This window comes from Xiphophorus couchianus, chromosome 8 (assembly GCF_001444195.1).
Source record: "Xiphophorus couchianus chromosome 8, X_couchianus-1.0, whole genome shotgun sequence".
Classification (NCBI taxonomy): domain Eukaryota; kingdom Metazoa; phylum Chordata; class Actinopteri; order Cyprinodontiformes; family Poeciliidae; genus Xiphophorus; species Xiphophorus couchianus.
Genome location: NC_040235.1, coordinates 13,095,568 through 13,155,867, shown reverse-complemented (window position 1 = coordinate 13,155,867; position 60,300 = coordinate 13,095,568). Strand labels below are relative to the sequence as shown.

At 37.3% G+C, this 60,300-nt stretch overlaps 1 protein-coding gene across 1 annotated transcript; it reads left to right on the top strand.

Annotated features, from left to right (window-relative positions):
* Nucleotides 1-21,549: 21,549 nt before the first annotated feature.
* Nucleotides 21,550-58,624, top strand: lpar1 (lysophosphatidic acid receptor 1). Its single transcript, XM_028025741.1, has 3 exons — nt 21,550-22,215; nt 39,194-39,949; nt 53,964-58,624. The coding sequence occupies exons 2-3, from the start codon at nt 39,211-39,213 to the stop codon at nt 54,278-54,280; spliced, it is 1,056 nt and encodes a 351-aa protein (XP_027881542.1). The 5' UTR covers nt 21,550-22,215; nt 39,194-39,210; the 3' UTR covers nt 54,281-58,624.
* The last annotated feature ends 1,676 nt before the right edge of the window (nt 58,625-60,300 follow it).

The window sequence follows — 60,300 nt, the reverse complement described above, 5'->3', positions numbered from 1 at the left end:
TGCATGAATTCATTTTATTTGCCGAGGCCTGGAAGGTAATAAAATTAAAAGTTCTTAAAATGCCAGGGTTCTACCCCGTCTGTCCTTTTGCACTTTGCAAATAATAAATTGTTCACAATATTTGCTTTGTGAAATTAAGATTTAATTATGTAATTTCCTGTGTCAAAGTTCACAAACATAAAGTGGTAGCATCTAGTTTTCTTCTAAGCTTTGTGGACATTAAATAAATCATATTTGTTCAATATTTGTTGTTTCTGACCTTTCACCTTAATTAGAAATCCAATTTGGATCTTGGATATGTACTTTGGGAAAGTATGGGCAGAATCAAAGTTCTAGCGATCATTAAATGGCCACTAGATGTCAGGCATATGCAAACATGTCATCAGGAGAGCTGTAAAACTTCTCCAAAACTTGTAAAACAACTGCCAGAGATGGCGAAATAACACTGAGCAACCTCTCCCAGTGGAGGTCATGGGACTTTTACAGTTTCCATTAAAAAAACCACTAATATTAGAAAATAAGTCTCTGTATTCAAAATTGTAAACTTTTTTTTTTCTTGAGTCAGTTCTGCGTCACTACATTTCAGATAGAAACTTTCTTACAGATATCAGGTTTTTTTTTTTTTTTTTCCCCTCACAACACAATTAACTTATTCAGGACAATACTCAGAAGTTTAATCCCTGATGGGAACACCCTTTGCTTCTCGCAACACAACATAACACGGCCCACCCATTTTTCTCTGACTTGAACTCCATTGTTCCAAAGTTAATGTCAGCCATTACCACGGGTGCTTTGGCTCTCTCTGGCTCCCATCAGGCCGTCAGGGCTTGTCTGTTCCAAGAATAGACAGATTGCCCCATAAACGTGGCAAAACTGAGTTGGATGAGGGGAACTGCATTTAGTTACAGCTTTCGATGTATTTTCTATTTGTGGAACTGGCCTTTGTTTTTCACTACGGTGCTGGTGGAATGTTTATTTATACTTTTAAATATCAGAATTCTGTTTTTCCCTCACTTTCTCAATTTCTCCCAGTGGAGTATTTTTTTTTCCCTACCTCCTTGCATGTGCTCTGCTGTCAGTACATTCAGAAAATCAGGTCTACATCATTGCTAAATCTTGCAGATTACATATATATTTTTTTGCTATTCACTTGCAACATTATGAGTTTTTTTATATGTATATTTTCAGATGTCCTCTGCCACTTTCCTCTAAAGTTAAATCATTATCTTATCGCCCCATTTCTCAAATAAAAGTCACATTATCAATATTTTCTCACCTCTTTTGCCTTTTTACCCTGTGGTTTTAGACGCGTTTGAGCCAGACAGCTTTTATTCACGCTACAAACCTCCCTATATCAAACTTGTTTTTAACAGTGCAGTTTTGTGTGGTTTCTGTCCTTACTTATAAACAGTTATCAAGATAGCATGGGAAAACTATGCCTGATGGCATACAGTTCAGTATTTGCAGCTCACATCTGAAGTTGTCCTCAAAGCATGTGAAAAGGGCAGAAAAGGTCCAAATGCATATAAAGCCAAAACCTGACACATGCTCTTTGCAGTTTGATGACCAATATCACACCTAATAAAACCGTCAGTTTGGCTTTCCTCCAGTAAGGTGACGAGAACGATAAAAGGCTTGAATGTTTGAGAGCTGTGTCAGAGGGAAGTGTAATGTCGCATGTCTTCAGATTATCGTCATGCGGAAACAGTTCTCATCGTAGTTAACAGAATTCTGTGAATTTTCTTCAGTTTTAGCAAGTAAATGGTAGTTGAGGAATTAACATTTCTCTCTCTCACTGGGAGTCAACACACTCATAAAAAGTACATAGCAGATACATAGCTGTGTCCAGCATATTGAAGACCTAAAGAAAAACATGAAAAATAACCCACACCCAGCAAAGAATTAAATTAATATAACACAAGCCAGAAAAATTTTATGTAACTTGAATAAACATTTATCAAATACAGGGCAACCAGCTGCTTTCAGGAGTCACTTAATATGTATAATTTCATCTTAGTAAAAATACAGCTCTGCTGTAAAGGCCCCAGAAATCTTTTTGAGGACATTTATGAACACATGACATCATAAAGATCAGGAATCACACTAATGCTGCATATCAAGAGGTTTAATTACTTTACATTTACTTAAGTAACTTTAGTAAAAAAACAAACAAAAAAACTCTTCTCGACATTGTACTTTTTTTGTCTGCATAATTCTCACAAAATACATAAGATAAAATGATGAGTTTCCCAGTGTTTGAGTAACTTGTTTTACAAAACATTTTTTTACTCTTTCGTGGGTAATTTGTTGGATGGCTAACTTGTACATCTGCTTGAAAAATCTATCAATATTTTTGAAAGGATTCTGAGTTTTGATGCTTAAGCTTAGATTTTAAAAAATCATTCAGAAAGGAATATTTTGAGACAGTCATATGACCTAGGCACAGCCTGTAGAGAACAATACGGTGGTAAAAGTAGCCATACAACAGAATTTATTTTTAAACAAATAGGTCATTCTCTATGGACCAGTATTGCAATTACACAATGTGTGCAGGGTTAGATGAAATCCTACTTCTATCATGGGAGGAGATGTGAAGGTGGTAGAGAAAAATAAATACCGTGGTGTTCATCTGGACAAAAGACTGGACTGAAGACCCAACAGTGAAGCGTCTACAAGAAAGGACAAAGCAGCCTGTACATTTTGAGGAAGTCAAGATCATTCAAGGCTTGCACCAAGATGCTCCATATCTTTAATTAGTTTGTTGTTGAGTGTGTGATCTCTTCTACAGTAGTGTCACCTGCTGAGGATAGCAGCATCAGCATTATCTGTGCTGGGGACTACTGCAGAACATCTGGAGATGATGGTACAAAGAAGGATTTTACCTCAAGACAATTATAGACAACCTTGAGCATTCTCTTCATAGGAGTGTCAGGAAAAACAGTGTGTCTTCAGTCAGAGGCTTCTTATGAAATACAAAAGATGCTACCTGCCCACAGCCGTCAATGTCTACAATAACTGTTTGAAAAATCTTGACTTAATATGAGTTACGTTTATTTTCCCTTTGGGATCAAGAAAGTATTTTTGAATGAAACTCAGTTGAATTGAACTGCCATTGATCATGTTTTTTGGTTTATGCTTAATAAACATCATATTAATATCTCTGCACAGTGCTCTAACTGTTGACCTTATCTCTTTGCATTTGAGAATTTACAGTACTTTTTTTCTCACGCATCTCATCTGTTCGCAGTGTGAACTGCAGTGAACGAGGCACACAACCCTGAGGGGTCCCAGTGCCCACCATGACGGATTTGGAGATGTTATTTCAAGTAAGGAATGACTGTGGTTTCACAGTAGCAAAGTTCCGAATCAAGAGACAACTAGCGTTGTTCAGACTAAAGAAAAGTTTCAAAGCTACCTTTAGTTGTCAGTGATGTGCTTTCTCAGCATTAGTGTGCTTTTTTCTTTCAGAGCATGTACAGTAGATGACTGGTTTTCTTTAGTTTTGTGGGAACAGGTTGTGCAGAGAAAGGTCAAATAATTGTATAATCTGCTCTCACAAAGAACCTATTCTGTATCATTCACACACACATGCATATATGTGCTCTCATTTCCTGTGAGGCTTTGACAGCCTTCGGTATTTGAACAGATGTGGGCAGACTAAGTGTGGGTATATCTCCCCTCCTTTCTGACCTGAAGGTGCACTTCCTGCTCCGAAAGCTAACACCCAGAGAGAACAATCATAGTCTGTACCTTCTGAACACACACTCACACACGCGGCGTGCCCAAACACCGGCAGTCAATGTCGCATATTGGGACGCTATGGGCAAGCCATGAACACACGCAAAAACAATCTTTTACACAGGAGTTACTGTGTATAAATTTTTCATGAGGTGGAAGTCAGAGGGAATAGGAATTACTCTCCCAAGATGCTCACCTCACATTTCATTGTGCAATATTCTTTTTTATTAACTATTTGTGGGACTTCTGTTTTGCTTTGTGGTTTTGAGCTCAAATACAGAGACAAAAACACCTCAAGTTTGTGCTCATATTTATGTTGGCTTCTGTTAAATGTCAAGGGAAGTTCGTAGTGGCTGACATGGTTCAGCTTGCTTCTACATTAAACAGAAGCAAATTGTACTGTGCCAGCACAGAGAGTAAAGAAAACTGAAGTAAGGGAGGCGGCACCAATTTGAAAAAACACCTAACCAGGTCAAAGAAGCTTTCTCCCTCTTTCTGATCAGCCACTCTTAACATTTTACAATTGTGCTGCTGAAATCACTACGACATTTTATTGAGTCAATGAAGAGTCAACTATATGAATGGCCTAGTCAAAACATTTCCCTTGAGATTTTTTAGCTTTGTAAAGCCATTTTGCCCTCCAAAATCTTGAATCAGTAACCTCATTAAAAAGGCCTTCTACAAAGTATTGACACATGGTGGGCACAGGCATTTGTATGCCACACTTTAAGATTTTTATTTCAAAAATATTTAAATAATATATAATAATAAGGGATAATTTTTATTGCTTAAATTTCATATTAAATGTATTGAGCTTCAAAGTTGCAATGTGAAACGATGTGAGATGTTAAATCATAAGGTTTTCCTCCATAAATGATTCCACGTGTTTGTGTTTTGAGAATGGAAAGAATGAAGAGCAGAATAACCAAGCACACGTGAGGTTACAGCATGTGGATAGATGGCCACCAGAAAGAGTGTGAGCAGAGCAGGGATGAAGAAAAAAAAACTTTGAAAGAAAACAACATATAATGTAAAATTACATAGAGAAGCAGAATCAAATAAGATAAGTTTGATAATAGAGACAAAAACAAAGAAGAATATGAAAGAATGAAAGAAAACCACAAGCAGCAGGAAAATAACAAAGAGGTCATGGGCTGTAAAATAAAACTGTGGCAATTGAGGGAATTTAAATGTCTGATCCAACAACAACAGAAGGGTAAAAAAAACAACAGTATAAAGATATTAGCAGAAGAAGAAGCAGGGGTGAATGACTGGAGCAGGATACAGGCTAATCTTGGAAGAAAACTTGCTTGAGACTATAGTGGAACAGATCAAAGGGTTGTTCATGGCATTGCTTTCAATGTCATGAAAGCAGATGTAACTTTTCAGTAAGAGAAAAACATCTTGTCAGAGCAAATGTCTGACAAAACCAAACTTAAATGTTTGAGCCTCAATTTTGGTACAGAGACAGCACACTATATCACAGAAGGAACCAATATTCTGCTTCTTTAACTGAGTAACTACCTTATTTTCCAGTGTTTTGATAATTGTCACTGGATCATTAACTCTTCAAGTTCAACTTCAAATTAAGGCAGTTTCAAACAGTTGTAGCAAGTAGCAAAGTATTTCTATAAAATGCTTATAACATTATTTATAAAAGGCAAAATGTTGACAGGAAAGTGGCTGATTCCATTAAGTGCTTTTAAATTCAGATTATTGAAGTCAATTATTCAAGTATTTCACACTTGTTTAATTTACTAATTAAGAATCCGTTTTTGTATCACATTGTGTTTTTTTGCATGTCCATCTGGTGTTTCAGTTGTCACTTTATCAATTGTGTTACGCTATTGTGCCATTCTTGAAAATGTTCTGATCGGACGAGCCGTGGTGGCGTAGTTGTTAGCGCTACCCATTTTTGGAGGCCTTGAGTCCTCGACACGGGTTCGACTCCCGGACCCGACGATATTTGCCGCATGTCTTCCCCCCTTTCCTGTCAGCCTACTTTCATATAAGGGACACTAGAGCCCACAAAAGACCCCCTGGAGGGGTAAAATAAAAACATTCTGATCTCATTTGTACATTACCTGTTAAAATACTTTGCAATTTCTCAAATATAGGATAAGTTAGCTTTGAATGTTAAAATGATTTATGTTTTAACGAATGCATACATTTCAGTTAAAAAGAAAACAACTCCACTTGTTTCATTACATATTCTAATATGTAACTATTTCTTAAATATTAATATATTTAAGTGATCTAAAGATCCTTGCTGACAAGTAGCAAGAGAAGGCTATGAATTAATCCTGCAAGTACTTCAGAAATATAAATTCAGTGTGACACTAATATGCTATGGCTCAATATAGAGGCAGTGACTCATCCTGACTGTGATGTACAATTTATGTATATTTCATATCTATACCACTGGACATTATAGTTCCCAAAATAGTAAATTGCTACACCAAAAAACCAGAGACTCCAGAAAATTGGACAAAAGCAAAAATAATTAAAATTCAGCTGACTGCATTTCATATTTTGTTCAAATAATAATAATATCAAAACATAAAAAAATACTGTCTACTCCTTTGATAACAGACTGTTTTTCTGTGGCTAAGCACTCTCAGATTAATTGCATTGTGAAACATTCTTCCACAAACACTGTAATAAAGTCTCCAACAATAAAACAGGGCTGTATACAGCTCAGCTGAAGGCTATGTTAATGACATTAACAGAGTGTTTGCTAGAAGAAGCAGATTTATACAGACAATGTCTGTGTGTTTGCGCATGCTTGAGTGCGTGAGAGACTGAAAAGTAGATAACCGTGACATCACTGTTTTCCACAGGAAATCATGTTTCCAAAAACCCTGGTTTTTCACTCATGGCCTACCTCATACACAACCTTTCTCTGACTATATTCTCTTCCCTGTGAATATTGTTGCACAGTAGATCATGTATCTCAGATTTCTTAGGCTCAGCAGAGATGATGATGGAAAGTTTTCTTTTTTATGTGTGTAAATAACAAGATCCCCTTCAGACTTATTCCTACCGCTAGTAAAGATGTGTGCAGACTTTGTACTGATCAAGCTTTTTTTGAAGTGCTAGAATTGAACATCAAATAAAAAAAACTGTTAAGTCCTAAAAAGAATTCAGACTCTAATGCAATACTTTCTGTGAAATGAATCTGACAAAACATTTCAAGTTTATTATGTAATCCTTGATGTGCTTCTCATACAAATTACTTCTCAGTCCAACTCTCCTCATAATGGAAAGTCATTGTTGTCATGACGTTTTGAAGGCGGGGTCTTAGGAAAGAGCAGGAGTTTCTTAAAGTGACAATTTGAATCCATCAAATTGCAAAGTCAAATTTCTAAGTAATGTTTGACATATATACAGCATTTTTAGAACAACTAGAGGTAACATAGTTACTTAATTGTGCTATAAAATGATACTATGTGGCTGGAAAATATATATTACTGCTCCTTTAACATCTGCCAGACAGATGAAAATAGGTTTCTAATGGGTCTTTCAGTAGAACATGGTCCTCTGGTTCATTGGACACAAAACCAATATCATTCTGTGGTCATTCACATCCTCAAGTTCCTAACCCCAAAATATTCCTCCCCTTGTCTGTCTTTTCTTGAAACTTGCAAAATCTTACAGGGAAAGCCTGTTACTGTTACATGGGTGAAAGGAACTTTGTTTTTGCACATAAGCTCTTTTGCTACACTCATCAAAACTCCTCCTTGGACAAGGAAAAACACACCAATAATATATTTCCCAACATATTATTTTCATATGCAACAGCAATTTGAAAACAAATGAGTTTTATGTTATTTCTTTTTTAATTTCCCCCAAGGGCATCAATGATTGTGTAAGGGACATTAATAGAGGGATTTTGCATTTATTTTTCTCTTTTCACAGAAGACATTTCGATTATTGATGGGAGAAAATATGCATTTCATATTTCTAGTTTTTCTAACTCTTACATAAACAACAGAGACATGAATACATCAAATTGATTTGTGGCTGATGGTCCATTAAGTCCTAGTTGAAACAAATCCTGGATATCTGTCATTTGTGTATGAAGCTCACATGTGAGATGGAACCTGCAATCACTTGACCAAGTAATGAATGCTTAGTTCTTCCTAGTAACACTTCAATAATATCTGGTTACTTTGTGCAGCTGATTCAGGGGTTTCTTCTCTGTGAAAGATGAGCTCTGGGTGAGACATGGCAGATGGTGGTGGAAAGTAAAACAGAGGGGAAGGGAGGGTGGAGCAAATTCAGCTAAATGAGTGGCGTCCTGTCCTGTAGTTCCTGACACAGCAACTGATTGAACATTTAAAAGTGTCTCCAGAGTGGCAACTGAGGCGAATCCCAAAGGAAAACCAGATGTATCCTCTAAAAAGTGGGGTGGAAAAAAACAACCAAATAACAAAACAGAAGGAACAAGGAAAATAATGTTACAGTGGGATAGCTACACGATTACTCATGTTATTTTAATAAAATTGATCTTTTTTATTGCACTTTCTTAGTTTTGTCCATATTTTTTTTGATTTATGTACAGACGTTTTCCTTTTTGATGCAAGAAAGGATACAAGATTACAAGATTTAGACCATTTCTTTTAGACTGCATTGGATTTTAATTACACAATATGCATATCAATAAATATCAACAAAACTTGCTTACTCACATATTGTTAATCCTTTATCTTTGTATTGCATTTGATAATCTAAAGATTTTACACACAAAAAATATTTACATACTCTATAAAATGTTATAAGTTGGTAATAAAAAAAGTTAATACATTAAATGATTTGCAATCTTTCCATGTTTGTCTGCAAATCATTCTTATAGCACTTCCTCCATTAGTGACAGATTTTTTTTATATGCATTTGCATCTTCTCAATATTATATTAGCAGAGATTATTTAGAAAGGACAGTTTTAATATGCCAGGGGTTGCCTGCTGTGTGCAGCTCCCTCACTGTGAGCAGGGTTAGGCTGTAAAACAGTATTCCTGTAATTATCCTTGGGTTTGCTGTGTGCGTGTGGTCTTCTTGCTCTTAGATAAAATAGCTAAATCAAAAGCAACACAACACTCTGCCTGAAATAATGTACTTTAAAATAAAACAACTGCATGAGTGTAACTTGCTAAATGTACTTGCTGACCATGATTTGCAGTGAGGGAGGACAGTTGATCGATAAACAAGTTTTTATATAAAGCAGTTTGTTTTTTTTTTTCTAGAATAAGGGGTTATTTTCAGTCTCAGTCATTTCCACTGTGATGATGACTTCATGAGTTATCATGGCTGTTATATCTGTTCTGATACAATCGCCTACCTTCATTCTTTTTTCTCTCTTTCTATTAGTTGGTGAACGCATCTTCATGAAATTTTATTCAGACCGTCCGTGTTAGGTTCAATTTAATTCTATGTTTATGGAATCCATATTGGTATAACTCCATAGTTCTTATCTTAAACGACAGGCAGTGACACTCCCATCTTCCCAATTCTGGGAAAGCTCGTACAAGGTCGGATGAATAAATTTAGATGGAAGGTCAGGTTTCTGTCTGTATGGACTCGCAGAAAGCAAATGCGCATACGGGAAACTAAGCTGGGAAGGATGCATAAATTTTCTTCTGTAAATATTTACAGTTCTGCTATATAACTCGATTGTTGTAGCCACAAAGAGTTGTTTGGGTCAAACAGACTTTCAAGCCAAACCCTAAACTCGGCTAACCTAATCAGATTTCCTTTCTAATTAAATCTACGTTTGCTATGAGTTGCTCTGGGACAAAATTTTGTCTTGCTTGGATGCTTTCAGTAAGATGTACAACAATATGATCTGGTTCCTGGGGAATCTAAAGTGGTTTAGCACAATCCAAAGGATAAATTACAACATTTCATTTGTGTCCCTCAGGTGGGACTGAACACAGATTTAGTACCATATTTTGGGCTTTCTGGAGGTTGTATAAAGGTTTTTCAGTGTGATTGGCTGTCTCGGATGGACATTTTGTTGGCTTAGCCTCTTAAGACCGAGCTGTAAGATACTGAAAAGAAGCAGTGTTGCTGCAATGAATATAAAGAAGGGAGACGAGACAAAAGGTACAGTCTCGAAGGTATTCCTTATTGAAATGACTGTTGGAACAGGAACAACACTGTAACCCCATGTTTGCCTCTTTAGTCTGTGTGTGTAAATGGGAATAAATCGGTCAGTTGCTACAATATTCATGGACAACTTTACAGGTAGTATTGAAGGCTCATTTTAACAGAGAACCATGAAGACATACTCCTACTTCCTTCCTCTTCTCTAATAAAGACCTCACACTTGCAAACACACATATGCAAAAGAATGAGTGACATTCTCATCTCCACTTTGTCAGTGGGTGTTCTGACCGGGTTGACCTCTTATTGAAGCAAAGAGCAAAATGCCACCACTTTGATGTATCGGCAAAGCCCCTCCTCGGTGTGTGCATGTGTGCGTGTAAAAATTGATGCCTACCGAAACAATAGAACTATTTGTAAATATACTTACCAATTTTGAGATACCGCAGAAAAACATGACTACATGACTCCTGAGGCAATCCCCAGATTGACTAGTCTCTATAGAATCAATCTATTTGAACAATAGAGATGAAGGATGCTACAAACAGATTGTACTCATATGTCAATGCTTCAAAAGAAGATAACTGGACTTTTTCTGCATTCTTATAAGTTGTTGGCCCAAGCAAGAACCTACAATCCAGAAACTCCTAAATCCTTAAAAAAGCAAGAAAGCCTAGTGCTCAGGCATGTGAGATTAGTTCTGATACCATTTTAGGTACTGCTGGCAGTCAACCCAGGTTAGTCCAATTGACTGGCCTGCCTTGGAGCATTTTTATCCTGTCTGAAACACTGCAGGGAAGGAAAATCTCTCAGCGGCTGTTTGATCTAGCAATCTTATACAAGTAAGAAGTTTCTTGAATGCTCAAATCTGTTCTATTTTGTTTACTTTTCTATGCATCCGTTTGACTTATGCATATTCTTTTACTCAATATATTGCATTTAGGTGGCATTTTAAATAAAACGTTGCTAAATGCTACACATCTAAAGCAACACAACACTAAATTGCAGGGCTTGGTTAATCAGTTTAAACTGTATGTTTAGCTGGGTATTATTTCTGTAGTTTCTTGATCAACTGAAGTGACATCAGATATCAAATATTTATTTTTCAGCCGGGCCAATTCATTCTTCTATCTTACATAGAACTTGTCAAATTTGTCTTTTAGAGAATAAGACCAACAATATCTTGTTGTATTTAGTGATGCTGAAATAAATATGAAACACTGGGAAAAGTGGAATAAGTGAAAACCTGTACTAAAGTGATTGAATGAGAAGAGAGCTGAAATGTTACTTTGTTGAAACAGACAAGGGTTTCTTTTACCTCTTTGGGCAGGGATCATTTCCTCTTCCCCCTCTTCTTCCTCCTTCCTTCTTCTCACACTCCCATAACTTCTCTTTTATTTCTGTCGGCTCCTTAAACCTTTCTTGTGCCATCTGCCATCTATTGACTTAAAGTCTTCCTGTATCTGTCAGCATTTTGATAGGCTGACTCCATTTAGTTTGCTGGCATGCATGCAGACAATCTAAACTTATGTCAATGGGCTCTCTGTCAGATTGTGTGGGTTGGTTAGATGCTCTGAGGTTGGTTCAACTTCAAAGCTGAAACTGGAGTCTTTCCACCGTCTGCGACTTCTCTCTTTATCTCATTAACTGTACTGCAGGAAACATAAATTTACCTGTCCGCAGCCACTACAAAGAAGCAGGGGAGGACTTGGTAAAAAGTACATCAGAATGTAAACAAACACTGTAGGAAGATGCAAAGAGGTGGAGGATAAACCAAAATTTAAATCCAAAAGAGGGTCAGACTAGAATTAAATAGAGAAGATGAAAGAGTAGTGTAACATGAGAAAAAAGCCAGTCTTTCATTAAATTTCCCATAGAATAAACAGGGTGTTGCCAGTCAAGCCCTAAGTAATTTTATTTTTGCAGCAAGAATCTCACTACTTCTATGTTGCTATGCAGCCAAATGAAACATATCTTGTGGGACATAAAGGCAAAATCATTTCTCCTGATGGGAGACAAAGCACAAATCATGGGTAGTATTTGAATCATTCATCCTGAGCATCTGTGGCAAAACTAACCTTTATGTTTACACATATTCTTAATCCAATTTTTAATCCAATTTGACCAGGTTTGAACAAATTAGCAAAAATATAATGTCCAAAAATATCGTGCTCTAAATGTGAAAATCTAGGGACACACCCTCAAACAGATTAGCAGCCACACTTTTTAGTTTGCCTTTTCTTGTAAAAAGAAAAATTGAATGCCTCTACCATTTTTCTTCCATATCGTAAGTCCTTTGTGATGGTGTGTCACAGTGAAATACATAATGTTTTCGTTGCAATTTTACAACGTGTGAAAAAGTTCAAGAGGTGTGACTACTTTTTTCCAGCTGTTTCTGCGCAGTGTACGTGGAGTCGAGTGTCTGCAAAGTACATTTTTAAGGGCCAATTTTCAACACACATTATCAGAGAACTGCAGAAGTCAGCAGACAAACACAATGGGAGGTAGATACACATCCACCCGTCTGCTAGTAAAACAGCTGCTCTTTGTCCAAGCTTGTGTGTGTTTTCGTGAGAGCTTTCTGTTTCTGAAGGAAAGGTTTATAATATAGCACTCGGTTTGTGCTTGAAATATAGAGTGCTCTTAGTATTTCAGTATGTTTCTTTAAGCACACAGACCTGTTTTTATTTTGAATTTATTTACTCTGACACAAACCAAGGAGAAGAGGGTGAAATGAACGGCTGAAAACTGTAGGATTAAAGCCTCATCCAACCACAGTGCCTAAACCTTTTCCCTTCATCACAAGTGTTGAGAGAATACTTTTGTGATGTGATATATATATATATATATATATTTATTTAAAGAAATAAATTTAAACAGAACAACATGTAAAGCTCTTTGTTAAGTCTTTTTATTACCATTTTAAGTGACAAATACATATTTCAGGTAGGAAATGTTCACATCAAATGACAAATGAAAAAATTAAATTAGAGCCACTTTGCCAATTAACAAAAGAAAGAATAAGTGAAAAAGAAATATAGACAGAACAGTAAGTACCATGTGGAGTGTGAGAATTGCCACAACTATACCACAGAGTGGTACGCTCGTTGCTCACATGCTACCAAACCACAAGGCTTTTTGCCACAGATTGCCACAGAACTGCTCCATGTGTCTCAGTGTGCAGTCTATCCGGTTTTACTGAAACAGTGACCACATGTAAACCCTTTGATTTTATTGCTAAAACCCTGTTTTGGCTAAGTTAGGGGCTAATTTTCGTTCCCAGGCAGGTGAAGTCTGGGCCACAAGGCCTTCCAGTCATGTGTCAATCACTAGTGACGCTGCTAAAAGCCTGTGTGTGTGGAATTTTCACAAGAAATAGAAGCATAATTGTGTCCTTTGTCTTTTCCCACAGAGCAGACTTCTCCTCAGTTGTTTGGCACATTAGCTTTGTATGGCATAAAATATTCTGTTAAGTCCTTTCTTGGTTTTTAAAAAGTACTTTATAACCTTCTATTTTGGGGGGATTTCCCTTCTAAAAGTGTCGCTCTTAGAAGAACTTATGACCCAGACTGATGTTTTCCTAGGATTTTTGGGTTCTCCAAAATGTGCTAGTTGGACATCACTAAGATGACACTTGAAAAGGCTCATCCAATCAGTTTTTTAGACTCTGTGACGCCACATGTCCTCACAGAAAGACATTATCAACAGACGGGAAGAGCTTACACAATATTTCCAAGAAGTGACCAATCCCATGTGCTGACAAAGCATGCTGACCTTCATAAGAGATGTGAAGAATGTTGGGTGAAAGTTTGTGCTAAACTAAAACAATCAGCTGAGTTGCATTAGACCAAGTGTTCAGCAGAAAGAACACTTTATCTCCTATTGGGAGTGCAGGTGGAAGCTCAGTGTGAAGGACAAGCTTAGTTTCTGCAGTTCACCGTAGTTAGAAATTAGAATTACAGATTGACATTACCCAATTTAGTCATTTAGCACTGTCACACAGAGAAAAGTTAGGAATACCATCAATAATTATTATTTTTTATTTTTTACAATTGAAGCTTGGGAAAAAGGAAACTTTTAGTAAACAAAAGTAAAAAATCAGTTGCATATCGGGTCCAGACAGAGGTGTTCACTCAGAGCAACATTCATGCAAAAACCACTAATTAGATGTTATAACATAGAACTCTTAAGCAGTGTAAAAGATGTCCAGTTTGGTGGAACAGGAGAAAATTGGAAAAGTCTGGAATTACTTCCATTTTTAAAAAAAGTTACAGAAAAATTAAGGGAAACACATGGTGTAAGGTGAGCTAGCAGGATAGGGTGGGGTAGAAAAGAGTGAAAGCACATTTTAGGGAGAGACAGGAAGGAAAAAGGAGGGTTTGCTTAAAAACAAAAGTAGAGCCAGCAGGACAGAAGGCAACAGACAGGGAAGAAGACAGGAAGGAAAAGAAGGAACACTGCTGAGAGACAGAGAAAAGGTGGGGGAGGGATGCAGAAGAAGGTAGACGTGGGGCAGGGGGAGGGGTCTGCATCTGCTCTCTGAAGACGGCAGTTGTAGGAAATTGATTCCTGATGTGAACCTGAGCTCAGCTCTCCAAATAAAAGGTCTTTCTATCAGCTGTAATGGCTTTTCCATACCACACTGCTCTAGTGGGGGCTATGTTACAACCTTTGGCTGACAATAAGAGAAAGAGAGAAAAAAACCCCGCTCCCATTGGCATGATTAGCATCTTGCTCTGATGACGTTATTGAACAAAGTGGTAACTAGGCAAATTGTTGAAGCATTACTTCAGATACGGCTGTGCAACAAAATACAGCTGCTACAACACAGCATTGATGAATTCTGCAGGTTTTGTTCCTATGTTTGGTGTTTTGTAGCGAAGTATTGTTTGATTCAACAAGGGGAAAGTTTATTATGTCATCAGAAAAGATGGATGGGAGGAATGTCAAGTTTGTTTGTTTGCGGATGGCCTGTGGAAATGATCGAAAGGAAAAACAGTCACAAAAACAAACAAACCTCCAGTTTTTTCTGTCCTGATTTGTCAGTATCTCTATAGCAATATGCCTGTACTGTGATGCCTCTACATTACACCGATAATTATATATTTTCATGTTGTCAAAATACGTAATCATGTTATATTTTGATAGCATAAATACAGTTTCTTGTTTTATGCTTCATATGTAAAATCTATTAGGATAAATAAAATAAAATATTTGAATTGAAGTCTAGCTCATTGTTTTAATTCAGGCACAAGCTGGGAATGCTCTATTCTGAAATATTTAAAAAGGAAATGGATAAGCGTGTGTGAACATTACACACACACTAAAGTGAAGTGACCCTGAAGCCACAATGAAAGTTTGAGCCACAAACACCAGACCCCACTGACCTTACTGACTCAATAACAAACAGCTGTCATGCCAGCAGCCTGGGTGTGTGTTGGGGTGTGTGCAGCGGTGTATATTCACACATGGTTAAAGGCTTGCGTTCTTCACTGTGAATGCAAATAATGAATAAGATCCACATATATGCACCGTTATGTTTTTGGATTGAAGAAAGTCAAAAAAAAATCTATCATGTTATAAAGCTGGTCATTTTTCTGCTACCAGAATAAATAATACAGTTATTAGAAGCAGTTTTGGTGATGAAAAATGTCTGCAAAATCGCTTTCAAACATTTAACATATGATGTGACATTTATAGTATTATACAATGACATTTATGCAAGTGGAGATCCTGAATTTTCCAAACAATAATGCAATATGGCACAAAACTGATAAAGACTCTCCCATTTATTTGATTTTTTTAGAATATAATGTGCTCATGTAAAATAAAATATAAAGTATAAAGAGAAAGATGAGCTTTGAGCCAGTAGTGAAATCGATAAGATGAAAAACAGAGAACATTAGCACTCAGTTTAGTATAGAAAGACAGCACATATTTTAAAGCACAGCTGGCACTTGTTGGAAATTCTTCTAACTCTTCAGTGCTGCCATGGCACTCTTGGCAACCTCCCTAAACAGTTTCAGGCTCATCTTTACTTGGCTTTAGGGAAATACTTCATATTTTTACAGGGCTTCATTTTAACAGGGGTGTGTACACATTGGGGAGCCGTGGTACGGTAGGTTTTTGATAACAATGCAATAAAATTAAACTTGACTTGGAAAAACCAAAAGGGCTTTCATGTACATTTTTATCCATTTTGTTGGTTCATAGATTCCATTCCATATCAGCTTTAGCTGGCCTTTTTTTCTTTCACAGTGACACAATGGAGATGAAAATAACAATAAAGGAAAACCGTTACAACACCAACATACTGCTTCATCTAAATTTTCCATACATGAGAAGTAGGTCCACTGATGGCCATTGGAGCTGCCACCTAAATCTTGAAGAAAAATAAAATAAAATAGTGAATAAGGCAAACACAGAAAGATGGAAAAGTTCATCCAACACATAAATCATGGCACAACAAAATCAGCTATGGCAAAAGGAAATTATTAATGTTATATTTGCATTGTTTCCAAGTCCTTTGAGAGCAGAGCTTCTACCCACAAGTCCTCTCCGTCAAGAACTGGAAATTATTTAATCTGTTGCTTAGAACAAAAAATATGAAGAACAATAAACGACTCCCGATACGTGCGTTGCTCAATAAACCTTCATTTGGAATCAAGCATGAGGTCATAAACCACATTAGACATAATGATGATGACATTGGCTCTTTGTTCTTCTGGACTTATTACCCACCACTTTCCATAACCAAACACATACATGATAGCTCAAATTCACAGTTTTTTTCAGTTCTGGCGCAGAGTTTTGTTTACATTGTGATGTCATTCACCCCACTGCTCCTGAGTTGTTTATGTACCCCCACACCCCTCCTTTTTTCTCCCTCCATTTCACCCAAACTAACCCCCTCTGCTCTTTGAGACAGAAACTCAACTCTCTTTCCAAACCTCTGAGCCTCTGTCTCTTTTTTCATCTCTTGCTGGTCCAGACTAATTTAAACTCTGTATGCTTTTCCTTAGAGTTATCTCATGGTCAATACGGTGTCAATGTGTCATGTTAATTGATACCTGCCTTTTAAAGCACACAATTACGACCTTACTTATCTCTGAGAACTGCAGTGGGGTTATGATGATCAGAACTGTAGCTAAATCCAAGGCAGAGACCTTTATCTAATATAAACACACTGAAAATGTCAACTGCTTATGTGTGTAGCTAAATGTCACAAGGAGAGAGCAAGACAGAGAATGAGTACCTTCTTAAGACATTATGTTTGTGTGAGCAACACGCAGTGAGCTAAAAAATATATATATTAATAATCACAAACTCCTCTTTATTTTATATTATACTGGGGCTTTATGTAATAAGCCAATGCAAAGGAGTGCACACTTGTGAAGCAAAAAACAATTCCTTTGACAGAAGAAAAATCTGAAAACTGTGGCGTGACTTAATATTTAGCCCAGCTAGGTTAATGCTTTTGAAACAGTGTTTTGCTGTGTTAAAAGTAAGTCTGTAAATATTGTCTGTTCTCTTGAACCTGCCCCAAGTTATTTTTAGCTTTTCTTCCAGAATTGTCCCATATTTAGTTCCATCCCTCTTCCTGTTAACTTTGATGAGCTTCCCTGTTGCTAAATTAAAAGTTTTGCCATTGTGTCATCCTCTCTATGTTTGGGTGATGAAATAAACTTGAGATTTTCGGGCTTAGTAATGAAATCAACTGGTTGCACTAGATTTTGTTTTGTTTAGGGATGTTTTTAAAACCTTTGTTTGCATGTGTAAGGTTAATTTTTGAAGGTGTTCCAGCTGTGCGTATTTGTCTTGGGCCTCTTAAAGCCAGTGGATTATTCAAGATATGGTTCAAAAGTACAGATTTAAAAGCTAAACAAACATTTCCTTAAAAGCACCTGCACTACTACACTAGACCGGAAAATTGTTTAAGAATAGTTTTTTGACTGAAAATGTGCAAGACTAGGACAAAGTGAAAGCTGGAAATCCCAAAAATATATAGTTAAATAATGTCCATACACAAAAGTAGCATTTCGTAATACTAAATGATGCAACAAGACATAACTCAGTAAAAAAAAAAAAAAGCAGCCGAGCTCCAGTCAATCTCAAAAGCAGGAACAAAAAAACAAGCAAGGAGAAGAAACAGCAAAGTTCCTGCAGTGCTGAGGCAACAGGTCTACATTTCCCACATCTTTATTCCTGGCCTAGTGTTTACTAGGTGATTTAGTGAACCACACATAATGGCTTGTTTTTCCACCATCTGCTCAAACTGAGGGTTAATGCCCAATGGCCCTTCCTATTTATTAAGAGCTACATACAATAGGGAGCTAAAGACGAAAACTGTATCTTCTCGATAAAAAACATGTTTTAGCTATTTTTTTTTTTTTAGATCTACAGTATTGGCAGTATATCACAAAGTGCAGTTAGTGGTTTTGAGTAACAAATAGCATAGTGTCGTTCAATAACATCATCTCAATTGACTTCCACTAGAGCTCTTAGAGGAGTAAAAGAGGCTATGTGGGGACTTTTTTTTCTTCCATGTTGAGATTTATATCAGCAAGTCAAACTGAATCAAATAAGGATCTGGAATCTACTTAATTTTTTCATAGAAAACTATCACACACAAATGATCTCAAACAAACTACGATGTATGTATTATTGGCCTTGAACAAAAACTGTACAGTTTCCTTTTATTGGCGTAAGGATCATTTTCTTCAAGTAAATGAATCTCATTCTTTGAGGCGTATAACTGTTCTCTTAGATTCTTGAAATTATGGTGGTTTTATTTACTACCAACACCTCTATAAATGTTACCAGATGCTGCAAATGTCAGTGGGTGTGCCGCCTTAGAAACAATACATGTAGTTGGGGCTACTGGTCCATGTGTCTGCAGAAGAATGCCCGGCTTCCTCGATAACTATTTTAACCACAATCTAATGTAAATGGTCTTCATTACTGAAGCTGTCCTCACACAAAGCTCAGTGTCCATCAAATTTTACACAGCATGGCGTCTTTTAGGTCTAGACTAGCAGTCGTTGTGGGAGTGGCTAATTTAAAGATCTCAAAATGGTGGAAGGAAGTAATATAAGCCTTCCTGTCTTCAGCTGTAGAGCTTATGTTACAGAAACCAAAACGGTATGTTAGTTCACTCCCAGCACAGGCATGACAGAAGGCCAGCAGCAGTTTCTTGTTCAGATTGTTTTTCCTCAGGACACGCAGAAAATGTATCACTTGCTGGACCTTAACAAAGGCGTTGTTGTTGTGGGACCATTAATGTCTGGCAGAGTTGAGGATGCTCGGGAATCTGAGGTTATGCGACTTTCCAAATGCTCTCCGGTTTCAAAGAAGGGTTGTGGTCTTGTCTCTTCTTTCTGAAGTCTGTGGTAAATTATTTTGTTTTATGAATTTGAAGATTCAGGTTGTTTTCTGGTCACCAGAGAAATGTTTTTCCCTCCTTAAGCCCTTGGGCCATCTAATCTCAGAGACGAAGCGAAACCCAGTGGTATTTGTTGATGGCTGTGTTTGTGTGTGTTGAATATCAAAGATGGCCAAAGTAAATATAAGATTTCAAATGATGATTTTACTGATAAGAACTACCAAAACCCCAATGTAGAAAATGATTTTCTAGTCAACTTTAGTTTCTCATGTTGACAGGTAAAAAAAAGAATTCTGTATTAGGAAACCCAGCCAACTGAATTGAGTGAGAGATTTTCTAGAAATCCCCACCCCAATCAGTTGGTGACAGTAATCAATGTATTTCATCAGGTGAGTAACTTTGAGAAATTTCCTCATACTAAGCAAACACTGCAGCATGAATTTCAAGCTTCCTGTGTGAGATTAGGATTCAGCAAAAAACAATCATTTGATTTCAAGACAATTTTCATATTTATAATGGGTACAAACTATAGAATGTGTAATTTGTGTACTCTAACGTTTCCTTTTTTTATTTGTACCTTTCAGGAACCAAATTTTAAATGTTATAAATGTCGATGTAGTAAGGTTTCAATTTTGTTCACAAAGATTTTCTATAAAATTGGCAGAACACATTTACCATACATACGCAAACTCCACATTCCTCATTTAAAATAAGACATTAATAGTCAAGTTCTGCTTCACAGTATTTCTGGGATGTAGCTGGGTCATAATAATTTCAGGAAAAAAAAGTAACATTTGTACAGGAGCACAGCTTAGCATACATAGGCCTGCAGCAGTGTGAGCATGGGCTTCAACTAGCACAGTAGGTGGGATTATTCTGTGGCCAACACATAGATGTTTGCCTTTCATTGTGGGACACCATGGTTTAAATTTGGTCTGTTAGACTCATGTGAAATAGTGGGGCTTCTGTAACAACACAAGCCCAAATGCAGCACAGTGGTTATGGAAGTATTTCTACAAATCACTCAAAGCAAACAAATCCCCCCACCGCCTCCCCTCCTGAAAGCCCCATCATCACTGACTTCTTTGTGGTTGCTTTCATTCCTCTGCAAACCTTGGCTGCTCTTCACTACACTTCAAGTGACTCTGCAGAGTATGCCATCCAATTTTTGGTATTCACATTTTGCGAAATGCATTGTGATGTTGTATCTTTTCATAAGCTGCATTTTGCCATTTTCACTATGCAAACTTCTATAGGTTTTGAGCCAAACCACAAAGGAATACAAGAGAAGATGAAGGCCACAAACTGAAGTCACACTGGTTTTTGGGCCGAGTTCAGATATTTAAATTCTAACAGATGAAGTGATCTCTGTACTTTCATACCTCATTCAGAAGATAAATACTACGTTATTCAATATAGTCCTGAGACAAACAAAGTCCCCCTTTACTTATTACAACAAACTTAAGACGGAAAGAAGCAGCCGGATGCTGTTAAATAAATGCACTTTAATTACCTAGCATCAGAAGATGTGACTAGGTGTGTGCTAACAATGCTATAAAGGAAAGACATCAGCAATGACCTACAGTATGAGAAGCAATGACAAAGTTACGCACCAGTACATAGACAGTAGCCGTGTTTGTAGGTAGAGTTAAAAAAAATAAATAAATAAGAGGCATTCTCTCATATAATATTAAATAGCAAATACATGCTTCCCATTTCTCTGTTAAGGTGCAGTCTTGTTGCCTGAAACTGTAGAAAATATAAATATCATGAAAGCGATTCAAATGCAAAGTCTTCCAATACAGAGAGCTTCTCACAAGGTTTGACTGCAGATTGCCTTGTTGCCAAGAAAAAAATGCAACAAATCAACACCTCAGACTAAATATTTGCCGCAGTGGAAGATGTTTGGTCATCTATATGTAAAATTGCCTCTGATACTCATAATACTCATGCAAAAATTGTTGGTTGGTTTAGTCCTAACACCTCACTAAGTGTTCACAGATGGTATGAATTGTGCAGACATAGCAGTTCTTGCCAAACGCTCTCTTGAGATCTCCACATGTGAAAGTTTTACCTTCAGAGACAGCAGCACCAAGTCCAGGCTGAAGGACACTTTATAAAACAACAATAATAAAAAGGTTCATCTGTCAGTTTATGTCTTTAAATCTCCCTGTGTAAGTCTCATGGTTGCTTTTCATCTCTTTCTCACTCCACCCCTCTTAGCCCTTTCCCTGTCTTTTTTTTTTTCTTTACAAGCTGCTGACAAAATGTGTTTCCAATTAGGCAGGGAGAAGAGAACGACTCTCAGATATTCTCTTGGTAGCCGGACTTTTGCGTCATTGACAACATCTATGCACTTGTTGCTTATGTCTTCACTTGTTTTAACTTGGAAGAGATTTACAACAAACTCTCTTTTGTTGACCTGAAAAAGGCAAACGAAAAGAGGTGTTTTACTCATTAAACTGATTACATAAAACAAAGGTGCCCAACGATCCTCAGCTGTGGCATCTTTAATTACCCTGTGCAAGTGCGTGTATGTGACGTCACTTGCACACCCTTCTCGTGCTCTGTGTATCAGTGCGTGTGTGTAGGGGTGGGTGTGTGTGTGTGTGTGTTTGTGTGTGGCAGTCGTTTCAGTGAGGAAAGGAGAGAGACGAGCCAGCGCAGAGAGGCACGGAGCCGGAGCGGAGAGCATCAAGTTGACTACATTTGGGGAAAATCCTAAACCAGCGCAGGAATCAAGAACAGTAACACAAATACTAACAACTCTAAAGCACCGATAGGACGCGTTAGTGTGGGGACTGTGTTGGTATTTGGACGTAAAATGAAAGGTTTACCTGTCTCTTTATTGGATTTGGAGTCCTATTTGCGGCGGCTTTGACAGAGGAGTTGCGCATGCAGAGTGGGCTTTCGAATCGAACTTGACTTGGACATCCAGGATCCCTAAACGTCCTAAAAAAAAAAAAAAAACCCCGCTGGACATCATTAAACTGTAAGCATTAATGTTTAATTTCAATATCTTCACTTCTGATGAATTTACATAAAGTGCGGAAAACTGTTTTGTTTTTTTTCTGCAGTTGAAAATATTTAATCTTCTTTCGCACAGCCTGCATGAATAATGTAGGCATCTGTAGATAATCAAAGCATACCTGCCACGTAGACGTAGCGAGGCAGTGTGCGGTTCAGATAAGGGTTTTAATGCCACCGGCAGGTACTTGATGGGCGAACCGTTATTTTAGCATGGGATATGGTGTGGCATGGCCAGTGAGGCACTTTTCTGAGGACTTGTTGCGCCAGAACATGGCTCTTCCTCAAACCTCTGGGAGTAGAACAGCACTTGAATGAGGGAGTAAGCGGAGGGAGGAAAAGAAAAACGAGCTCTGGGACTTTATAAAAAAAAAAAATTGACATCTGTCTGTTATTTGTGCAGAAAGGAATTTGTTCTAAACATATTTTCTCAGATTCCTCCTCTGCTAAATGCACGAGCCATTCCGGAGTTGTAAAAATATGTTTTTTTTCCCCAACATTCAGCATTAGTTAGCCAAGAGGAAACCCTTAGTGGTGGGCTGAAAAATCACAGAAACACAATGGCCATGCCAGAAACATCTCTAAACTCTTTCTTGTGGTGCTGGGACCCCCTTTAATACTGTCAACTGTTTGTGGGAGTTAGAAAACCCCAACCGAGCTGTGAAATTTGGCCATTTTATGAACTGTTTTTCATTACAGTCAGCTGGAATTGCAGCACAGCTAAAACTGACTGACATTTCTTTGAAGTCAAGATAAGGAACTCAAGATGTATGAGCCAGCAAGGAAAGCTGGCCAGGGTGGAATAAGGATAGCGATAACTAGAGCTTCTTTCTATTTCACGAAGGGGATTCTTAAATATTTGTAGCATTGAAAACCTTTATTTAGTAAAGTAAAAAAAAAATGCTGTGTTGGATCCCGTTTTCCCTTCAGATATGCCTCAATAAAGGTGGTGGATATATTATGGACAGCAACAACAATCATGCAGGCTGTGGTGTTTGAACAATGCTTTGTTGGTACCAAGAGGCTCAGAGTGCCAACAAAATATCTATTACATCACCACATCCTCTACCACTGATGCAACGCAAGGTGGAATACAATTTAAATTTACTTTTTTTTAATTAATTTTTTTTCTGTTCTGATGAGACTGTGCCACTGTAGCCTTAGTTTCCTGTTCTTAGCTGTCAGGAGTGGCACTCAGTGTGGTCTCCGGCTGCTGTCGGTCATCTGCTTCCAAGTACGACATGTAGTGCATTCTGGTGGTCTGCATATCTCGGTTGTGACAAGCGGTTATTTGAAAAAAAAAAATTAAACCAATCTCCCCAATTCTCTTTGATCTCTTATTTTAATGAGGTATTTTAGTTAACGCAACTGTTAAAAAATTTACCATTTTTGGACCATTCTGTAAAACCGAGAGATGGTTGCGTGTGGAAAGTCCCTAGTAAATAAGTAATAAATTCTCAGATCACCAACAACCAACACATGTTCAAAGTAAATTTATTCCCCTTTTTTTTTACAATTCTGATGCTCTTTTTTTTTTTTTCTTTTCTTCTTTTTACTTCAGCAAATCATCTGTACTATGTCTAGATGCACCAAGTTGGATTCATGTGTCTGACTGATTGGGTATTTTTTCTATGAAGCCACTGAACAAACCCAATAAAGACACTGTTGAGTGAATATCATTGATCTTCTTCTTACATTAGAGTGGAAGAAGGTAAAAAAAAAAAAAAGCATGGCTACTGAGAAGCCAGTAGAGGGTTTAGATGTGATCAGTAAACCAAATCAACCTCTGTGATAACATCAGTAGCATAAAACACGCTAGATATTTATGCTTGATGGTGAAGTTTGATTGCATATTGGTGAGGGAAAAAAAGAAACAGTTTTGAAACTATGGGAATTTGGGTAAATATAAATGTGCATTTTCCACAAAAGAGACTGAACATTTTTGTGTAACACAAAAAAATTAAAGGCTAGATGAAGAAAAACAGTTCTGTAGAAAAAAGATCTGCAGGCAATTGTTTTCCCAGCAGGAGTTTGTCTTGCTGTTGTGGGGTTGTCGTATATCATTTTAAATTGGCACGCATGGAATGCACAGATGTTTGCAGAACTATCCATGACTAAATGTCAGAATTAATAAAGCTATGGGAGCATCTGCAAAACTCAGTAAGTCCACATAGAGGGATGCAAGAAATGTGTTTGTATGCGATATCCCATTGTTTGATATTTCAAGTTGTGATGTGAATTACAACCATGTCTCACCTTTGGTTAAGAATTTGCCTGGTCATGCATTCCAAAAACAACCAATTGCCATATTGTCTTGCTGGAAACCTGAGGAGTCTCAACCTTGATGCAACAGAAATATGTTTTCCTCATTGTGAAAAGTTAGTTTCCAGTAGCATCAGTAACTTCTGATCTCTGTTACCAGCTTCTTAATTTTTCAACAAATTAATCTCTTGGCTCACAAAAAAACAAACAAATGGTGTGGTTTATCTCACATGTTGCTTTCTGTAGGTTAAATTAGGATGAATATGAAAACATCATAAGAATATATGTGTGCTCTGTTTCAGCTATAAGTGTTAGCGTTGACCAAATTTCATAACGTAGTGAATTCCCAGTATTGTCAGCTTAAGCTTGCTGTCTACTATAGTCATTATTTTTGATGTAACCTAATGAGTGTTATCTCTTCATGACCTCAAGCAGTACTTGTTCAAATAGCTGAGTGTGTTTATTAGTTTGTTCACAAGAGAACGAGAGGACACTGTTTTCCGCCACCCACTGCCAAAGACTGCAGGGGGTCTTTGATGCCACAGGCGTCTGTGAGGGTCATTTGCACTTTGGCAGATAAAGTAGGTCAGTCACTTTCAAGCTGGTTTAATTGGAGGTTACATGATTTATTTCTCAAATTATCCACATTTGTTCGCATTGGTTTTGAAGTTAAAGCGAGTGAGCTAGAAGGACATTTTGAGTTAAAATACTTGTAGTTTGAGGTAGAATATGCCACTCTGAAATCATTTCTTCAGCTTTTTCAACATTAAAAAGCATTTCACCTTTTTGACAGTTTTGACCTATTGGAACATTCCTAAGATATAATTAATGCTACTGGCCAATTGATGACAAGTTCTGTTACTAAACAGATATTTACATTACCTTTCTGAATGTACAGGCACAAATTATAACGTATTTTACTGAAATTTTCTGTAATTGGCCAGTAGAAAGTACTTTCGAAGTGAAAATAAATAATGCATGTTTGTTAGGGTTTTTTTATTTATTTTTTGCCATTTGGACATGTAGGGACCAAATTGTTTCCCGTATATTTTTAGTTAAAATTTATGTCATGCCTTTTACATTTTTATTTGTGGAAAAAAAAAATTACCTCAATCCATTTCCTTTATTTTCAGAATTTGTTTTCCTTTTTTATTTTATCTCTCATAAAATAACAGTTACATAAATTGAAGTTTGTGGTTAGCATACGACAAAAAAGTAACGAGTCTTAATTACTGGTGCATTAGCCCTTTACTACCATCTCAGCCTTTGTGGAGGTTCATAAAAATAGAACATGGAGTAAGTGAGAGGTAGAGTTGATAAGGCATATTTTTTAGTATTTCACAGGGCATGTCTTGGTAATGTTATATATATATATATATATATATATATATATATATATTTAACTTAAGTTAATTTTAACAACCTTGTAAACAGTTAGGTGTCTTATATTCCACATGTGAGAAAAAAACATGAAATGCACATAGGGTCAGGATACTACGCAGCAGCTCATTGGTTTTCTGATTTGCTATTGAGCAATACAGGCAGAGAGTCCTTAACATACTCACCGGAAGACCTGAAAGGATTACAAATGCTTGCTCATCTGGGAGTTATTCTGCAACTTGCACGAGGCTTTAAAAGGAAAACAAAATTCGAAGAGTGAAGTTGATGCTTCTGACTTTTGACCTTCTTACCGAAGCTAAACAAAACTCCTGTTGCTAAGATGTGGTATCTCCCCTGCAGACAACTGCTTTATGTTTCCCTACATGAGCCCTGACATTCGTCAAGCAAAAGGGTCCTTGAAACATCTGTGCTGTGATTGCTGAAGAGCTTGATCTTTCCTCCCCCTTGTCTAAAAACTTGCATTCCACCCATTCTTAAGCCAGAGGTCCAGATTACTTCAGCACTCGTGCAGGTAAGAGTGCGTTTTGTGAGCAAGTGTTGCAAAATTAGATTTCCCTCAAGAGCAGAGAGATGACTCAGGGAAAATGCTTCTGTCCAAATAGTTTTACTTCTACGTGCATATTCTCATTAGAATACTTACATTTACAGTACTGCAAAATTGCCAGATACTGATATTGTTGAACAACTTCAGCTTAGTTTTAATAGATTACAGCAGGCGTTTTCCATCTACAATGAAATACATACACCACTGATATGATGAATTCTATACTGAATTCATTCATTTATCTTTATGCTGCTGACAGTGTTCTCTACTCTACTGCTCATTCGCCAGATGTAGGTGTTGAACAACTTCAGCTTAGTATCCGGAGACCACAGCAAGCTTTCTCCAAATTGCATCTACAGGTGAAGTCATGTGGTTTGGCGAGAATGACTGTCAAAACTCCCAAGTGTCTCCACTCATGACGGGATTCCTGTGTGCTAGATTACTGGGTTATACACCCTGCTGTCCATTTCAAAAAAGTCTGACAAATTATAAACCAAGGTTCAGTCAAGGTCAAACTAGAAACGTATCTTTCTCTGTGGAAGCCATACCTTTTCTACTTCTTCTATTAAAAAAACAAGACATTTATTCAAATGACCGTCCTTTCCATTTTAGATTATGGTGATGTCATGTACAGCAGCATGTAAACACTCTGAAAACACAACCTCCTGGAACAGTCTGCAATTTGATTTTTAGCTTTTAGCTCTCTTCGAAACTTGCTACTGTACTCTATATTCTTTCCTTAGCTGGTCATTAAGACCTTCTGCAACATTATGAAACTTTTTATGGACAAACGTGGTTGTTCAGACTGCTAGCCCACTGTTTCTTGGTCTATTTGGTTGACTGTATGTGTTTTTATTGTCTTTGGGAATGATTGCTTTGTGTAATGTTTATATTCTTTTGTTTGCTGTTGTTTACATTTTGTCGGCTCTTACAGTTTATAGCCATTTCTTGCTTTTTGCCTGGCTGCAATTGCAAGTGCCAAATTGTTCTGAATGTGTCCTGCCTGCATGTATGCATACATTACGTGATATCAGTTCTTAGTTGTCGTTTGTATCATTTCAAAGTGAAACACCTGATGTTAATTTGCTGCCAAACTATATTGAACCTAAATTTTACATTACATAAATTCCTATGTGTCCTATGTATGCATTAGTGTTCTAGGAGATGGAGGAATTGGTCTACCCTTGTAAACATAAAGAGACATCACAATGGTGAAACATTTGGTCGAAGTGTACACAAATCCACATCTTGATGACAGAAATTGCAAATGGTGAATCAGTACATTTCATGCAGACAAAATATCTATATTTGCAGTAAGAGCACACTTGCTATGGCGTGATATTGGCAAGCACTGGACCAAATGCTCTTTTGTTCTTGTGCTTTGTGGTTTGACATATAGAAACCTCAAAATCACCCATTATTTCTCTGCTAGCCACCCATTAACTTCTCTTATTCCAATTTCTACATCTTCAACATGTTTTGATATTATGTGAAGGGTTCAAATTACAAAAGGCAGCTGATGTCAGTCATGAGAAAGACAAAAAGAGGAACCAGAATATATCAAAAGGAAACTCTTTCAGTACAGCAAAATCACAAATATGTATTAGATTATTGTATTATTATTCTTTTTTTGCTTCTACATTTCAGCAATTTTTAGTTAGGAAGCTGTGGCAGTGTTTTTAAACGGATTCTTGAGTTTTTAATCAACAGTTACATTTTTGTAAAAAGGGACATATTTTGTCAGATTCCTTAATATTTAAACAAACCAAAAGACTGACATCCAAAAAGTTTATTTCCCAGCGGTTGCTGTGGCACAGGAAGCTGACCATCTACAATTTGGAATGTTGATGGTTTTGTCTTCCATGTGTTGAGGTGTGCATCCGCGAGATACTGACTGCCCTGCTGCCCCTTCATGCTTGAGCATGTTTGTGAAAACAACTTGTTTTTTAGAGCGTTATTGTTCTGCTGCAGTAGTGCTCAAAGAAAGCTCCTGACTGTGCAAAGACACATTGATAGTTTCTTCACGGGTACCAGGCCTTGTTTTGTAGGATGATTATGCGGGTAAACAAGCTAGAACTGCAACATAACAACCACAGTCTTGTAAATTGTCACTTTGTGTCTTTGTCATATGAAGTAAATTTACACTTTTTACAGTGGACCTCATGATGTCATTCTGTCAAATACTGTAAAATAGATTACAGTATAGTGGAAATAAGATGCATCAACATTCTGGTCATTAAGTTCATAGTAGGTAAATTTTATGACTAAATTCATGCTGAGAATGGGTAAAATTTTGGGAGATTGAAATTTGATCAGAGTGTGACATCTGTGTCTTTTGTTATACTGTAGTTGCAGAAACATTACTGTGTGAGCACTCTTAGCAACAAATTATCTTTTACATATTTCTCTTAACATTTTCAACAAGAGTTTAGACAGTTAGGGGAAGTAAACAGCTCATTAACACAGACTGTACTTTATAAGCTTTGTACCATGGACAACTTTTGTCTTTGTAACTATTTGTGTTTGGAAGACACTTAGGCATGTGTTGCTGTTTTTTTTCTTCTTTGGTTGATAAAATGTAGCGCATGTGTACAAAATTTCTTGAGTGTAGCATTAAGATATGTGTATCAGCTAGTAATGTATTTTTCTTTCTGCTATGCTTCAGTTGAAACAATACTTTGAGTGTTTCATTAAGATGAGTATATTAGCTAGACGGTAACGTATATTTTTCCCTTTTCTTGTATTTCAGGTACAAAAATCCATCTGTAAAAGATATTCAGCTAAGAAAAGGAATCCTTGTGTAGAGAGAGCTTTTATTAGATGTTTGCTGACTGCCTACCTACACACAGTCACGTATTGTGACAGACCCAGACTCCAAAATCACACAGTTTGAGATTATGACTACTTTATTCTGTTTGTGAAAATACAAAAGGGAGAATTCTTCTTATTTTTTGGCTATTGAAATTAGATAAATATTACCATATATAGACAGAAATAGACTGGAATATAGTACTTTAATTAGACTCAGGACTTCCGGTTATGATTTATCGAGCCTTTACTCTTTTTGTTAAAATAAGGTTTGTTTAGCACTCTAAGATATTACTAGAATGTTTTTGAGTTTTGTGAACTCAACATTGTGTTTTGTCTTGTCTCTTGAGTTAAATGTTGTGCAATTGAAAATAGTAGCTTTGTGTCTTTTGTGTACATTTCGGAATGTTACACACACTTATCAATTCTTATGAAATACTATGTTTCTCTTTTACATAAAAATTCCTCTTGTAAGTCGCTAAGCCTTACCAAACTTAACCTTTTGAATCTCGGCCCTATTGCAGAACTTCACTTTTTTATTTACTGAAAAGCAGTAGTACTTTTGAAAAGTTAGAGCATTACATGAGTAATGAATATGAATACTTTTGAGTCAAACATTTTGTGGGATACATCACTGATGCAATGCTTTATTGCATCCAGGCCCATGTGATGTAATCTGTGTCAAAGAGTGTGATTTCAATACAGGATGGCTGAGCACACCCTACAATAAACCGAGGTTGACACATATGGTAAAAGCTGTTTATTAGAAGAACTGTGGTTGTAACCTAGTAGATGGAATGATCTGAAATTCCAGATATCAGATTGGAGAAAATTGCATTTACACACGTTTATATTGCTTAAACTAGCTGCCACAAATGTTGTGTTTTAGTGTATAGTGTGCGAAAAAAATCCCTGTATTGTTCTCCTTATGTATTGTGTGGCTGGCAAAGGGTTGTTCTGGAAAATTCCCAGTGAACATGTGCATTTCTGAAGGTGTTTTATGTGTTTCATTTCTCAGTTCCCTGCTTTTAGGGTTTTTCCATTCTGATGAATGATTTTTTTTTTTTCATGCAAGTTGACCAAATAGAGCTAACTCAAGAGTCAAATATAAGCACTTTTTGTACTTTGTCCATAATTTAATATGAAATATTGGTTAAAATATAAGGCAAAATGCAAACAAGAACACATTAACCAATGAAAGAAAATCTCCAAAAAACAAACCAAAAGCTTTTAGATATTGATAGATGATGTCACTAGATAATATTATTTGGCATTTGCTACTTTCCCTGTTGTGTAAATTATATTGTTTTTCTCACAAGACAGAAAACGTAAAATTTTTTGTCCTGTTCTAGGATTATGTAAAATCAACCTTTTTGAGTTTTGGATTATGTAATAATGTTTTTTCCTGATCAAAAACTTACCTAGAGTGTCATTTGATTCTTTCATGCATATTTGAAAAATTAGGTCATTGTGATTGATCATTAGTATTGCATCTCACTCACTGCTGGTATTTATTTGATATAAATGGGGGGAAAAAATTATTTTGGAAATAGCAGCTAGTAGCTAACATATAAGGGGACGCTTATATTGTTGTTCGTCACCATTGTCAGTCAAAAGCAGCATAAATGTCACAATATTCAACCAAACTGGAGTTCTTTTTCAGGGAATAAGTTCATATTCCCCTGGCCGGCTGCCTTTTAGACTTAAAGCCTGCTTGATACAAACATTTGAAGCAGATGGGCCTGACTGTAGCGAAAACATGTTTTAAACTCTACACTACTCGGCTGATAATAACCCATAAACTGCAAGTTTTGTTATCACTGTTGTACATTTTTAAAAGGATTTTATTTATTTATTTTTTTAAGTAACCCACTCTGTCTGTGGCCTTGAACAAACCAATGCTACACTGAATCTAACAAACCTCATTTACATGCAGCTACATGGTAACTCCTCTGTGCTGATAAAGAATAACATTTTATCTTGCCAGAATGCATCCAAGGAGGCCTCCCAATGAGCTACTGTTTTCGAAGGGTGACAATATTCTGATTTAATGGCCTGCAGTGAGATTCCACTTGATCAACAGGACTTTATTTTTCATAGCTACAAAATAGGTCTTGTCACTTCATAATGGTAATTATTTATGGCTTTGGCTCCATCAACACTCACAAACCAATAGTGCTTAAAATAGATCTAGCCTTTCCCCAGCAATAAGTCACTTTGTGTTCTTATTGAAGTAGTCACATTTAATGACAGTTTTGGGCTTTATGTATGGAAGTGCTCAAGTGTTTGCAGGATATCATCCACGGACATGCAGTGACTCAGCAGCTGCTCCATGACACTGTGCCAACTCTCTATCCATTCCTTGTCTGGGGTTTTTCGACGCATTCCAAGTGTCTGACAGTGTATGCTGGTGTGAGATGGCTGGGTGCATGTTGTTAAAGAGAAAGTTGTAGAATGAAAGCTTCTATGTGAGCGTTTGTGAGTTATGTGCTTGCAGACATCCTTTTTTCTTTACTTTCTGGGGAACGACCGAGGGAACAATGGGCACATTGTGTGGACTTCTGGCAAAAGGCAGGAAGAGAGGGGGAGATGTCGGGGGTGATGTGTAGAAGAGTAGTGAAAACTGTAGAAGAGTGAAATGACATGAGATTTTATAGGCCATGAAGGAGACACATGAAAAGACATTTGAAAAGAGATGAAAACAGAAGACAGAGGGAAAATAAATGTTCACTTTTACCTCACGTACCTCATTTTAACCTACTGTACCAGGTTAAAATAATGTCAAATGAAATTACATGTCCATAAATGGTTTACATACACTGATTAGAGCAATTAATGTCATTTTGCTACTTAAATTATGCATTTGAGCTGTGATGTTTGAAACATCTTCAGTTAATTTCAAAAGCTAAACTCTGAAAATCTGGTGTACAAAAATTAACATGTTGTGAGTTTTCATTAATTCACACAATTCCCATTTATACTGATGGGCCTAAATTAAAACATGCAACTAATGTTTTCAATAAAAATTCACTAATTTCAGATGGCAGAAACTCAACTTTTATTAGTCTCAACTACATAATCAGTCCAGTAATAATCATTTCTTGCCTTAACAATTTCAAAACCAGTTTTGATCTATTTGTCTTGTCGGAACGTTCTTTTGTTTCTAAGTTACGAAAGTGTAGCTGTTTTATGTGAAGCCAAAGAATTTAGAAATAGTCTTTGTTCATTATGCCATCCATTGACTAATGAACCAGTACCACTGGCAGTAAAACAGCCCCACAGCATGATTCTCCCATCACCATGCTTGACAGGGGGTACAATGTTTTAAAACTTAAGTGCCTTACCTGAGCTTCTAAAAACATACGGCTTCTTAGTGGGGCCAAATAGGTCACACTAATATGATACTTTTGTCTTGTGATAATATTCTCTTAAAACATTGAAATAGATTAAAATTTCAATTATATTTCGATTTATTAAGATGTTTTACAAATTTTATGGTATGACTGAAGTAAAGGTTATGTAGAAGCAGGGCAATGACAGAAATAGAGACAAACCCCAATACCAATAATTCAAAATGCCCTGATCACAATCAAGATTAAAATATTTTTGGAAAATTTGTTGCAACTATTCATGCATGTAAACCTTTGGTAATAGCTGTAGCTTTAAAGTATTGAGTCTGAAATGTTGTCATTTCCATGTTTTTTGGAACTTATTGTGACCTTATTTGGGTTGTTTTTTGTTTTGTTTGTTTTCCCCTCTAGCCATCCGGATATCTTGTTTACTTTTTTGCCATCATAATTTTATTCTCAATGGATTTAAAAGAGGAAGGAGATTTTTTTCCTCACTTTCTAATTAATACTACTTATTTTTGTTATTTAATAAAGTCTAGACCGATTTGTTTTTTTCTCCATGATACCCAAACAACTGTCCACATAATCAGAAGTTGTGTTTACCGACTTTAGATAAATTAAGCTTCTTGTCGCGGGAAAAGTCATAACGCTGAAAATGATATTTCCTTTTGAGTAGAATAATTCATAATTCTTCATGTTTTCTGCAGTTGTATTGAGAGACATAGTCTCAGATATTTCTGTGGAGTTGGTTTTAAACAGCACAGCTGCAGGCTAAGTTGGAGACTTATTACCAACTGACTGGATGAAGTTCCTGTTTTGTTTTTATTGTTTTTACACACATTATAGAGTTGCTGTAACTTTTTTGTATGTTGAATTTTACAGCATGCCCACAATGTCGTAAACACATCTACGTATAACATACATGGATGTTGCACAGATTGTACTACAAAGAAGCATTCTTATATTCGCTGTGCAGTGAATATAACACCGGATGATTTTAACTACTTTTTGTGTAAAGTACAAATATTTCTGTGAGCAGCTTGTCTACACTAAGCATTTAGGTGTTTTGAATTGAAAGTACTTTAGATAGCTGCCATGTGTTTTAATTTGGAATAGAGATGTTTTACTTGTTCCAAAATATAGTTAATTGCAAATGTAAACACATCTACAGAACAGTTTGGAGCTCTACAAATGAGCTATAGAGGCTGTGTGAATAAAAATATCAAGAAACATAAATACTGACTTCTTTAATTTGCAAGTTGCATTTGTGTAATAATTTCACCCTTGGCATAGCTTTGAAATGAATCATCACCAGCTTATCTGTAAGAGCACTGTGACCCAAAGCTTCTAAAAGATCCAATATTAAGAGGTCTAAGATTAAAAGATTATTAAAATGTCAAAACTATTTCAGGAGTGTCTGAAACACCAGCTAGCACATTGTTGCCCCTCCATCACCTGCTGCTATATCCAAACTTAGTCTAAACAGAAACACTAGAAGTGCTTGATTAGCTTATTTGATCTTTCCTTATAGATTGTCAGCATAATTTTGACATCAGTAGACATTATACCAGTGCGATGGGGATAATAAAACAATATCATACTTTTCACCTGTTGAACGACTTTGATAGCCATCTCAATATGGTTCCTAAGACAGTATCTGTTTCAACACAAACTGAAACAACAAGATAAGTGAAAGTAATAAAACATTAATAATAACTAATGATGAGCATGGGGGGTTTCATTGTCAAAATCTAGACATTATGACAATGAAACATTTAATATGCATGACTTTCAGATTAATGCCATCTTCTCAAGTAACAACTTATTGTTTAAATCCCAATAAAATCCAGCAATTTTACAGAATTCATAAAAATGCAAATATATTTCATTAAAATCAGAAAATAATGCTAACGTGTTTTTTTTATACTATGCCACCAATTCTATACCATGTAAAAATGCTTAAATAATAATAAAAGCCACACAATGCCTTTTTGGTCACATGTATTGTTGGCAGTTTTGTCTTTTCTGTGTTTTACCAATAAATCTTAGCTTTTACTTTACAATGAAAAGTTGACAGACCATTACCATAACTGACATGCTCAACATGATATTCTATTTCAGCCAGAATGAGACATTTCAGTGGATAATGACTACAAACAACTAATGTGAACTACCAGGTAAACAAGATTTTAGTTTCCTCTTTCATATGCAACCTTTAGGATAGCACAAGCATAAAAATTCACACTGTGAAACTATGATGATGTGTGTGTGTGAGTGTGAATTGTCCTTATTGTTCAGATGCAGCCTTGCTGTCAGTGCTTGAGTAATGACCTCACTCATATGGATTCCAGAGTGGTCCTTTCATAGCCCGTTGGACACACTTCCACACACAAAACACACTTGCCCCCTTTCTCCCACCTAGCCAGAGATTAGCAGACCTCACTAACCAGTATGAAGTGTGTACACATAATAAAATGTTGTCCTCTATCTAATAACACTGATTCTCTCACTTCTACAAAATTCCTTCTTTCATTTCCACAAAAAAACATCAGGTTACACCTAAATATGTCTCTGAAATGTTCATTTTTCAAAACATGTACATGCACACACCCAGGTTGGAGAAACCAAAATCCCCTTTCTTGCTTGGCCCGTGTCTTGCACAATCACTCTCTCTTTTACAAGACACACTCCCCAGCTGTTGGACACAAACACAGTGACATGATCTGCTTTTGCAGGCTCCAAGAGGCTGATGAAAGTGTTGGGAATGTAGACCAAATGGCCACTGACACTTCATCCAGTTTGTACTACTGGCTTTTGACCTATATCAAGCATCTAATACCACCCTGACTCTTCCCAGATGTTTAGTGGCCTTACACCACACAAGACAAGCAGAATAGATTAGCTTTTATCTCCTCTGGTAGTTGTCACTGAGGCTCCCTTGTTCTGGATTTATAGCGGGTTGGGGTTGCTGATACTATTGAGATGCTGCTTGTGCCGTCTTCTTATTGCTGATGCTGCTTCATCAAGATATAATGGTTGTTGGAAAACCTCAAAATTACTTGCAGGTTAAGAAATGCCTTGTATAACTTTGTTTATGTACCCAGTTAATATATCCATACTAAGAGAAAGTGAATCTTGAGACTATGGAGCTTGTTCCCTATATGCATCTCTGAAATGCATGTGGAAAAAATCTACTGTATTGGCAAGTACTAACCTGAGAAAATACAAAAGCTGATTGAATTTTCAGTGCTGCCAGGCTTCCTGGCAAGAGCTCAAGAGAACAAATAATTTTTAGCAAGGGTAAAAATAAGTTTTTAAAATATGTAACTTCATTCGTCACTAAATGAAACAGCGACCGCTGTCTAAGTAAAGCACAACACATCACAAAGGACACTTCTCACCCCAGACATTCTCTGTTCACACCGCTGCCTTCAGGCAGAAGATACAGAGCAACCAGAACAAGAACCAACCGTCTCAGAGACAGTTTCTACCCGATAGCAATAACAAAACTAAATGCAATCAAAAACAACCATTAATCATCATAAATGATGTATGTGAGAATGTGGCTGTTCTTATTTATTAGTTTCTTTTTTTTTCTTTTTTTTTTAACCAGTTATTTGTTATTTCTTACATTGTGTGTGAATTGTGAGACGGTTATTTTTTGCTTTTAAGCATATGCACTGACTGATTGCACTTTTTAAATTTCGTTGTTCTTGTGACAATGACAATAAAGATTTATCTTATCTTATCTAAATGACAATCCACATCCGGGTAATTTAACCTCAGTATAGTGCAGCATGAACACCACTTCCTAAAAAGCTGAAGACAAGTTATTTAAAGATGCACTGAAGAGGCCCTTTGTTCCCCTAGAGAAGTTGTAAAAATCAGTGGGAGAATCTGTCAACATGACAAGTATTCACTCTACAAATTTGACATTTTGAAAGAATGGCACATCACTGTTTTAAAAATTTTTTTAAAAGTAATAGAAAAACAATATAATATAAATAAATAATATAGAATAAATAATATTTGTTTGTTGTTATTTTACAATAAGATATGTTAAGATGGTAAAAAATTTTTTAAACCCAATCATTTATAAAACCAATTCCCATACTCTGAAGGTTCCTCTCTCGCCTTGTGACCTATGGAGAAAGCTGTTACAGATGACTGATGGGTGGAATTCCAACACGTTTGCATATATGTAGATGTACCATATAAATCATATAGTATTGCGCTGACGTCCTAGTCAATGCATCTGCAGATGTTTTATATAAGCCAGCGCCAGGAAATATGAGAAATGAACTGCATCTGCAAAGCCCTGATTTGACTTACTTGGACTTCCTTCGTACTGCCATTGGGGCACTTCAGTGCCTAAACACTTGTTACACATCCGCAGAGTAAGCATTTTTTCCACAATGTCAATATGCTGAGGAAGTTTGTAGCTCATGCAGCGCTGACTTCAACTGAGAGGCTTCAAACTGTATCAGCTTTTGTTTATGCAGCACTGACCCCTGAGAAAGAGGTCGTGATCTCTATTGTGGGTTAAAGTCACTTTTCTGAACTATGTGACAATTCCCCTTCAAAACATTTCCTACAAATGACATTTGCACCTAAGGTTAAGGATAATTATCGACACACTTCAGCCTGTGTTCTCTGTTGTTTTTGTAATGCTAACATGTTTTCGTTGTATAACGGCAAGCAAATGCAGCCTTTATAGATTTTCATATCCATCAAAAGGAAACTTATGTTTAAACACAAACGCTGACCTTTGACCAAAAACCTTTAAATCTTATCTTCTAATCTTGCCTTTCTATTCCCCTTCATTTTTTGCAATGCTGTACTCGCTGCACACTCTTTGCCTGTCTAATTTACACACAAACAAACAACCCTCTTCCAGCCCTGAGGTCCTGGTTCCGGTCTGGGGTGTGTGAGAGAGCAGCCTACGTCTGTGTAGGACTGGAGCTTATTACACCAGCACACACACACACGTTTCTGCGTGCCATGTTTGTTTGCGTGAATGAGCTGACACTAAGCAGTAGGCTCCTGGTTCTGCTTAGTTTCCTTGGGGTCCTGAGAAGCATCTTACAAGGATAGATGCTCACAGTCTTAGACTTGATGAGAAAAACATTTCTAGCTCAATTTTACACCAAAGTTTATTGACACAGCTCAAACACATACACACACAAACACGTAGCCACAAGTTTATGGCTTGTCGCACATACTGGGGATTCATCCATGCACAAAAACACACCAGTCTTGTGCAGCCTTGCTGTAAACTTTGACTTGCAGACAGCAGCCAATAGACAATCATTTCAGACGCCTTGCTCTTATAAAGCTACTGCTTCTGACTTAATGGTAGCTGTTTTCCATATGTGAAGCAGTCAGGGTACCACACACACACCCTCACATTAACAGCAAGCAAATAAACTGAGTGTAAAGCCAGAAGGATTTTTTTTCTCCATGCTTAAGGTCTGGCTTACCAATATATACATAAAACTGTACCTAATGAAGAAGGAATCTTTTTTCCTAAAAAGAGACAAAATCATAGTTTAAGAAAGGTTACTCTGTGGAAAACAGAGACATTTTGACAGCTATTACTTGATTTAAAATATTTAGTCTGAATGCACTTTTTAACCATATGATAAACATGGACTGAAATTAATGGGATAAAGGGAGATTCACAAGATTATTCTGGTAAATTTGTATCAGACTAGTACAGACTCAAAAATTGAGATGCTTAATTACTTTGTCACCAATAGTATACTGGTTTCTAGTATTATATACATAGCCCTGCTCAAACCAGTCATTATCATCAATGTCTGTGACTAACTACTCCGGATTTACACTAAATCAAGCCGTGTCACTCAAGTATTTTTCCAAGATGCCAAAAATATGTAATGAACTTAGCCTACCTATCATTTGCCATTATCTAAATACTATTCTGAATTAGGATAATGGCCATTTGCTTAATCGAATTTGAAATCCATCCATCGATTCATTGTCGTCCACTTATCTGGGGTTGGGTCGCAGCCTAAGCAGGGAGACCCAAATGTCCCTCTCCCCATGCATTTGGACCAGCTCCTCCAGGGAATTCCCAATGTGTTCCCGGGCCAGCCGAGAAACACTGTGCCTCCAGTGTGTTCTGAGTCTTCCTCGGGGTCTCCTCCTGGTGGGACATGCCCGGAACATTTCACCAGTGAGGCATCCTGGAGGAATCCTAACCAGATGCCCAAGCCAATATTGAATCAAAAGATTTTACTATGTAAATGGGCCGGGGTATTAATCCCAATGAAATGGTCCTTAATGTCCTTTTTTTAAAGTCAGGTTCTATGGAGGTGATATCAGCAGTTGAAGTACTTGCATTGGATGAATCATCCAAAATCAAAACTTCACATGCTTGATGAAGGTGATATGTATTCATTGCCAACTAAAACACAAAAAAGATATTCTGCTTTATACTAAAGTGAATGAAAACTTTTCTCTTTTTGTAGATCCAAAATTTTGAAATATAAAAGCATTACTTATTTTAATAAAATGTCAATGAACCTCAATTTTAATTTTTTTTTTTATCCTTTCAGCAACGATCACCACCACCATGGATGAAGAGCAGTGCTACTACAACGAGACCATTGCCTTTTTCTACAACCGCAGTGAAAAGCACCTGGTTACCACCTGGAACACCGTGAGCAGGCTGGTGATGGGGCTGGGCGTCACTGTGTGCATCTTCATCATGCTCGCCAACCTTCTGGTAATGGTCGCCATCTACGTCAACAGGAGATTCCACTTCCCAATCTACTACCTGATGGCCAACCTAGCGGCTGCTGACTTTTTTGCTGGACTGGCCTACTTGTACTTAATGTTCAACACAGGACCAAACACAAGGTGGCTGAGTGTTTCAACATGGTTGTTGCGTCAAGGCTTGATCGATACCAGTCTTACAGCTTCGGTGGCCAACCTGCTGGCCATCGCCATAGAGCGTCACATCACTGTCTTCCGCATGCAGCTACATACACGTATGAGCAACCGACGTGTAGTGGTGGTGATCGTTATAATCTGGACTATGTCCATAGTGATGGGGGCAATCCCCAGTTTGGGCTGGAACTGTATCTGCGCCCTGCATAGTTGCTCCAGTATGGCACCGCTTTACAGCAACTCCTACTTGATCTTTTGGGCGGTGTTTAACCTGGTGACGTTTGTCGTGATGGTGACTCTTTACGCCCACATTTTTGTCTATGTGCGACAGAGGACCATGAGGATGTCGCGGCACAGCTCTGGGCCACGGCGCAACCGAGACACAATGATGTCTCTGCTCAAAACTGTGGTCATCGTGTTGGGTAAGAATGATCTCTTAACATTTACCTGTTTCCTTTCCTGTTTCTCTTCATCTACCCATTGTGCCCTCCAAGACTATTTATGCTTCCCAAGTTGTTTTACCTTATCATATGTTACACCATAATGAGCACCAACTAAGTTTCCATCCAATTTTTTGACTTTCTTGCTGGACTGAAATAAGAATATAGAGGGAACTTTTAAAATGTCTCAAAAATAAGAAAAAGAAAACCATTCATATTAGTCATGTTTTCATCTACTGCTTTGGAACAAGCTCTATTCAATAACTTTGAAAGCATTCGTCTTAAATGGTTTTGATGAAAAGGTACACATATAAGGTTGGAATGCATTGTGCCACATTTCTTAAATTTGTGTTTAAACAGAAAATAATTTAAAATCAAGCAACATTTTCACAATTATGGAAAATTTTGTATGGATCTCTTCCATAAAAACTTAGTAAAATATATTTAAGTGTGTGTTTGCAATTAAAATCTCACAAGGTCTAAATGTCATGAAACCCTTTTCAAGCCAATACAGTGATCTGCCTTTGTGTATTTTAACTGCATAGCTTAATTTCTATTGTTTTTGGGGGGATTTTTCAAAGAAAGGATCATTTTAAGACCTCCATCCTTTAATGAAATATTACTCTGAGATGAGGTTACTATGTCCCTGCTCAAAATACGTTTATGAAGCCGATTACATAGAATGTCAGACAGCATTTTCAGCCAACATTGAGACATCAAATCTAGCGCACAATTGAGGCCCTCAATCCGATTCAAATTGCAGTAATTTTTCCCTCTGGATTCACAACAATAATGAGACAGCCCATACTTTCTGTTGATTCCCAGTGATGTTGAAAGATCTACATTTATCTGTTGATGTTCATTTAGCAGTAAATGTCTGTATCTCTGTCTAGTTAGACATTTTGTTTATCATTCTAGCACTGAGTGCTACTACTGTCATCAGTCATCAGTTTCACCAAAACAATGAAAGTGTTGAATGGTTCATCTGCAAAGCTTCAGCATTCAGACCAAACACAGTGTCTGCCTAGTACGAATACAGGCGTCACATACAGTGATCTCATTCTGTGCTGTCTTTTCTCAGATATGTCACAGAGTTGGGATTCAGCATGAGCAGTTAACAATGAATGTGTTCTCGATGTGTTGGGTTTTTCTAAGAACATTTTTCATTGCTATTTATTAGTGTAAGTCCAGCTACAGTCTCAAGTAAAGTATTAGACACATGTGAAATGGGACAGATTCATAGTCGAGATCTCTTTTATCCAAAATGTTAAATGTTTTAGTAGAAAACTGATCAAATAATTAGTTTCACCTGTGACATGTGAAGCCATGTACCAAGTTGGCAATCCCAACTTACAAATTTTTTGGTGTTGGAAAAAGGCGCGACTAGAAAACGTCATAATTTACATAATACGGTCCTATCTTGGTATTTTGGTCAATAGAATTTGCAACAGTTACAAAAACACATTGCAACATGTACAGTTTCTCATCATAACACACACAAAAAAAATAAGAAACCAAAGACAACAGATGAAAATCCTTTCTTTCCCAATTTTAACAGCATACTGACCAAACATAAAAGAACAGCAAAATAAAACCAACTGTTCAGGGCCATATTGTACAGAACTCCCCTAGGCCATAAAGATGTCACACACTTTCTTCAGCATGTGCAGCAGAGTTCCTCCAGCTTATCCAAAACAGACACAGGCCAAAATCATTACTTCAGCATAACCACTGTTCAAATGTGCAAATCCCTGATCTCCTACTGAGAGATCTCAGGACACACACTTCAGTGTGGAAAATTTCTGCACTACTGTAGCGCTGAAAGTTCAGAGTTCCTTCCTTTAAATGTAGTTCTAGATTGTAGTATATTAGTATTATATGTTTTGAAAGACTAAAGAACTGATAATCCCGTCAGGTTTTGTGGCGGGAAATCGCCAGCACTTGTTAAATTGCCTTACATGCTGGTCATGACCTTGTTGCTTAGTATGTTTAAATAGTCTAATTCAGTGGCACCACAGATCAAATAAATTACATGGTTTGAAGTAAACAGTGATTCCCAGGAATCCCGAGTTCAGTCACTAAAAATAATTCAGAAAGGAGGAACTGTAGTAAGTTTAGTTTACTTTTGTTTATTTGTTCCCATTTCCTTTTGAAATCCACAATTTTCTTTTTCTTCTTTGAGCTCAGGTCTACTGCAATTGGAGAAAAAAATAATGGAAATCATTAATCAAACATGACAAAACACGCTTTGTGAAATGGGAATATGGTCTTAAAGCTCAATATACTTGTGTTTAAACTGATAAATTCCAGTTTCTTTGTAAAACTGACGATAGATATTTTTTTCTGGTTGATAAATGACAGTCCTACTAGGAAGGACATTTTACCTAATATTGTTGTGTCTAAGTTGATTTTGTGCCTACCAGTGCATGGGTTAGATGGCATCCATTTCTAATAAACATGGTCTGTTTTGAATTTAAGTTCAGAAGTGAGCAGAGTCTGACATTTTCATGTCTGAACATTTACCAGAGCAATGTTTCCATTTTGAAGGCCCCAGGACTCTTCAGTGTATAAGATTGCTTTTCATCTTATTTTATTCATTTATCTTTTGCGTAGATTCACTCAAACCTCATAGTCGACCAGCTCAGTGGCTGCACAGTAAGTTAGTGCAAGATTTGTGGGAAAAAGGGCTTCGGAGAGCCTGAAAACAGGATATGTTGGACCCAGACAAAACATACCAAAGGATTCCACACGATTTGTCTCCGGTGTTCTATGTTATCTCATCTTGATGTCTTTGTTGTCTTTGCAGCCAGTTTTAATACAAAACAGTAGAGACTAGAATGTTCTCTCAGTAGTAGCAGAAAACATATATTCTCAGCTGCTGGAGAGATGCTTGGTTTTATTTTTGCTTGTTTAACCCAAGAGGAAAGGGGTTTCGCTTTCTGCCGGATGGTGTGTTCTCTTTATGTTTGTGGGGTCCAGATGTGGCAAAATGTTAAATATGAAACATGTGAGTGCTTTATTTTTGCACTGCATTTTGAAAATGTAAGCGGATGGTGAGAGGAAATATACCATAGTCCGTGTTAAGGCACTAAGAGTTACCGCTTTCTCTATTGTCATATCTTCTTTTGAAATTATTTCAGCGAAACGTTACAAAAACTCACTAGAAACTTTACACATTGGGGTAAATGAAAATCTAAACTCATCCCAGCGTCTCTCCAGCTGCTTCTGCCTTCAGCTTCCCAAATGCCTATGTGAATCGGTTACCCTTGAAGCAATGCTAAAACTTCCCTGATAAATTATTGCACACATGTTTCAGATTCAGAGCCAACAGCTGTTGATTCCTGAGAATAGAACTTTTGGTTCATGAGATCATTTTTTTTTGGTCTTATTAGACACACTAAGTCATAACATAAAACAGATTTGAAATAATTTGGTAGAATCTGATTACACTTTTACATTTTGGCAAGGACTGTTTCCTTTTTACATGGATTAATTATTTCCCACTGCTACTTGAAACTGTTGTACCAAAAAGGATGCGTTTTACTTGATCAAATTTTCTACAGTAATATGAATTAAAAAACCCTCCTGGGTTGAGATTGAACATATATTAAAGAACAAAACAAAATGTAGCTAAAAAAACAAATCAGATTTTAACCAGTTTGTTTAATTTTGCTAACTTGTGGCAATCATAATTTATGCTTGACTTAAGACTTGAACTGTATCCTATCTCAAACTCATTTGAAAATTTGCTGCATTTTATGACTTTTAGATTTTATCTAAATGATTACACAATTTACGGAAAATGTTTCTGTAGCTTTTTGCATCTCTGTAAACAGTGATGGCATAGTTACTTTGAAAAAGTAATTTTAATCGAATTACTGATTACTCCTTGAAAAAGTAACTTAGTTAGATTAAAAGTAACTTTTTTTAGTTACTTTCAGCAGCTGTTAACAACAACGCCCTGCCGCCTGTGAAAATTACATTGATCTTTGCCAATACTTAATTGCAAGTTATTTTATAATGGTAACATCAACAATGTGTCTCTACTTATAAGGTTGAACTGAAGGGGAGATTGTTGTTACAACAGTACAAAAAAAACTGTAGTATTTTGTGTGTTCCAGTATTGTCTGGAAAACTATAAATAGGATTACAAATTACAAAATAGTAGCGCAAAATAATTTCGATGAGTAACTCCAGTCTGACTACTGGATTTGAAATAGCAACGTGTTCGATTACTCATTACTGAAAAGTGGTCCGACGTCAGTAATGTTACTGACATCACTGCCCATGACCTCAGCGATATTAGCACCACACTCTGACGAGTTGAGCTAACCTACCATACATAATGATGAGTTTTCATCGATTTTAAGAAAAACTTACATGATCTTGACAAAAGTGGTCATATTCTCATGTTTTTCAAAATCAATATGCATAATGGTTTAATTTAAAGCCTTCTACTATTTTGAAGTGTTGATTTTCTGAAAGCCTTTATGTTTCAGTTGGCCAGTATGGGGATTGAACCCATAAAGCATCATTTTTTTTATAGTAGTGTGTAGTACATTACTGTATTTGGAGAAGATCAAACATCACAAGTAACAAGACTTTATATATAAAACTGCTCATACAAAAGGAACGGACCAGTGTTACTTTATTTTTTTTTATTTAAAGCAAGTTTCTACAGAGTTGCACTTATTTCATGTCACTGGAAGTAAAATATTACTGGCAAATTAAAGCTTCCCCGAGAGGGTGTGATCTGTTTTTATTCAGCCAGGAATCCTCTCCAGGTTCTGAGTGAGCTCACTTGGAAATACCACAGGGGATGCTGGATATTATGTCTCCTGCTCCATCTATCACTCTCCTCTGCCAACTTTGACTGAGTAGTGAGTCACATCTGTATTAACATTGCTCCTGGACTCTTTGACAGGCATTAGAGGATTTATTAAAACAAAAAAAATATCACATGATGTCAAATCTCCTATGACGTAACAACCTTATGTTACTGGTTTTGATAAATTGCTTCTCAGAGAAGAACTGCTGTAACTTCTCCTATAATCACTGCTGCCCTCCTGACTTTTGTCCTTCCTTCAGTTGTCCCTTGGGGAAACTGAGGAGAAAAATAAAATTTTGGTTACACAAATGCGCACATCTGCATAAACAGGGGTAGAAAAAACCATGCAAAAATAAAGTCTCCCACAGTCACATAAACCTCTGAACTTAATGGAGAACAGTCCAACAACAGATTGGCTTCATTCACGTAAAACTGATGAAAAAAAAGAAAAACAGAACCACAATGTTGTTTATCTGTGTTGTTTACGTAACAGATGAATACACATCTGGAAATAAAACAGAAACACACGTCAAAATAAATGCATGAAGAAAATGGAAAAAAAAAATCTTGGACTTTTGAAACTACTTTGTTGTTTTATAAAGGTCTAAATGGTCGAATTATTGAGTCATTGAGTATTTTTTGAAGAAAGATTATACAATCACTTTGTGAACAGAATTACATGGTAGTGGAAGGTATTGCAGCTCATGTTGACTCATTAAGATGCAAGTAATTCATCTAGCAGAGAGGACACATCAACACAATTCACTGTTTTTCATCAAAGAGGAAAGATGAGAAGGGAACATCAATGGATCAGGGGGTTGAGCTTTATCTGTAAACTCTATTTCTGTCTTTATAAGATGATTCAAGTTGTTTAAAAAAGCTTTGTAAATAGAATAAAGAAGGATAGTGGAGCAAACAGTGGTGTTAAAGAGGGATTAGTAGGTTGAGTGGAGTGAAAAGGGGTCAGAGGTGGATGAGAAGGATGGTTGCAATAAAGAGGGTTCGTAAAGAAGGATTTGGTAGATGAAAGTGGGATGAAGAAGGATCGTAAAGAGGAACGATGAGAATGAGTAAAACAAAAGGAGAAGTGGAAAAGAGCGGTCTTAAAAAGAGAGAACAAGAATGGGTACAAAGAAAAGGGGTCAAATGGAATATAAACGGTCACACAGGTAATATTCAGCTTTCCTTCTCTCTTTTTTCTTAGCTATCACAAAATCTATGCTAAACATAATCCAGCTGTACTTCCTATTAATGTCTAAGCAGAGTATATTTTTTTTTCAACTTTATTTCTTCACAGGATCACTGCATGCAAAATAACATTTGGACTACAGTTGGCTAATTTAAAGGCATTGCACACTAAGTTAGTTACATTAAGTTAGTGACATTAATATGTCACTAACTATGTTAGTGACATATTTTGTACTTTTTTTTGTTTAATGTAGGAAATGTTTTAGGTGGACATGAAGATGTTTTTATGCAGTAATCAATAAACAGCAAGTAAGTTATATTATTGCTAAAATTGCAGATATAACCATATATAGTGCTTTTATATGTACAATGAACAAACAATGATACTTTAGTTGACTTTTACAATTTAGTGTCTGTTTCTTTAAATCCAAGTCTCTGCTTGCAGCTTCAGGTTTGACTGAGAATCTTGCTTTGCGTGAAAACGCAAAACAGTCCAATACGACAAATCTGTATCACAAGAAAACCAAAGTTCTGAAATGCAAAACACTTGGTAAATCTGACTACAGTTGAAGTGGATTAGTTGACAGCGATATTGTTACAGTAGCAAACTTTTGTTGGTCATCCAATGGGGCCACCCATTTACAATAGAACAGTTACACGTCCCACTGCTACAATTTGGCAATCCATCAGGAGAACATTCTGTTTGAATGACCTGAACAGATACCCTTTACATTCATCTCCGCTAACCCAACAGCCCTTTCTAATTAACCATGGCAATTCCTGAATGTGTGGGCGTCTGTGTGTCAGTTGTTGGTCGTTGCAAGGGTCTTTTTTGTGAATGATTTGATTATCTTAAAGCTTGTGGTGCAGTATAAAGTCACAGTATCAGCCAATGTGGCATGCCAAGTCATACCATCCCCAAACACATGCAGCCAGATGGCATATCACTAACTTACATTTGTTTCAAAATCTCTCAGTTCGAGTGAACAGAAACAAACCAAGAACTCTTTTATGTCTGGATTTCAAAGGGAGGACTGAAAGAAATTGTTAGATGGTCCCAAATGTGTCTTCCAGACCCAGGCAATTATGTGATTTCTTTTCTGCAGTTGCATATGTGGTTTCTGGCAAACTGAGACCTGAACCAATCAGGGCTGCTTGTGAGTCAAACTCTACAATCCAGCATAAGCGTTCAAACGCGCCTGGTATGTTGATCATAATGTCACCTGTTTTCCGTGTGCTTCTGTGAATGTTTGGGTGTTGCCAAGAAGTCTTTTTTTGCACAGTGAGGCTTTTCTAATCTCTAACAATGGCTGCATCTGTCTGTTAGAGTCCCGTTTCAGCAGCATCAGTCGCTCATTTAGCCAAACTCCAAGTGCTGCCTGAACATTGATGTGGTTCTTAAAGTTTTCATGGAAAATTCTGTGTGTTTTGGGTCAAACCTTGAACCACTGTGAGGTGTCTTAATAATTCAGGAATACATATTTGGTTTACAATTAATCTCCCCAATTTGCTGTTTTTACTGTTGACCTCTTTTAATATCAGTTGGTTTTTTTTCTTGCATTCATTTTGACAGCCTATTTTACAGATACTCTGGTGAAATGTATTCTGTTTGATACAGTTGTTGAAATGGAAATAAACAGCTGGCCACTTACTTTAAGAATAAGATGTTTAACTCAGTAAATAATTAATATGTTATGAGATCTATTTTAACTTTGATAACTGATGGCATTGGTTAAGTTAATCAAGTTAAAGAGATGGATAATTTCTGATTGGTATAAGCTCTGAACATCCTGAATTGATTAGGTTTTAAAGGCAAACGGCATGATCTTCTGAACTTTGTTGGGTTATTTACATTATGTTGTTCCATCTTATGTTGCTTTTTATTTCTGTTCCTGATTAATAATCAAACCTTTACCTCACCTGTGTTGCATCCAGTAATCAAGTCCTTAGTATATAACCACTCTACAGTTTGTTTACTCGATGTCTGATCCTCCTGTTTTCCTCATTCCGTCCTACATGATCTGTTATTAAAATATTAAAATATTCTTTACCATCTATACCATCACCCCCTGGGTCTTTCGGGGTTCTCCACAACGTCAAATTGTGACACCAATGTTTGAAACTGGGCTTCTTTGCTGTCTGAATACAAAAGCCAAGTGAGTTCGTAGTAAGGCACTTATGGTTGCACTGCATAGACTCAGAGTAGAAACCACAAGCACATACATAAAACCACACACAGAATCAAGAAGTTGCAGCAAAGTGTTTGATATGTAGGCAAAAATTTAAGTAATGCTTCAAATCACCTTTGGAAAACAGGCACAATTTGCAAGCTATATTTGTCGAACTCAAAAGATACCATTACTCTGAATTTGTTTTTGTTTGCTTGCTTTGAACAAAAATTCAAAAGTCAGGTTCAAAAACCAGAAGTTTCACTTGCAAATGAGTCACTGCTGAGCAACAACTCTGCAGATAAATTATGCACTGAGGGGAAGAACAAAATATTACCGTAAAGGAAGTCGGTGTACTTGGAGCCAAAAACATGATTCTGAGTTTGACACTTTGTTCATTGGTGAAACCATTACAAGAACCCCCTCTCACAGCACACCATAATCCCCTTTATCATTAACTAAACACCCAGTGACTAAACATGAACTTTTATTTAAGCTTCATTTTGTTTGGAAACCCTGATACAGAAAAGAGTAGGAAAGAGAAAAAAACACTTCTGCAGAGAAGCCACTGAGCTATATAGAGATGATGGTCACAACCACAGAGAATAGCTTGGTTTAAAAAATGAGCTAAATTGAGAGTGAGATAGACAAAAAAATGACAGAATGAGGCAAAAGATTATGGACAGAGAAGTAACTTGAGTAGGCAGGGGATGACATGAAAAACTGAAAATAAAAAAGCAAGCAGTAGATAAGACAGGAAACCAAAGCAGCTGCGGAAAAGAGGCAGAAAATGGCAAACAAAAATATAAGTGGAAGGAGAACAAGAGAGCAGTAATGCAATAATGAGTTCTTATGGATTTAAGCATGAGGGAGTAATCACTTTAGCTGAAACCTTAGCTAACATGACACATGAGAAATAATTGGAAAGCTTCATTAAGGGAAAATATTGCCAAGATAGCAGTTTGAGTCAAAAGCTCTTCACTGACTCAAACTTGTGTTTTATGTTTCACATTAACTTATTTGATTTTTGAGTTAGAAATAAAAATTTATTATTTGTATATTGACAATATGGATTAGCTTTGGAAAACCTGGAGGATTAAATTCTGCCAAGTTACGCAGATCCCAAGCACATCTTTTTGTAATTTTATAAAAACTTTTATCAGCACATATCCTTGTATATAACACAACAGGAGCAAAGTGAGTTTAGCTCACTGGACCTACCAGAACACGGACAGATCCGATTAACTGTCAACATTAATGTCGTTTGCCATGACCACGATGTTTTCCTGTTATTTGCAGGGTAATATGTGCCTGGTTCAGACTGTTAGCTGCAGGGCACTGACAATGGGAGTGGGGATGGATGTTTGTCACACAATGGATGCAACATCCACATTGCCTTATAGTGATTATCATGGATTTTGCTTCAGACATAAACTGTCAAATAATTCCCCGTAATGTCAAATGCAGTACTGCGTTACTTGACAAATTCTGTTGTATTTTCTTTTATCACAACCACAGCCCACAGCATAAGTAACTTGTAAGTGAATTTCTGCAACTGTTGGCATCAGTGTTTAATCTGTGTTCAATACTTAATGCTTAGTCATTTTTAAAGCCTCTTTGTATTAAGGAATCTAAAATCTACTATGTTTATCCCAACATGAAGTTAAATATTGTCGTAGCTCACATCATCCAAGTAGCTAGAAAATGATTGTTATGGATGGTGATTTTGTGGGCAGAAAGATTTTCCAGTACAGTCAGTCTTGCGCTGCTGTTGGCAAACACTGCTAATCCACCTCATTTGCTTTTGCAGCTCCTCTCTGTTTCTGTACATCTCTCTCTGGTCATGTGGCTATAAGGCCAGGCAGAAAGATGCTGTAGTCGGGGATATGCTGATAGCTTGAACGTCATCCTTTTCTCTCTGGTACTGATCTACATCAAAGAATAATCATTTTAAACTTCTCTTATAAACTTCTATGTATTTTATTGTGATTTTACACTGTATTACAGACCAAGACAGTAAGTAGCAGTACTAAGCAATGGGTTATTTTATCTTTAATCTGTTTTAAAGGCTAACAAGATAGAAAAAAAAAGTACCTACAGTCATAGCAAAGAGTATGTGACTGTAAATCAAGAGATGAACAATAGCTACAGTGTCTGGTAGCAACACTTATTAGGCCTAACAACAGATTGTCTATTGGATTTTAAGCCACCCTTGGAGTTGTCTGTTCTCTCTTGACTGTTTCTTAAAATCCTAATAAAACACTTTGAAACCACATGTAGTCATGTGGCATAACATGTAAAGGTTGAAGGTGAATAGACAGCTTTGCACTCAAACATTCTTGAAGCTTTGCCAAACAGATTTATTCCATATTCTTAGGGTATTTCAGGAAACAAAAGGCTGATGTCTCGTAAAAGGAGAAATAAATGCATTCCTGAAATATGAGCGGTCACTGTGACTGAACTGAACCACATTTCAGTAACAGATAAGACATCAAAACGATGAAAAGCAGAAGGAACACAATGATTCAGCTATTGGAGAAAAGCTGTTGCGATCAGTGCCAAACCAGATCTCCTTTTAACAACAGCAGCAATAACTACTTAGTGATTAATTTTCTAATGAAACAAAGATTTATCTGATATCTGTACAACTTGCAGATGTTCTTCCTTCTCTGTATGCGCCATGTTTTTGCATCACTACACTTCTCTCCGTTCAAAAAGTGCTGCTGTATTTCAATAGGTTGTGACTGCATGGTGTTATATCACATTGGTCTCTATTATTTCTGTGACATCATGCCCACTTCCGTTTAATATTTATTCATTTTGAGTTTTCTTCTGTCAATGTTGCTTTCAAAGTAGTTCAGGTCTTTCTAAGAAGCTCTAAAGGTTCTTTCCAGACACTAACAGCATGCAAAGTAGATTACCATACATTTCAACCTTTTCCACGCCAGCTTCAGTATGTTTATTTACTTTTCTCCAGTGACTTTCCACTTAGCCTGCCCCTTTTCCCTCCTTTTCAAGAGGTAACGAGGGAAAAGGAGAAAAAAAGTTGGGTTTTTTTTCTTTACACTTTGTGAGGAAAGGTACCTTTTTTATTATATATTACAAGGTAAACAAACTCATTGTAAATATTTGTTTAAAAGTTGTCTTTTATTTTATTCCAAAAGATAAACATGTTTCATTCTTTCACAGTGCAAGAGTACATTATTAGGTTTCTTCTCTTTTCCTTATTCATTTCTTTATTTTTGACCATGTTGTGTTCAAATGTAAGCCGTTTCCTTGGTGATTCAAATAGTACTTGAGATATTTTGTATACTGGGTTGTGAAGCATTCAGGAAATGCAACTAGTTCTGCAGAATCTGGAGAGTCTGCTTGCATAGCTGGGAAGTGAGATCAAGCCTTTTTACTGCAGCTGCTGCCTGAACAGCACAAACGGATAACAGGCTGGACCGTCGGCTCTCTCTTTCCCAACTCTTTCTCCACTTGCACAATTCCTAATTGAGTTTTTCTTTTATAGTCTCAAGAGACTAATGTCCTGCAGGTGTCTTGCAGAAATGACAAAGACATGACAGAAATGACAGATCTAAAAAAAAAAAATGGAATTGGGAAAAAAAAAGATGCAACAGTAAAAGAATGTTTGAAAATTGTTTGGAAACAACATACATTTGAATATTAGTAGAACAAGGTAGAAGTCCAGATTCATTATGCCTTAAAGTGCTAGAAGTGTCTATTATTCAAAATGTTTTATCTCAGGGGGTTATGAGGACTCAAAAGTTTAAAAGGCTGGTAACATTCAAGCAGTTTGTGGAAAAAAGTAATCAAGACAATAAAATGACACTTTCTGTATTATACTATCCTCAATCAGCTTCAGTGTACACAGGTTGCACATATGTAAACAATTTCACAGAATTATCCCAAAAGAAAACTACTGGGCCGTCTCAAAAAAAAAGTGTAACACATGGGCTGTGTCCATATTTTACTAGTTACAAGAAAAGCTTTCAGTGCTGTTTTGCACTTATGGAGCATTATAAATACCCACTAATGTATTGCAGCCATAATTCAAAACATTTCAAAGGCACTTTGAAACAAAATCACTTTCCTTTCATTCTACATTATTAGAAGTGACTCAGATGAGGTCAGAGAGTGTTGCAGGTTCCTTGTATTGTCAATAACAATGTGGTTATTAAGTGGTGGAGATCTGTTGACAATAATCTTGTTTGCTAGCAACAGACAAAAAAAGAATTTCCTTAGTTGATACTGTGGCTTCCTGTTGACTGACACCTAAATCGTTGTTTGGAACCATGTTCTCATCCATCCATCCATCCATCTTCTTCCGCTTATCCGAGGTCGGGTCGCGGGGGTAGCAGCTTCAGAAGGGAGGCCCAGACTTCCCTCTCCCCAGCCACTCCTTCTAGCTCTTCCGGAGGAATCCCGAGGCGTTCCCAGGCCAGCCGAGAGACATAGTCCCTCCAGCGTGTCCTGGGTCTTCCCCGGGGCCTCCTCCCGGTGGGACGTGCCCGGAACACCTCACCAGGGAGGCGTCCAGGAGGCATCCTGACCAGATGCCCGAGCCATCTCAACTGGCTCCTCTCGATGTGAAGGAGCAGCGGCTCTACTCTGAGTCCCTCCCGGATGACTGAGCTTCTCACCCTATCTCTAAGGGAGAGCCCAGCCACCCTACGGAGAAAACCCATTTCGGCCGCTTGTATCCGCGATCTCGTTCTTTCGGTCATGACCCAAAGCTCATGACCATAGATGAGGGTGGGAACGTAGATCGACCGGTAAATCGAGAGCTTCGCTTTTTGGCTCAGCTCTCTCTTCACCACGACGGACCGGTACAGCGCCCGCTTGACAGCAGACGCTGTGCCAATCCGCCTGTCGATCTCCCGCTCCCTTCTTCCCTCATTCGTGAACAAGATCCCGAGATACTTGAACTCCTCCACCTGGGGCAGGACACCCCCCTTGACCCGGAGAAGGCACTCTACCCTTTTCCGGCTCAAGACCATGGCCTCGGATTTGGAGGCACTCATCCCCATCCCGGCCGCTTCACACTCGGCTGCGAACCGCTCCAGCGAGAGCTGCAGATCATGACCTGATGAGGCCAGTAGGAACACATCATCTGCAAAAAGCAGAGATGAGATCCTAAGGCCACCAAATCGGATCCCCTCAACACCTTGGCTGCGCCTAGAAATTCTGTCCATGAAAGTAATGAACAGAATCGGTGACAAAGGGCAGCCCTGGCGGAGTCCAACTCTCACCGGAAACGAGCCCGACTTACTGCCGGCAATGTGGACCAGACTCTGACACCGGTCATACAGGGACCTGACAGCCCGTATCAAAGGGCCCGGTACCCCATACTCCCGGAGAACCCCCCACAGGGCTCCCCGAGGGACACGGTCGAACGCCTTCTCCAAGTCCACAAAACACATGTAGACTGGTTGGGCGAACTCCCATGCACCCTCCAGGACCCTGCCGAGGGTGTAGAGCTGGTCCAGTGTTCCACGACCAGGACGAAAACCACACTGCTCTTCCTGGATCCGAGGTTCGACTATCCGACAGACCCTCCTCTCCAGGACCCCTGAATAGACCTTGCCAGGGAGGCTTAAGAGTGTGACCCCTCTATAATTGGAGCACACCCTCCGGTCCCCCTTTTTGAACAGGGGGATCACCACCCCGGTCTGCCAGTCCAGGGGAACTGCCCCCGATGCCATGTTTTCAATTATTACAAATGAATCTATTCTGTTATTTTTTAGCACACTCCTAATGACAGCTTTGATATTTGCACACACATCTAATACATGTTTTGTGTCTTTAGGTGCCTTTATCATCTGTTGGACCCCAGGCTTGGTCCTCATACTTCTCGATGTCTTCTGCTCCAGCTGCACTGTCCTCAACTATGAGAAGTTCTTCCTGCTCCTTGCCGAGTTCAACTCAGCTATGAATCCTATCATCTACTCATACCGGGACAAGGAGATGAGCGCCACCTTCAAGCAAATCTTGTGCTGCCAGCGGCAGGAGAACGTCAATGGGACGGTGGTGGACGGATCCGACCGCTCGGCGTCTTCGGTCAACCATACGGTGCTGGGCGCTGGCAGCGTCCATCACCATCACAATGAGCACTCGGTGGTTTGAAATGATTGCAAAAAGGAAGTCTGAAAGTTGCAGCTGTTCTGCCTGAGACTAGGTAAATACTAAACGAGGGATGTGAATGTGACAGATCATAGACTGCTGTTTGAATTTACGAACAGATGGCACAAACTGATGATCAGCATGATGGCGAGATCAATGAAGAAACAGCAGGAAAAGAAGAAGAATGGAAGTAAAAAGAATGATGGAAAGACCATATGAAGGAAGAGGGGAAGTCTAATGTTCGGGGACTCTGACAGGGTGTTCGTATTTTTGTTTAGCTGTATGTTGTTTTTTTTGTGTTAAGTGTTTTGTTTTACAAGCAAAGATGATTTGAATTATTTAAGTAATCTGTGAAATGGTAATGCCAGTGTAACCATTCTATTTCTCCATTCAGTCTGTTTAACTATGGAACTACTACACTTCTAGACACACCAAGACAAAACTGTTGAGACCCATTTCCGTGTTACCTTTTCCCATAACAGAGGCATAAATAGACTCCTCATAGATTCACCGTCATTCTAGTATCTGAACAGAAGCTGCTTCATGATTATGTCATGTGATGGAGCAGATGGACTGTACGGTTAATAATAAAAACAGTATCAACTTCACACATCATCAGTTTCAATCTTTGATCATTTTCAGACAGTCTTGAAAAAGTCTAGCATCTGTGAGATTAGATTAAAATTCCAAATACCAAAAGAAACCTAGATTTTTTTCTTTAGTTCTGTTACACAGTTTTGATTTGTCCGATATATTTGTTGCATTGATTAGCTCAAGACTCCAGAGAAAAATAGTCTTTTCATTTGCAGAACCAGCAGTGAATTTGGAGACATTTGTGCCATTTTGCTCTTTACTTAACCTATTTCATTTCTATGTTCATAAGCCGTTGCATAAAATCTTATTTCTTTGCAAGTAAGTAAAGACCACATATTTTTATACAGAGTATAAATACTAGCATATTTTTCCCCACTATCTGACAATAAACCAGACTTTAATTCTCCCTACCTATATCAGTTAGAATTACCAAAATAATTTCTTATTTCAGCATTTGGCAAATGGTAAAAATTGTATGATTATTTCAGATTTATCACAGTTCTTGTTCAGACAGTGTCAAACTATATATTTTTTCTTTTTACTATGCTGGCCTTACAACCACAGTGTATAAAGATTCAGTTGTGTGTGTTTCTTTATGCTAGCTATGAAGACATTAAGGGATTGTTTAAGGGATTCCACTGCATTGCAGTAAAATGCAGTGACAAGTTAATATCGTAGATGGCAACAAACCGGTAAATGTGCTCAGTTGGCTACATCATTAGACCTGTTCTGATGTGTTTTTTACCTCTAGAGATAAACATGGCTATGTTCCTAGTGTTTTTAATCTGATTTAACCTACTGGGCTGTATATTTTAAAGAAATATTGGTTTCTCCAATACCTATAACTTGGTTATTCCAACTTATAGGTAGGGTTATACTTTACCAAAGCATTTACGTTACATTTTCTATCATCTGTTTAGAAACAAACTGAAGATGATGCTGAGATGACGCTCTGCTTAAACGTTTGTCTCAACATGACATCAGGTCGAGTGAAATAAATAAACATAAACAAATTTGCACTCAGACAAAATAATGACAAAATTCTCAGAAAATGGAAGGCTTATAAAGTCACCTACTGGCAGAGTAGAAGCCTGACTAAGACTCTGCAGTCATGCTTGGGGCTGTGTCACACTTACTTCAGACAGAGTGGTGCTGTGACTGTGCCACTAGCAGAGCCAATAAAACTCCAGTCACACATAGTTCTGATGAGCAATTTCCTCAAAGGTCTGCTGTTTCAAGATGATTCGCAGTCAGTTAGTGTCGCAAGCATTATGCCAGGCTTAAACAAAAACCATTTCACCTTTCTATGGAAATGTATGTTCTAATTATGGTATCAGCAACTGTTCCTCCAGGGGGACCACAAGCTTGTGTTAAATACACTCTGTTGAATGTTGTTAGGTTACAAGAAAGGGAATTCCCTAAACGTTTGCTGTAACGTTGTTACTAATCACATAAGCAAGGTCACATGTATATAAAAGTATGTAGTTTGATTAAGTAGCAGCAGATGAGATGACAAACTCTTACAGTATTCGTCAAACTAATTTGTTAAATTTGTGAAATACACGTATTATTGTCAAAGTTCTGACTTTACCTTGGTGTCTTGTGCTAGACTCTCTTGGATTGAAAGAATAAAATAGTTATTTGGTAGTCTTTTAGCATTACTGAAAATAGACCATGAGAACATTTGTTTTTGAAAGACACGTAGACTGAATCAAAAGAGGGTCCAAAATAAATTGGTGAATAGGAGAGGTTTTTTTTTCTTCATTTTTTTTGCAACTGTTCTGCATCAGGTACATTCTGAAGCATTTAAATGATTCCTAAATAGAGTCAACTATGCCACACTTTGTGTAGCAAAAACTCATGTATGAATAATGTACGTCTGTTTCAAAAAGAATGGGGTTATTTGCCCCTTCACCAATCTGTTACCACAGATAACAGGAGGCCAAAATGTTTTTGGTACTTTCAAGACTGCTTTTGCTTTTGCCATTTCTCAAGCTTAAGTGATTCAGATCATTAATTTTAAACAAAGATAACACGAGTGAATACAAAAATATCTTCATGTAATAATTTCATGTATTGTTAATTGCATCTAAGCCAATCTGACCCTAAATGTAATTACCGACACTATGGATGAATTTTGACCCTCTCTTCTCTACTGGATTGTTTTTTTTTTTGTTTGTTTTTCATCTCACTGGAGACTGAAAAAAGCATTTTAGAGCATAAACATTTTAGGTAATGCTAAAAGATTATGTACATGAAAATTTAACATAGCTAGTCTAACTAAATGATCGATTTGGTGGTTTTAACTGTAATCTAAACTTCTAAAATATAAATTAAATCAATAGCAGCAAGAAAAGTACCAACACAAAGTATTATACAGCTAATACTAATGCGTAAATTTGGATTCATGGACATGCTTAAATTTCTGTTAAACATGTCATTTTTCAACCAACATGTTTCCAATTTATTTCAACTTAGATTCTTTTCTTTCAGGTAAATTAAAGATGAAGCACTGTTGTGAATTGCACCTTACTCAAAGCTGTCAAGTTGGGGTTTTTTCTCTTTCTGTCATGTCAAGATGATTGGTGCTTTATTTTGTCTGATTGTTTTTTACACATTTAAAAGGGAGATTTAAAAAATACCTTGTCTTTTTAAATAAAAATGAAATATCAAATTTGCCCCTACCTGTTCATCTGGACACTGGTTTGCGCTCTTCTCTTCGGTAACTGCATACCTAAAGACCTTTTCTGTGCTGTCATCCTTCACATTCACATTTTTTCTGACTAATGAATTATTCAGCTTATTATAGCAAACTAAATAAACTGTCATTGCTTGTCTGTTTACTATTGTGTCACTCTGCATGCCCTTGTAAGTATAATTGTACAGTTTTCTTAAATATGTCTAAAATATGCTATTCCAAAGTTAATCGCGAAAAAGTGAAACATTTTTGTTGGATTTCATTGTCATATTTTGCCCAAATGTACTGTAGGAATGTATTTGTGGTTTGATGTCATCTATTTTCTGCTGTGAATGAAGTGAATTTTCTGATGGCCCTATAAAAATTCGTAACTTTTTTCACTTGCTTAAAGCTAGCTTTGTGAGTGCAGTGCATTCCAGTTTGTTTAGAAAAGTAACCTAACACTAGACTTAGTTGGTTGGAAGTCTCAAGCTTGTCTCACCTTCACACAAGTCCAGAAGAGTTTCCATGTAACTACATCCAACAGTGGTTTCACAGAGCAGAGTGAGAAGTGAAACCCCTGGAGTTGAACAAGAACGGCAGGTGGTGTTAAGTTATCTTTACAGTCTGCTAGTACTCCGGCGTTTTACTGGAGCAAGGAATGTTATTCTTAAGGGCAATGTACATGTCTCAACACTTATTTTCTACCGTAAATCTTTTTTTTTTTTTATGACCTGTCCATTTCTGTTCAGATTAGCATGATGTGCCTCATTTGTAGTTTTGTGGTGAATCGGTGTTTATTGTGGCCTTTTACTGCTGTTGTTTGGCACAGCTAGCTTGCATAGCAAGTTTTATCAAGCGCAATTCTCATTCTCAAAACCTTAAAAATGCCAAACCTTTCTGTACCAGTAGTGTTAGTGTGTAAATGTGACACGTTTCTTCTTATTATTATTGATATTATTGAAATGGATTTTCAATAAAATTAATACATCAAACGTCAATGCCAATGAATATACACCAAAGCAATCGTGTTGATATTTCAAAAACAATAAAACAAAACATTAGAAACATTCTAACTCGTGTGTGGGGTTTGTGGTTTGATTTATGTGTTGAACAGGAAATGAAAAAAACATAGTTTGGTCTTGCCAGGGCTGTTCCTCTGTTATCTGCTTCTGTTTCTGTTTCCATGGCACCTAGGAAGCTCGGACAGGGAACACTGAGGGTTCTTGATACACAGACGCAATAATGCATGAACCTTGAGCAACTTCACACATTTTCGACAGCCTTGGTCTTCACTAGGTGTCTCGGCACCAGTCTGCTTTGCATTTTAACACCTTGCAGCTTCAGGAAGGATATGCTGAAAATAAAGCTTCTGAAACAACTATTGGCTGGCATTTTAGACTTGATTGTAGCTAGGAAGTAAATAATATAATATGCTACTCTTGTGCAAACAGAATGTGGCTATCAAAGTGACAGCATAACATTCTGACTCGAATGCATATACTGTATGTTAAAGGGGCAGTATTGTGTTTTTCAGCAACATAGTGCCATTTTACTGCACAGTCAATTAACTATTAACTTCAGTTGTTATAAAAATTATACATATATATAAATAATAAAACAAAAGACACTTGATTGTAAATTAATGCCTTAAATTGGGTCTCTGTCTCTAAGAAACGCTTGCTTTTTCTGATGTTCCTTCAGGAAGTCATCACACCACTACTCCTCTATTAACCATTTAACAACATTTTATTCGCCAGTGTTTCACTCAGAAGTAGCTTGCATATTGAGATCAGCAAATTTGCCATTCCATCAAGTGTTTGCTAATTACTGGTGGCTAGTCTATAGGAGCTGAGTGGGAGAGTCGCAGGAGAGGGGAGCTCTGTAATGCGGAAACTTGGAACAATGGAATCTGCATCTCCGAGGACGAGCTTCATCCTCAAAGTCGGTGCTAGATAAAAAAAAATGGGATCCACCTGCAGTAGTAGTGAAAAATATCCTTTTTTTTTTTTTAAAGGCAACGATCAGTCAAAGTTTTGTTGCCTACAACAAGCAAAATCATGTTGATTGTTTAGCACGACTGTCTCCAGTGTCTCATGAAGGGAGAAGAGAGACCTGGTTCTTACTCATTATTCTAGGTGTAACTTGAGATGAATAAATGTTTATTTATGGCCAATTTGAGATTTGAAACCAAATCTGCATGGTACTGACAAGGACTAGACTGCTTGAGTGATTAACTCCAATGTTTAGATAGAAATGGTCAACGACAGTTCTGTGTCCAGTGGCACAATATGAAATACATCGGAGACCTTACAGCAGTGGGTAATTTTTTTTTTTTTTTTGGAAAGAGTAACATGTTTTTGCGTGGGTGTCCGCTATCTACTGTTTATTGTTCCACAGTTTTGGAGTGTTTGCCTCCAGCTGACTGATATATGCCTCCTTACTTCCTGTTGCTCCTGAATGGACCAATGAAAGCCAACATGGCCAAGCAGGAAATACCGCCGGTCGCTGACTGAAGGGGATGGCACATCACTGTCAGGTCAACATGGACACTTTCCATGATTCTTATTATGGTTTGTTGAAAAGCAAAATTGCTCCCCGTGCTCAAAAATTCACAAGTTGAAAGGACAGAATTTCATATTTTCTTGCAACCTGCGCCACTCAGACAGTGAGCGAGTTTATAACAACTAAACTTCAAAGATTCACTCGCCCAAAGGAGAATATTATCACGGCAAAACAGGAAGGGATTCTT

Coding starts and splice junctions, on each gene's coding strand:
- lpar1 (XM_028025741.1), top strand. CDS start 39,211: ATGGATGAAGAGCAGTGCTACTACAACGAGACCATTGCCTTTTTCTAC. Junction 39,950..53,963: donor AACTGTGGTCATCGTGTTGG/GTAAGAATGATC, acceptor TTGTGTCTTTAG/GTGCCTTTATCATCTGTTGG.